At 54.6% G+C, this 72,089-nt stretch overlaps 2 protein-coding genes across 3 annotated transcripts in view; both read right to left on the reverse strand.

Annotated features, from left to right (window-relative positions):
• The window catches only part of LOC141112883 (vacuolar protein sorting-associated protein 4A), a gene marked incomplete at its 3' end in the record, with an annotated part of 27,861 nt that extends 22,204 nt beyond the window's left edge, over positions 1-5,657 (reverse strand). For both annotated transcript variants that reach the window (XM_073605987.1, XM_073605985.1), the window contains 2 exon segments: positions 2,264-2,375; positions 5,510-5,657. In XM_073605987.1, coding sequence (XP_073462088.1) covers positions 2,264-2,375; positions 5,510-5,530 — 133 coding nt within the window.
• Positions 5,658-22,319: 16,662 nt separating this feature from the next.
• Positions 22,320-53,555, reverse strand: LOC141112885 (beta-2-syntrophin-like). The gene is given in 8 exon segments (XM_073605988.1): positions 22,320-25,059; positions 29,431-29,612; positions 30,246-30,442; positions 32,226-32,368; positions 34,196-34,391; positions 35,152-35,209; positions 35,212-35,382; positions 52,981-53,555. Coding segments are annotated over 8 exon segments (1,545 nt in total). The 5' UTR covers positions 53,486-53,555; the 3' UTR covers positions 22,320-24,966.
• Between the last annotated feature and the right edge of the window lie 18,534 nt (positions 53,556-72,089).

A 72,089-nucleotide genomic window follows, 5' to 3' on the forward strand; every position in this document is an offset into this window, starting at 1 on the left:
TACTGGCACCATGTACAGCCGTGCGCCCCCCTATACTGGCACCATGTACAGCCGTGCGCCCCCCCCTATACTGGCACCATGTACAGCCGTGCGCCCCCCTATACTGGCACCATGTACAGCGTGCACCCCCCCCTATACTGGCACCATGTACAGCCGTGCGCCCCCCCTATACTGGCACCATGTACAGCCGTGCGCCCCCCTATACTGGCACCATGTACAGCGTGCACCCCCCCTATACTGGCACCATGTACAGCCGTGCGCCCCCCCCCCCCTATACTGGCACCATGTACAGCCGTGCGCCCCCCCTATACTGGCACCATGTACAGCCGTGCGCCCCCCTATACTGGCACCATGTACAGCCGTGCGCCCCCCCCCCCCTATACTGGCACCATGTACAGCCGTGCGCCCCCCCCCTATACTGGCACTATGTACAGCCGTGCGCCCCCCCCCCTATACTGGCACCATGTACAGCCGTGCGCCCCCCCCCCTATATTGGCACCATGTACAGCCGTGCGCCCCCCCCTATACTGGCACTATGTACAGCCGTGCGCCCCCCCCCCTATACTGGCACTATGTACAGCCGTGCGCCCCCCCCCCTATACTGGCACCATGTACAGCCGTGCGCCCCCCCCCATACTGGCACCATGTACAGCCGTGCGCCCCCCCCCCCTATACTGGCACCATGTACAGCCGTGCGCCCCCCCCCCCCTATACTGGCACCATGTACAGCCGTGCGCCCCCTATACTGGCACCATGTACAGCCGTGCGCCCCCCTATACTGGCACCATGTACAGCCGTGCGCCCCCCCCTATACTGGCACCATGTACAGCCGTGCGCCCCCCCCCCCTATACTGGCACCATGTACAGCCGTGCGCCCCCCCCCCCCTATACTGGCACCATGTACAGCCGTGCGCCCCCCCTATACTGGCACCATGTACAGCCGTGTGCCCCCCCTATACTGGCACCATGTACAGCGTGTGCCCCCCCTATACTGGCACCATGTACAGCGTGTGCCCCCCTATACTGGCACCATGTACAGCGTGTGCCCCCCTATACTGGCACCATGTACAGCCGTGCGCCCCCTATACTGGCACCATGTACAGCGTGCGCCCCCCCCCCCCCTATACTGGCACCAAGTACAGCCGTGCGCCCCCCTATACTGGCACCATGTACAGCCGTGCGCCCCCCCCCCTATACTGGCACCATGTACAGCCGTGCGCCCCCTATACTGGCACCATGTACAGTGTGTGCCCCCCTATACTGGCACCATGTACAGCGTGTGCCCCCCTATACTGGCACCATGTACAGCGTGTGCCCCCCCTATACTGGCACCATGTGCAGCGTGTGCCCCCCTATACTGGCACCATGTACAGCGTGTGCCCCCCTATACTGGCACCATGTACAGCGTGCGCCCCCCCCCTATACTGGCACCAAGTACAGCGTGTGCCCCCCTATACTGGCACCATGTACAGCCGTGCGCCCCCCCCTATACTGGCACCATGTACAGCCGTGCGCCCCCTATACTGGCACCATGTACAGCGTGTGCCCCCCCTATACTGGCACCATGTACAGCGTGCGCCCCCCTATACTGGCACCATGTACAGCGTGTGCCCCCCTATACTGGCACCATGTACAGCGTGTGCCCCCCTATACTGGCACCATGTACAGCGTGTGCCCCCCTATACTGGCACCATGTACAGCCGTGCGCCCCCTATACTGGCACCATGTACAGCGTGTGCCCCCCTATACTGGCACCATGTACAGCGTGTGCCCCCCTATACTGGCACCATGTACAGCGTGTGCCCCCCTATACTGGCACCATGTACAGCCGTGCGCCCCCCCTATACTGGCACCATGTACAGCGTGCGCCCCCCTATACTGGCACCATGTACAGCCGTGCGCCCCCTATACTGGCACCATGTACAGCCGTGCACCCCCCCCTATACTGGCACCATGTACAGCGTGCGCCCCCCCCTATACTGGCACCATGTACAGCCGTGCGCCCTCTATACTGGCACCATGTACAGCGTGCGCCCCCCTATACTGGCACCATGTACAGCGTGCGCCCCCCCCTATACTGGCACCATGTACAGCCGTGCGCCCCCTATACTGGCACCATGTACAGCGTGCGCCCCCCCCTATACTGGCACCATGTACAGCGTGCACCCCCCCCTATACTGGCACCATGTACAGCGTGCACCCCCCCCTATACTGGCACCATGTACAGCGTGCAGGTGACATTTTTCACCCAGTAAGGACTTACACTTGATGGCGTGTAGGAAATACTCCACAGCATGCTGGTATAACCTCAGAGCCTCCTCATAGTTCTTATTCTTGTCCTCCTCTGTGGCTTTGGTCACCAGATCAATGGCTTTCTACAAGACACAAAGAAATGAGCACACGAGGTTCACGCCATTCCATATTTACCCCAAATTGGATGTTTTGGGAAGAAATATATGATTTGTTTCCATTGTCCCCTCTTATAATAGAATACTGGAGACACAATGGGGGAGATTCACTACAACTGGAGAGTGCAAAATCAGGCGCAGCTCTGCATAGCAACCGATCAGCTTCTACCTTCTGCAATAAAACCTGGAAGCTGATTGGCTGCCATGCAGAGCGGCACCAGATTTTGCACTCTCCAGTTGTAGTGAATTTCCCCCAATATGTATTAGCTGCCTATATATTATATATATATATTTCCAGCGGCTACACCTCATATCGCCTGAGCGCAAGATACGAGACGATGTAAACAGCATCCCAGAGACCGAAAACATGACATATTCCAACATGTATTCCTAATTCCCAGAGAGCGCCACGCCCACCTCCGTATCCAGCCAGAAAAGGACCCACGGATGAATGACATCATTTAGAGGGAGGCGGAGCTCTACCCGAGGCGGGCAAATCGGCAGATTCATCTACATGCCGGTGTTCTACTGAAAACTCCAACTCACCAAAATCTCCAACCACGTCACTTTTGGTGACTCTCCGGCTGCATTAATTAGTAATAATAATTTCGAAGAGTTTGCTATTTTCACAGAACACCGGGTAAGGAGGAAAAAAGTTGTCGCCGCCTTGGGGGCGGCCATGTTGTTGGTTAGTAGCGGGCGGACTAACAATGTCCACTCATGATATCATGTAGCGTAGCCCATACACTGCCGGTGTTCTGTGAAAACAGCCAAGTTCTCGGAAACTCCAATTATTGCTACTGGAGAACCACCGGAAGTGACGTGGTTGGAGTTTTCGGCAGAACACCGGCTCCCTCCAAGATCACCTTTCCTACGCTGATGCTTCGGCTCCCGGAGACAAGGACAATGCATATGGAATACATGAACTTCCACAGGGTGATGGCGCTCTTCCTGCTCATGTGACAGGACTCCATACCTGAGCAGCCAAACACCAGCTCCGCTTGTGTGTAGAAAGGAAGCACGCCACCCCCCCCCATACCTGGAAGTACTGGGAAGGAGAGAATGTCCAGCTGGGGGGGTCCTCATTAAAATCCAGGAAGGAAGGAAGGAACTAAGGATTGCAAGAAGGAAGGGAAGAAGGAAAGGAGGGAAGGGAAGAAGAAAGGGAAGAAGGAATAGAAGAGAAGAAGGAAGGGAAGGAAGGGAGGGAAGGAAGGGAAGGAAGGGAAGGAAGGGAAGGAAGGAAGGGAAGGAAGAAAGAAGAAAGAAGGTAGGGACAGAAGGGACTAAGGAAGGAAGGGAAGAAGGAAGTGACCTGTGCGTCAAATCGAGCAGCCAGAAGACCCCTAATACATGTAATTAAAGCCTTTTCTAAAAATGGAATTGGGGTGGTGGGTGGGAATCTACCGCTATCCACCAATCTACCTCTATATCCATCAATTCACCACTATATCCACCAATATATATCCACCAATCCACCAATCTACCTCTATATCCATCAATTCACCACTATATCCATCAATTCACCACTATATCCATCAATTCACCGCTATATATCCACCAATCTACCGCTATATATCCACCAATCTACCGCTATATATCCACCAATCTACCGCTATATATCCACCAATCCACCGCTATATATCCACCAATATATATCCACCAATCCACCAATCCACCGCTATATATCCACCAATCCACCGCTATATATCCACCAATCCACCGCTATATATCCACCAATCCACCGCTATATATCCACCAATCCACCGCTATATATCCACCAATCCACCGCTATATATCCACCAATCCACCGCTATATATCCACCAATATATATCCACCAATCCACCAATCCACCGCTATATATCCACCAATCCACCGCTATATATCCACCAATCCACTGCTATATATCCACCAATCCACCGCTATATATCCACCAATCCACCGCTATATATCCACCAATCCACCGCTATATATCCACCAATCCACCGCTATATATCCACCAATCTACCGCTATATATCCACCAATCCACCGCTATATATCCACCAATATATATCCACCAATCCACCGCTATATATCCACCAATCCACCGCTATATATCCACCAATCCACCGCTATATATCCACCAATCCACCGCTATATATCCACCAATATATATCCACCAATCCACCGCTATATATCCACCAATCCACCACTATATATCCACCAATCCACCGCTATATATCCACCAATCCACCGCTATATATCCACCAATCCACCGCTATATATCCACCAATATATATCCACCAATCCACCGCTATATATCCACCAATCCACCGCTATATATCCACCAATCCACCGCTATATATCCACCAATCCACCGCTATATATCCACCAATCCACCGCTATATATCCACCAATATATATCCACCAATCCACCGCTATATATCCACCAATCTACCGCTATATATCCACCAATCCACCGCTATATATCCACCAATCCACCGCTATATATCCACCAATCCACCGCTATATATCCACCAATCCACCGCTATATATCCACCAATCCACCGCTATATATCCACCAATCCACCGCTATATATCCACCAATATATATCCACCAATCCACCGCTATATATCCACCAATCCACCGCTATATATCCACCAATCCACCGCTATATATCCACCAATCCACCGCTATATATCCACCAATCTACCGCTATATCCACCAATCTACCGCTATATATCCACCAATCTACCGCTATATATCCACCAATCTACCGCTATATATCCACCAATCTACCGCTATATCCACCAATCTACCGCTATATATCCACCAATCCACCGCTATATATCCACCAATCCACCGCTATATATCCACCAATCCACCGCTCTCCTGATCTCGGGTGCGATGCTCTGCAGGCTCCGGGGTAATAAATGGATTATTTTCTCCTTTATATTCGGAGTTTCTCTCATATCTCAGGTTGTCAGTAAAAGATAAAAGTCTTGGGGGGGGGAGGGGTTTGGCAGCCCAGATCTCCCCCTCCCCCATATCCTGAGATCGGGGTATATACTATACATATCACCCCCCTCCCCTCTGTACGGTGTCACCCTCCCCCACACCTGCAGGGTTGATGTTGTCATCTCATCTCTCGGTCCCGATGTCTCCTGAAAAGGCTTCCTCCAGCCCCGGGCCTGTCACTTTACCGGAACCGGAAGTGACGATTGAGCTCAACCATGCAGGTGTCAGCTGACCGCACCGGTTACCATGACTACTAAAGGACGCCGCCTGAGGCCGAGCTGCGCTACCCGAGAGCCGCCACAAGAGGCAGTGTGGGGAGGGATGACGTCAGTGAGTCCAGCATAGCAATGTGTTCCCCGTGTATGACGTCACATCCCCAGATATATAGATATAGATATATATCTCTATGAGGGCCAATTTTCTCATATATGACCCCCCTCCCCCCTCTGTGTATTTGTAGAACACAATCCATGGACAATGTCAGCCTAGACCCCCCAACATTCCTCACTTAGAGGGACAGTCCTTTCTATAGCCTCCCCATCCCCCTCTCCTCCTCCATTGGGGACCCCCATCCCCCTCTCCTCCTTCATTGGGGACCCCCATCCCCCTCTCCTCCTTCATTGGCCCCCCCATCCCCCTCTCCTCCTTCATTGGGGACCCCCATCCCCCTCTCCTCCTTCATTGGGGACCCCCATCCCCCTCTCCTCCTTCATTGGCCCCCCCATCCCCCTCTCCTCCTTCATTGGGGACCCCCATCCCCCTCTCCTCCTTCATTGGGGACCCCCATCCCCCTCTCCTCCTTCATTGGGGACCCCATCCCCCTCTCCTCCTTCACTGGGGACCCCCATCCCCCTCTCCTCCTCCATTGGGGACCCCCTCTCCTCCTTTATTGTCCTTCATAGGGGACCCCCATCCCCCTCTCCTCCTTCATTGGGGACCCCCATCCCCCTCTCCTCCTTCACTGGGGACCCCCATCCCCCTCTCCTCCTTCATTGGGGACCCCCATCCCCCTCTCCTCCTTCATTGGGGACCCCATCCCCCTCTCCTCCTTCACTGGGGACCCCCATCCCCCTCTCCTCCTCCATTGGGGACCCCCTCTCCTCCTTTATTGTCCTTCATAGGGGACCCCCATCCCCCTCTCCTCCTTCATTGGGGACCCCCATCCCCCTCTCCTCCTTCACTGGGGACCCCCATCCCCCTCTCCTCCTCCATTGGGGACCCCCATCCCCCCTCACCTTCATTGGGGACCCCCATCCCCCTCTCCTCCTTCATTGTCCTCCCACCCCCCTCTCCTCCTCCATTGGGGACCCCCATCCCCCTCTCCTCCTTCATTGGGGACCCCCATCCCCCTCTCCTCCTTCATTGTCCTCCCATCCCCCTCTCCTCCTTCATTGGGGACCCCCATCCCCCTCTCCTCCTTCATTGTCCTCCCACCCACCTCTCCTCCTCCATTGGGGACCCCCATCCCCCTCTCCTCCTTCATTGGGGACCCCCACCCCCCTCTCCTCCTTCATTGTCCCTCATTGGGGACCCCCATTCCCCTCTCCTCACCTTCATTGTCCCTCATTGGGGACCCCATCCCCCACCCCCTCTCCTCCTTCATTGTCCCTCATTGGGGACCCCATCCCCCTCTCCTCCTTCATTGTCCCTCATTGGGGACCCCATCCCCCTCTCCTCCTTCATTGTCCCTCATTGGGCCCCCCCATCCCCCTCTCCTCCTTCATTGGGGACCCCCATCCCCCTCTCCTCCTTCATTGTCCTCCCATCCCCCTCTCCTCCTTCATTGGGGACCCCCATCCCCCTCTCCTCCTTCATTGTCCTCCCACCCACCTCTCCTCCTCCATTGGGGACCCCCATCCCCCTCTCCTCCTTCATTGGGGACCCCCACCCCCCTCTCCTCCTTCATTGTCCCTCATTGGGGACCCCCATTCCCCTCTCCTCACCTTCATTGTCCCTCATTGGGGACCCCATCCCCCACCCCCTCTCCTCCTTCATTGTCCCTCATTGGGGACCCCATCCCCCTCTCCTCCTTCATTGTCCCTCATTGGGGACCCCATCCCCCTCTCCTCCTTCATTGTCCCTCATTGGGCCCCCCCATCCCCCTCTCCTCCTTCATTGTCCCTCATTGGGGACCCCATCCCCCTCTCCTCCTTCATTGGGGCCCCCATCTCCCTCTTCTCCTTCATTGTCCCTCATTGGGGCCCCCCACTCCTCCTTCATTGTCCCTCATTGGGGACCCCCATCCCCCTCTCCTCCTTCATTATCTCTCATTGGGGCCTCTATCCCCCTATCCTCCTTCATTGTCCCTCATTGGGGACCCTGTCCCCCTCTCCTCACCTTCATTGGGGACCCCCTCTCCTCCTTCATTGTCCCTCATTGGAGCCCCCATCCCCCTCTCCTCCTTCATTATCCCTCATTGGGGACCCCCACCCCCCTCCTTCATTGTCCCTCATAGGCCCCCCACCCCCCTCTCCTCCTTCATTGTCCCTCATTGGGGACCCCCATTCCCCTCTCCTCACCTTCATTGTCCCTCATTGGGGACCCCATCCCCCACCCCCTCTCCTCCTTCATTGTCCCTCATTGGGGACCCCATCCCCCTCTCCTCCTTCATTGGCCCTCATTGGGGCCCCCCCATCCCCCTCTCCTCCTTCATTATCTCTCATTGGGGCCTCCATCCCCCTCTCCTCACCTTCATTGCGGACCCCCTCTCCTCCTTCATTGTCCCTCATTGGGGACCCTGTCCCCCTCTCCTCACCTTCATTGGGGACCCCCACCCCCTCTCCTCCTTCATTGTCCCTCATTGGGAACCCCCATCCCCCTCTCCTCCTTCATTGTCCCTCATTAGGACCCCCTGCCCCCCTCTCCTCCTTCATTATTGCTCATTAGGGCCCCCTGTCCCTCCCCCTTCATATCCCTCATTAGCGCCCCTGCCCCTCTCCTCCTTCATTATCCCTCATTTGGGTCCCCCTCTCCTCCTTCATTATCCCTCATTTGGGTCCCCCTCTCCTCCTTCATTATCCCTCATTAGGGACCCCTGTCCCCCTTCATTATCCCTCATAAGGTCCCTCTCTTCTCCGTCATTATCCCCCATTAGAGCCCCCTGTCCCCCTCTTCTCCCTCTTTGGGCCCCCTGTCCCTCTCCTCCCTCGTTGGGTCCCCCTCTGCTCCCTCGTTGGGTCCCCTGTCCCTCTGCTCCCTCGTGGGGTCCCCTTCTCCTCCCTCGTTGGGCCCCCCTCTCCTCCCTCGTTGGGCCCCCCTCTTCTCCCTCGTTGGGCCCCCCTCTTCTCCCTCGTTGGGTCCCCCCCTTCCCTCCCTCGTGGGGTCCCCCTCTTCGGGCCCCCTGTCCCTCTCTCCTACCTCGCTGGGTCCCCCTCTCCTACCTCGTTGGGTCCCTCTTTCCTCCCTCGTTGGGTCCCTCTCTCCTCCCTCGTTGGGTCCCCCCCTTCCCTCTTTGGGCCCCCTGTCCCTCTCCTCCCTCATTGGGCAACCCTGTCCCGCTCTCCTCGCTCGTTGGGTCCCTCTCCTCCCTCATTGGGTCCCCTGTCCCTCTCCCTCCCTCATTGGGTCTCCTGTCCCTCTCCCTCTCTCCTCCCTCGTTGGGTCCCCCCCTTCCCTCTTTGGGCCCCCTGTCCCGCTCTCCTCCCTCGTTGGGTCCCTCATCGGGTCCCTCTCTCCTCCCTCATTGGGTCCCCTGTCCCTCTCCCTCTCTCATTGGGTCCCCTGTCCCTCTCTCTCTCCTCCCTCGTTGGGTCCCTCTCTTCTTCCTCGTGGGGTCCCTCTCCTCCCTCGTTGGGTCCCTCTCTCCTCCCTCGTTGGGTCCCTTGTCCCTCTCCCTCTCTCCTCCCTCGTTGGGTCCCTCTCTTCTTCTCCATGGGGTCCCTCTCTCCTCCCTCGTGGGGTCCCTCTCTTCTTCCTCGTGGGGTCCCCCTCTTCTTCCTCGTGGGGTCCCTCTCCTCCCTCATTGGGTCCCTTGTCCCTCTCCCTCTCTCCTCCCTCGTTGGGTCCCTCTCTTCCCTCGTTGGGTCCCTCTCTCCTCCCTCGTTGGGTCCCTTGTCCCTCTCTCCTCCCTCGTGGGGTCCCTCTCTTCTTCCTCGTGGGGTCCCTCTCCTCCCTCGTTGGGTCCCTTGTCCCTCTCCCTCTCTCCTCCCTCGTGGGGTCCCTCTCTCCTCCCTCGTTGGGTCCCTCTCTCCTCCCTCGTGGGGTCCCTCTCTCCTCCCTCGTGGGGTCCCTCTCTCCTCCCTCGTTGGGTCCCTCTCTCCTCCCTCGTTGGGTCCCTCTCTCCTCCTGGGCGGAGACCTCTATGGTGACCCCTGGGGGGTTGGGCGGCTCTGACGTTTGTCTGGAGACGAGTGATTTGGGGGGCCGCTCTCCACCTCCAATGTTGGGGGTTCTGTACAAATCATCCAACGAATGTTTCATGACAAAGAAAATTCCAACTTCCTGTCCAATCCATAACAGGGGGAGGGGGAGCCTGTCATTGATTGGCTCTCGCTGCAGACACTCCCTGCTCTGGTTGGGGTGCGGCTCTAATCAGTGGGGTGAATGAACCCCGAGTCTCTCAATGAGGAGGTCTGGCATTTCTGTACCTTTGACTGGGTTAGAACCCCGTACAGTTTTTATTTATGTCCCCATGGGGTGGATTCACCTCTTTATCTCAGTATTGTTGTCACCGGAACAAAAAAAGTGATCAGAAATATTTATAAGAATCGATCAATAGAGAAAAACGTCTCTGCAAGACGGAGGGGGTGCAGATTTCTTCTTCTGAGCGCTCCCCCTCCCCCTCCTCACCTCCCTGGTGGGAGGGGCTCCCTGAGCACCGCGAGTGACCTCATCACCCCCCCCCCCCCCCAGGAACCCCAATAATATAGAGAATGTGAACGGTTCTCGGGAGGACGGCCCTTCGGGGGACGAGATTTCCTCTCACTCCTCGTTGTGGGACCGGAAATCTGCCCTCCAAATAATAACCACAAAACTCCCACTAAGACTTTCAATCACCGTCTGTCCAGACAGGAAAGATTGTAAGGCCGCCCATACATTGTACAATTTTCTTTAGATTTACCTTCAGCTCTGTAGTAGACGGTCGGCCTGATTGGATACAAATGGAAAGTGTTTAGGGCTGACCTCATATTATACAGTTTTGGTAAATCTAAAGGAAAATTGTACAAGATGATTGTATAATGTATGGTGAGCCTAAATCTCCCTGTGGGGTGCGCCTAGGAAAGTTAGATATTGTAACGTATCTTTTAGGCCAGCCGTTCATACATTATACAATTATCTTGTACAATTTTCCTTTAGATTTACCAAAACTGTATAATATGAGGTCAGCCCTAAACACTTTCCATATGTATCCAATCAGGCCGACCGTCTACTACAGAGCTGAAGGTAAATCGAAAGAAAATTGTATGGTGTATGGCTAGCTTTAGATTGTAAGCTCTCAGGATCAGGACCCTCTGATTTCTCCTGTATTGTAAAGTGTCAGTGCCATACCTGGAGGGTCTCTCTGGAAGCTGTAATCCCCGGTCTGCGGCACCATTACACTGACTGCTGCTGACCTCCGGGTCCAGGCAGAACACAGGGGGGCGCTCTCTCTGCCCGCTCACACGAGACGCCGGTGCAAACTCTGCTGAACACGTTTTAAAAAGCTGAAGCCGGCATTTAGAAACGCCCGTTTTGCCGCGTTTGTGTCTAGAAGCGTTTAGTTAAGATAACAAAGACCCTCCCCCCAGCTCAGAAAGACCCTCCCCCCAGCTCAGAAAGACCCTCCCCCCAGCTCAGAAAGACCCTCCCCCCAGCTCAGACAGCAAATTTGAACTATTTCTGCCATTTTGATCAGAGTGAGCCACAGCAGATCTCTCTCTCTCTCTCTCTCTCTCTCTCTCTCTCTCTCTCTCTCTCTCTCTCTCTCTCTCCCTCTCCCTCCCTCTCCCTCTCCCTCTCCCTCTCCCTCTCTCCCCCCCTCTCTCTCTCTCCCCCTCCCTCCCTCCCTCCCTCCCTCCCTCTCTCTCCCCCCCCCCTCTCTCCCTCTCCCTCTCCCTCATATATATATTTTGTACACTTGCATTCGTCACTCTTTCTGTATTTTTTTTTTTTGGGGAAATGGATCCCATATCGTATTACTGAACATATTGCAGAGCAGAGAATGACATTTTGCAATCTGACTTTGGGGCCCGTATCTCAGGACCACTTGGTGCTAGGAACCCCAACTTTGGATATGTTGTAGTGCTAGTTACACTGTGTTTGCACACCAAATTTGGGGTTCCTAGCTCCAAGTGACCCCGAGATATGGGGCCCCAAATTCGGGTCGCAAAATGTCATTCTCTGCTGCAGTTTACCATATTTCTGTGTTTTCTGGTCTAAAAAATCGGGTTCCTTTAAAAACACTTATAAACGCAAAACGCGGTACCAGCGTTTAGCCGCGTTTGGCATCTGAAACGTGAAAAACTTTTGTGTCTGAACCCATTTTTTTTGCTTCTGGAAAAACGAGGTTAAACGCAACTGCCTAAAAATGTCAAAAACCGAGACTGTGTAGATGGACACATAGGATAACATTGAATGAGTTCAGAGGCAGCTGAAAAAAGTGTCCACCTGCCTCTGAACGCGCGTTTAACAGCGTCTCGTGTGTATGAGGCCTAAGACAGAATGGAAAATGTTTTCTGATTGGAGGAGGTGGAGATTGCTTATTGCTATCAAACAGAAAACATAACAAGCTCATGATTGGCTGACGCAGAGGGGGGCGGAACTAAACATTCACATAAGAAAGCACAGAAACTGCTTAAAAAGCAAAAAATATACATGAGGACGGGCAGTGAGATCACATGACACATCCGCAGACTCGCCCCTGATTGGTCCAATCCGAAAACGTTCTCCATTTATTGATCCTGTGCCAAGAGAGCGCCCCCTGTGTTTCCAATGCAGCAGGGCAGCCGTTCAGCACAGGACTCAGAAGCTAGTACACTTCAATGTAGTAATGGGATTTACTACAGAGATCTCCATATCCCACAGGTACAGCGAAAGGGACCCCCCCCTCCCCCCGCAGGGAAGGCACAGGGACACCCCCTCCCCCGCAGGGAAGGCACAGGGACCCCCCCCCCACCCGCAGGGAAAGCACAGGGACACCCCCTCCCCCGCAGGGAAGGCACAGGGACCCCCCCCCCCCTGCAGGGAAAGCACAGGGACACCCCCTCCCCCGCAGGGAAGGCACAGGGACACCCCCTCCCCCGCAGGAATGGCACAGGGACCCCCCCCCCCCGCAGGGAAGGCACAGGGACACCCCCTCCCCCGCAGGAATGGCACAGGGACCCCCCCCCGCAGGGAAGGCACAGGGACACCCCCTCCCCCGCAGGGACACCCCCCCTGCAGGGAAGGCACAGGGACACCCCCCCTACAGGGAAGGCACAGGGACACCCCCCCCTACAGGGAAGGCACAGGGGACCCCCCCACAGGGAAAGCACAGGGACACCCCCACAGGGAAAGCACAGGGCCCCCCCACGCAGGGAAGGCACAGGGACCCTCCCTACAGGGAAGGCACTGCCATCGCTCCAAGCTGGCCCTGCATGTAAAAATTGCCTAAATTTCCCCCTTCAGGCTTATTTACCATAAAACACATTTCTCTTATTTCTTCACTTGTAAATATTCCATTCAATGTGTTTTGCTAAATGTTTAATATTTCCAAAAATACCTGTTGATCCTGTCAGAAATTCAGTGCTGTCCGTGCAGTATTAGCCCCACCTGGGTGACCTCTGAACTACAAGAGACAAGAAAAGAGGGGGGTTGGCACTTCCCATCTAGAGGTGATCTTCAGCCTCTTCCATTCTCCTCTCCACCTTCTTTTACTCCAGTGCACAGTGAATGTGTCATTCCCACCTCTCATGAGCCACAGGAAGGGGGGAAAAAAAGAGCAAATTGGGGTGGAAAAAGAGTTTGGGGGTCTAAGCCCACCACTAGATGGGAAGAGCGGGACATGTCCAATCCAAGGTGGGATTAAAGATTTTCCAGCACGTGGGATTAATAATGATTATTTTATATAATTTTTTGGTGCAATATAGAAAAGGCGCAGCACGGCCCTTATTATAAATGAAACATTGGCCAGCGGAACCAGACACAGAAGAGGCTCCGATCCAATCCACAGACACAGATAGGAAGAGGCTCCGATCCAATCCACAGACACAGATAGGAAGAGGCTCCGATCCAATCCACAGACACAGATAGGAAGAGGCTCCGATCCAATCCACAGACACAGATAGGAAGAGGCTCCGATCCAATCCACAGACACAGATAAGGAAGAGGCTCCGATCCAATCCACAGACACAGATAGGAAGAGGCTCCGATCCAATCCACAGACACAGATAGGAAGAGGTTCTGATCCAATCCACAGACACAGATAGGAAGAGGTTCTGATCCAATCCACAGACACAGATAGGAGAAAGTATTGATTATATATGGCCTCCACTCACTGCCCAAGAGATCGCCAATCACTTCAAACAGAAGATTGATACAATTTGCGAGGAGATCTCTACTGTTCAGATGTCCTCCACGCTTTACACCTCATGCCCACAGGCACAATCATTACTTCCCTCTTTCAACTCCACCACTACAGACGAGGAAATGTACCCCGAGGGGAATGTATCTTATGATCACTAGACTATTGTGCCTGGCTAGGAAACGTATTGCTAGATACTGGATGGCGGCCACAATGGATATCTTACCTCCCTCTTTCTCAGAGAACAACTGGCCTACCTACAGAAACACGGCCGTAAAGTTTGACCTTATCTGGCAGCCTTGGTTAGATAGTCCTAGTCTTGCCCCACCGCAGTTGGTGATGGACAGGTTACTAAGATTTTCAAACACCTAGAGTCAGGCGTTGGGAAGGGAGAGATGAGAACAAATGTTACTAAATGATTAAAAAAAAAATTACTTGCCAATGTCCATCTTACCACCTGCCCTCTGGATTCTGTTCCCTCGTAAACTCTACGGTCACCCTTTAGCTCTATTCTACACTCTCTAATCCAAATCTCTCCCTCTCTTCTGGCATCTTTCCCAACTCTCTAAAACACGCACTGGTCAGCTCCATACTTAAAAAGCCCTCTCTGGACCCATCCAATCTTAACAACCTACGCCACATCTCCTTGCTCCCCTTTTTATCCAAACTCCTTGAACATCTAGTCTACAACCGACTGAGCATCCACCTCGCTGATAATGGCCTTCTTGATCCCCTTCAGTCTGGATTTAGTCCTCAACACTCTACAGAAACTGCTCTCCTAAAACTAACAAACGATCTACAAACGGTCAAAACCAAATCGACTCTATTCTGTCCTCCTACTCCTGGACCCAAAACCAATGGACTCTATTCTGTCCTCCTACTCCTGGACCCAAAACCAATGGACTCTATTCTGTCCTCCTACTCCTGGACCCAAAACCAATGGACACTATTCTGTCCTCTTCCTCCTGGACCTTTCTGCTGCCTTTGATACGGTTGACCACCCCCTCCTCCTCAAAAAACTCCACGCCTTTGGTCTCCGTGACTGTACACTTCGCTGCTTCTCTTCCTACTTATCCAACCGCACCTTTAGTGTAATGCTAGCAAAATTCTACTTCCACCTCTCCTCTTCCTTTCTGTCAGGGGACCCCAAGGTTCTGTTCTTGGACCTCTCCTATTTTCAATCTACACCGCCTCCCTGGGTCAGCTGATGGCCTCCCATGGCTTCCAATACCACCTCTAAGCTGAGGACACCCAAATCTATTTCTCTACCCCTCAGCTCAACCCCTCTGTCTCCTCACGTATCACTAATTTACTATCAGATATATCAGTCTGGATGGCTCACCACTTCCTCAAACTCAATCTATCCAAAACCGAACTTATCATTTTTCCTCCCCCATATGCCTCTTCCCCTGATCGATGGCACAACCATAAGCCCATCCCCCACATGCCAAGGTTCTAGGTATCGTCCTGGACTCTGAACTCTCCTTGAAGCAACACGTCCAATCACTGTCCAAATCTTCCCGCCTAAACCTCCGCAACATCTCCAAAATACGCCCCTTTCTAACCATTGACACAACAAAGCTCTTAATTCACTCGCTGGTCATCTCTCGCCTCGACTACTGCAACTCCCTTCTTATTGGCTTACCTCTACATAGGCTCCTCCCCCCTTTAACCCATCATAAATGCTGCTGCCAGACTCATCCACCTTACCAATCGCTCTGTGTCCTCCACCCCGCTCTGTCAATCCCTCCACTGGCTTCCGCTCACCCAACGGATTAAATTCAAAATACTAACAATTACTTACCAAGCCGTCCACAACTCACCCCCACCTACATCACTGACCTCTTCCCTAAATACCAACCTACTCGTTCTCTTCCTTCCTCTCAAGACCTCCTGCTCTCTATATCCCTCATCACCTCCTCCCATACTCGCCATCTGATCCCCCCCCAGTTATTACCTTTTGTTCACTTGATCCTCCCTTCTAGATTGTAAGCTCTGAGGATCAGGGTCCTCTGATTCCTCCTGTATTGTAAGTGTACTGTCTGCACTCAAGTTGTAAAGCGCTGCGAAAACTGTTGGCGCCATATAAATCCTGTATAATAGTAATAATATAAATCCTTAATAATAATCATAATAATAATAATAATAATAATAATAATATACATCCAATCCATAGACACAGTACAGGGAAGGTTTGCCGGCTTTAAACTCATTACTGGCAGGATCACCAGCTAAAATTAAAGCGAAAAAAAAAACAACAACACGAATGCAGCCCCACCCCCGAGGACAGCTGTGATATCACTTCCGTAGTAAAATCGGCGGGCAAGCCGCAATAATCGCAATAGATGAAAACAGACCAGAATATCACTTTATTCATAGAAAATAAAATTTGCAATTTATTTAATAAGAAAGATATTTCAGTTTAATAAACATTTTCCTTCAGCTTATAAATAAAGTTCTTTACTACAGCAAAGTGTACCTGTCATTGTGTGCCGCACCCGGCAGCCTATCCGTTCCATGGAAGCAGCGCGTCACGTTACAGCGACGTCACCTTCTCACACCCCCTCCCCTCCCCCAACAATCTGCATTCTCTCATCAGACTTCTCATCTCCATAAACAACTCCACTCCAAAAACTTCTTTACATTTGGTTGGGGGAGGGGGGATTTGGCACTCCAGCTGTGGTGAAACTACAATTCCCATCATGCCTCTGGGAGTCACGCCTGTGGCTCTCCACCTTAGAATGGCTCCTGGGACTTGTAGTGCCACAACAAATGGCGTGCCGAGATTGCTGACCCGGGTTAGAACCTCTGTTGTGTCCTCATCAGGAAGATTTCCCCTCACTTCCTGTCCTGCTCTCTATGTAAGCTTGTGATAAGTGACACCGGGACAGGAAGTATTGAAAAATCTCCCAATAAGGTCAGCCCATTCACACATGTGCGTTGTGACAATGCGCTGCCATTCATTGTCAATGACACCCCCACACACTGTACAGCAGAGTACAACGCACAGCCCAGCGTGCATACTGAGCATTGCGGTACTAAGGACCGCTCCCATCCCCCGACACCCTACAACGCACAGCCCCACCCCCGACACCCTACAACGCACAGCCCAGCGTGCATACCGAGCATTGCGGTACCAAGGACCGCTCCCACCCCCGACACCCTACAACGCACAGCCCAGCGTGCATACCGAGCATTGCAGTACTAAGGACCGCTCCCACCCCCGACACCCTACAACACACAGCCCAGCGTGCATACCGCACACTAATACTAAGGACCGCTCCCACCCCCGACACCCTACAACGCACAGCCCAGCGTGCACACCGCGCACTAATACTAAGGACCGCTCCCACCCCCGACACCCTACAACGCACAGCCCAGCGTGCATACCGCGCACTAATACTAAGGACCGCTCCCACCCCCGACACCCTACAACGCACAGCCCAGCGTGCATACCGCGCATTGTAATACTAAGGACCGCTCCCACCCCCGACACCCTACAAAGCACAGCCCAGCGTGCATACCGAGCATTGTAATACTAAGGACCGCTCCCACCCCCGACACCCTACAACACACAGCCCAGCGTGCATACCGAGCATTGTAATACTAAGGACCGCTCCCACCCCCAACACCCTACAACGCACAGCCCAGCGTGCACACCGCGCACTAATACTAAGGACCGCTCCCACCCCCGACACCCTACAACGCACAGCCCAGCGTGCACACCGCGCACTAATACTAAGGACCGCTCCCACCCCCGACACCCTACAACGCACAGCCCAGCGTGCATACCGCGCATTGTAATACTAAGGACCGCTCCCACCCCCGACACCCTACAAAGCACAGCCCAGCGTGCATACCGCGCACTAATACTAAGGACCGCTCCTACCCCCGACACCCTACAAAGCACAGCCCAGCGTGCATACCGCGCACTAATACTAAGGACCGCTCCCACCCCCGACACCCTACAACGCACAGCCCAGCGTGCATACCGAGCATTGTAATACTAAGGACCGCTCCCACCCCCGACACCCTACAACACACAGCCCAGCGTGCATACCGCGCACTAATACTAAGGACCGCTCCCACCCCCGACACCCTACAACGCACAGCCCAGCGTGCATACCGCGCATTGTAATACTAAGGACCGCTCCCACCCCCGACACCCTACAACACACAGCCCAGCGTGCATACCGCACACTAATACTAAGGACCGCTCCCACCCCCGACACCCTACAACACACAGCCCAGCGTGCATACCGCGCATTGCAGTACTAAGGACCGCTCCCACCCCCGACACCCTACAACGCACAGCCCAGCGTGCATACCGCACATTGTAATACTAAGGACCGCTCCCACCCCCGACACCCTACAACACACAGCCCAGCGTGCATACCGCACACTAATACTAAGGACCGCTCCCACCCCCGACACCCTACAACACACAGCCCAGCGTGCATACCGCGCATTGCAGTACTAAGGACCGCTCCCACCCCCGACACCCTACAACGCACAGCCCAGCGTGCATACCGCACATTGTAATACTAAGGACCGCTCCCACCCCCGACACCCTACAACACACAGCCCAGCGTGCATACCGCACACTAATACTAAGGACCGCTCCCACCCCCGACACCCTACAACGCACAGCCCAGCGTGCATACCGCACACTAATACTAAGGACCGCTCCCACCCCCGACACCCTACAACGCACAGCCCAGCGTGCATACCGCGCACTAATACTAAGGACCGCTCCCACCCCCGACATCCTACAACACACAGCCCAGCGTGCATACCGCACACTAATACTAAGGACCGCTCCCACCCCCGACACCCTACAACGCACAGCCCAGCGTGCATACCGAGCATTGTAATACTAAGGACCGCTCCCACCCCCGACACCCTACAACACACAGCCCAGCGTGCACACCGCGCACTAATACTAAGGACCGCTCCCACCCCCGACACCCTACAACGCACAGCCCAGCGTGCATACCGCGCATTGTAATACTAAGGACCGCTCCCACCCCCGACACCCTACAACGCACAGCCCAGCGTGCACACCGCGCACTAATACTAAGGACCGCTCCCACCCCCGACACCCTACAACGCACAGCCCAGCGTGCATACCGCGCACTAATACTAAGGACCGCTCCCACCCCCGACACCCTACAACGCACAGCCCAGCGTGCATACCGCGCATTGTAATACTAAGGACCGCTCCCACCCCCGACACCCTACAAAGCACAGCCCAGCGTGCATACCGAGCATTGTAATACTAAGGACCGCTCCCACCCCCGACACCCTACAACGCACAGCCCAGCGTGCACACCGCGCACTAATACTAAGGACCGCTCCCACCCCCGACACCCTACAACGCACAGCCCAGCGTGCACACCGCGCACTAATACTAAGGACCGCTCCCACCCCCGACACCCTACAACGCACAGCCCAGCGTGCATACCGCGCATTGTAATACTAAGGACCGCTCCCACCCCCGACACCCTACAAAGCACAGCCCAGCGTGCATACCGCGCACTAATACTAAGGACCGCTCCTACCCCCGACACCCTACAAAGCACAGCCCAGCGTGCATACCGCGCACTAATACTAAGGACCGCTCCCACCCCCGACACCCTACAACGCACAGCCCAGCGTGCATACCGAGCATTGTAATACTAAGGACCGCTCCCACCCCCGACACCCTACAACACACAGCCCAGCGTGCATACCGCGCACTAATACTAAGGACCGCTCCCACCCCCGACACCCTACAACGCACAGCCCAGCGTGCATACCGCGCACTAATACTAAGGACCGCTCCCACCCCCGACACCCTACAACGCACAGCCCAGCGTGCATACCGAGCATTGTAATACTAAGGACCGCTCCCACCCCCCGACACCCTACAACACACAGCCCAGCGTGCATACCGCGCACTAATACTAAGGACCGCTCCCACCCCCGACACCCTACAACGCACAGCCCAGCGTGCATACCGAGCATTGCGGTACTAAGGACCGCTCCCACCCCCGACACCCTACAACGCACAGCCCCACCCCCGACACCCTACAACGCACAGCCCAGCGTGCATACCGAGCATTGCGGTACTAAGGACCGCTCCCACCCCCGACACCCTACAACCTGCGTTGTTCAGAGTCGCAGACATTGGTTTTGTGTTGTGCTGTGTTGATTATTATGCGTTTATAATGAACAGGCTGCCTTAACACAACACATTAACAAATGCCATAACGCATGATATCTCACCGCAATCCATTAAAGTATGAATGGGCCAACACAGAGGATCTAACCCTTTCCACAGTCCATCAATAAGGCTCGGTTCATATCAGAAACGCTCTACAGTCCATTTCACATGGTTTCCTATGGGACACGGTCACTGCTGCGTTTTTGGAAAGGGTCAAGGAATTTTCTTAAAATGCAACATGGTGTGTTTTTGGTTCAATAGACATTCAGTGGAAACGCTTGTAGTGCATTTTTAATCTGCCTAACAAAAAAACATCTCCCCTTACAATATATAAAATAAAATGCATAAAAATGCATTAAAAAACGCATAGAAAACACATTGCAAAAAGCACCGCAGAAACGGATCAAATACAAACTGCATCATTGTGGACCCGGTCTAAAAAAAAACACGATTCACAGCTTGAGCGGCACAAATCATTCTACGATCGGCTCAGATCATGATCAATGCGCTAAATGTGACCCAGACTATCTGTGATTGACTCCTTCATGTGAGAATAAACGCTCGTCAACCATGGCCTGAAAGTAGGTGCTCTGCCCCGCCCCCCACCAGCACCCCGCAACCAATAGGCACAGCGAGCTGAACATCAGCGGGAGATAAAAGGCCAGCAACTGATTTCTATGCAGCGTCTCTCATACAGCTGCACCCCGGAACCCCGAAAATCACTGCAAAGGATCTAAAAAAAAAAAAAGTGTAACACTGACTGACACAGCGACATGTTCCTTCCCCATGAAATGACCCCGCTATTCTAAGTCAGCGATTGGCTCGCCGTCTCCCGGGTGTGATGTCAGCGATTGGCTCGCCGTCTCCCGGGTGTGATGTCAGCGATTGGCTCGCCGTCTCCCGGGTGTGTCCAGGTGTGATGTCAGCGATTGGCTCACCGTCTCCCGGGTGTGTCCAGGTGTGATGTCAGCGATTGGCTCGCCGTCTCCTGGGTGTGTCCAGGTGTGATGTCAGCGATTGGCTCGCCGTCTCCTGGGTGTGTCCAGGTGTGATGTCAGCGATTGGCTCGCCGTCTCCTGGGTGTGTCCAGGTGTGATGTCAGCGATCACAATGATGGCCAGAAAGCTGCAACTGGATTCTGCTTTGCTTCATGGTGGAAATAAAGGGAACCCGTCATTTATGGAAGATAGCACTCGCCTATTATCCTATTAATTTCCACACAAATGTGAGAACAACGCAGGTGATGGCGATCCGTGAACGTCAACATTGAAAACATTTCTGCCCACCATATGAATCATCGCTCACGACTCTTCATTCTCTGCTGTGCAGGCAGCTGGCAGGCTACATGTGGGTGCCAACCGCTGGGAACGGGGACTGAATTGTCTAAATGTTCGGCTGCTATGCCGAGTACTGAGGGGATGATACCCCGCCACCGGGCCCATGACACCCCGCCACCAGGCCCATGACACCCCGGTAACGGGCCCATGACACCCCGGTAACGGGCCCATGACACCCCGCCACCGGGCCCATGACACCCCGCCACCGGGCCCATGACACCCCGGTAACGGGCTCATGACACCCCGGTAATGGGCCCATGACACCCCGGTAACGGGCTCATGACACCCCGGTAATGGGCCCATGACACCCTGGTACAGCTCTGTTTTCCAGCAGTCACTCTCCTCCCCGATAAAGACTTTATGGCTGGATTCACACTTTTTCAGAGCGTTGCATTTACGTTATTTCACGCCCCTTTTATCTAGTACAGGAATTTACACAGCGCTTTACATACATTCACATCAGTCCCTGACCTCAGGAGCTTACAATCTACGGTTCCTATCTCACATTCATACACAGATTGGGGACAATTACCCCCCCAGCATGTCCTTGTGGGAGGAAACCCACACAGACACGGGGAGAAGATGCAAACTCCATGCAGATAGTGCCCTGGCCGGGGTTCAAACTTTTACTGAAAGGCAGATGTGATGACGATGGATTGCCATGCAGAAAAGTGTGAACCCGGCCTCAGGGCCATTCGTAGCATGCGCTGCGCAGCATTCCAGATGAAATCTATTGTATTGGTGGACAATGGGAAATGCTGCAATGTGTGTTAGAGGAAGAAAACGGAGTCCAGCTGAAAACTAAACCAAAAAAAAAAAAAAAAAATGCACATCAAGATAAGCCGGTAAAGTGTGAGAACCTGAACTAAACACAAAGCAGGAGCCGGGGATCCACCTGAAGTAGAACTTCCCTTTTATTAAACACGAAGCATCGGATCTCATCGCTGCAGCAAAAGAAAATAATGTCAGCATGACGGGTTACCTGCTGTAAACAAGCTCCACCACAAGAGGGAGCCACACAGGCAGCTCATCACCCAGGAGGCACATGGAGGGGGTAACTCATCAGATCCAAGACAAATACAAATGTCTAAGGAAAGTTTTTGGTCATAATGAATTCCTATTTGAGGTTACAGCTTCTCCATAATTCAATTCCTAATGCAACTCCGGCATGCGCATGTAGCTAACAAAGGAGTAAAGCTGGATGGGCTGTTTTGATCGTCTGGTCACGTCAATGCGGTACAAAATATCACGTGTGGCGCATTTCGCCATAAATTCAATGAAGTATTCAAAACACACAAAACATTCAGAATCCACAATGACAGTTCACTGTTCTCATAAGTCTGGTTCAGCAAAGATTAACCATTTCTGCTCCATGACTTTGTGTAAGTTGTAAAAGCCAAGGACTGTGACACGTGCAATCTACTGTACTGCAATGTACCCGGACCCTGACGTCATAGCGCCACCCCCTACTGTGCATGCACCCGGACCCTGACGTCATAGCGCCACCCCCTACTGTGCATGCACCCAGACCCTGACGTCATAGCGCCACCCCCTACTGTGCATGCACCCGGACCCTGACGTCATAGCGCCACCCCCTACTGTGCATGCACCCAGACCCTGACGTCATAGCGCCACCCCCTACTGTGCATGCACCCGGACCCTGACGTCATAGCGCCACCCCCTACTGTGCATGCACCCGGACATCATAGCGCCACTCCCTACTGTGCATGCACCCGCACATCATAGCGCCACCCCCTACTGTGCATGCACCCGCACCCCGACGTCATAGCGCCACCCCCTACTGTGCATGCACCCACACCCCGACGTCATAGCGCCACCCCCTACTGCGCATACACCCAGCCAGAGCACCGCCCCCTACTGCGCATACACCCAGCCAGAGCACCGCCCCCTACACCCAGCCAGAGCACCGCCCCCTACTGCGCATACACCCAGCCAGAGCACCGCCCCCTACTGCGCATACACCCAGCCAGAGCACCGCCCCCTACTGCGCATACACCCAGCCAGAGCACCGCCCCCTACTGCGCATACACCCAGCCAGAGCACCGCCCCCTACTGCGCATACACCCAGCCAGAGCACCGCCCCTTACTGCGTATACACCCAGCCAGAGCACCTCCCCCTACTGCGCATACACCCAGCCAGAGCACCGCCCCCTACTGCGCATACACCCAGCCAGAGCACCGCCCCCTACTGCGCATACACCCAGCCAGAGCACCGCCCCCTACTGCGCATACACCCAGCCAGAGCACCGCCCCCTACTGCGCATACACCCAGCCAGAGCACCGCCCCCTACTGCGCATACACCCAGCCAGAGCACCGCCCCCTACTGCGCATACACCCAGCCAGAGCACCACCCCCTACTGCGCATACACCCGGACCCGGCAGTACAGTCAGCACTCTGGTGCTGCGTTTGTGCGCACGTTCTGTACGGCAGAACACACAGAATTATGGGGCAGCAGAAGTTCAGAGAAGAGAGGGAGGCAGAAGAGAAGAGAGATTATAGGCCGGGGCACAACAATATAGTTTGGGATGTAAATGGAAATCTCACTTTTAGGATATTCACTAACAAAACTTTCCAACCTTCGCAGTCAGCTGAGACCGATCTTGTGCAATTCTCATAAAAGCGGACGAGAATGCAGATTTCACTGCCCCATAATGGCCACCAGGGTGCGCTGCTGTACAAGCGTCCCCTGACGAAACATTAGAGAGGAGGCAGCCATATTGTGGGCTGAACCACAATGCAGAGAAAACACCTCAGAGCCAACCGATGTGAATGATTTGCATAGCTTGCAGTTCAGCCAATCAGGCCGCTTGTCCCCATCTCTAAGCAACAGGTACACTTTAAACTCACTGTAACAGGCTTCTGTATAAGTATAAATGCAAAGAGGCAGATATATAATAATATGTGCAAATAACACGTCTGTATACCTTCCTGAACACTGCTAGAAAAATACATGGAGTATAAACCTGCTTATACCGGGAGATTTCCCCTTCAAGCAAAAGCGTTTTAACCCGAAATCAGAACGGTAATCCCTGCAAACAATCTTCTTTGGTTGAACCGCCGGCGAGTCATGTGATGGTCCCGGTAATACGGCAGCGTTGTGTGCGGATACGTCTGTGGAACGTGATATACAACATATATATATCTATATACTCTATAAATACGCTTTGTAAGGCAGCAATAACATAAAAGGCACTTTGGTCAGAAGAAAACAATATGGCTTCATATTCCAAGAGGAAAAAGTCACTGTAGTGAAAACGAGGCAAGATGGCCGCTCCCACGCCAACACTTACCTTACACATTTTTTATAAGATTAGCTTTCCACAAAACGGCAGTAATAAAAAACAAAACGATCTGCTAAAAATTCATCTGTTTAGTCCGTAAAGTCTTCTGGTCCGGCCTCGCCATCGATCGCAGCCTGCGCGGTCCAATCAGATAAGAGTTGGGGTGTGAGCGGGCCTCCCGCCATCTTCCTGATTGTCACTGGAAGGCACTGATTACATTGAAGAGCGCGGGGTCAGGCCAGCAGACCCATCCGGGTGACTTTAGCAGAAAGGAATGTATGGAGGAGGAAGACCACCGGCTTGGGACTTGTGTGCAGATCCAGAGCCTGGAAAGAGGACACAGATCAGGAAATGCATCATACAGCTTGTAATACCCTCCCCTCCCCCGAGACATCGCTAATACTGACCCCAGTCCTGCCTGAGCCAAAGGGCCAGATAAAACTCCCTGCAAGGAGGACACAGATCAGGAAACGCATCATACAGCTTGTAATACCCTCCCCTCCCCCGAGACATCGCTAATACTGACCCCAGTCCTGCCTGAGCCAAAGGGCCAGATAAAACTCCCTGCAAGGAGGACACAGATCAGGAAACGCATCATACAGCTTGTAATACCCCCCCTTCCCCCGAGACATCGAATCCCAGTCCTGCCTGAGCCAAGGGCCAGATAAAACCCCCTGCAAGGAGGACACAGATCAGGAAATGCATCATACAGCTTGTAATACCCTCCCCTCCCCCGAGACATCGCTAATACTGACCCCAGTCCTGCCTGAGCCAAAGGGCCAGATAAAACCCCCTGCAAGGAGGACACAGATCAGGAAACGCATCATACAGCTTGTAATACCCCCCCCCCTCCCCCGAGACATCGCTAATACTGACCCCAGTCCTGCCTGAGCCAAAGGGCCAGATAAAACTCCCTGCAAGGAGGACACAGATCAGGAAACGCATCATACAGCTTGTAATACCCCCCCTCCCCCGAGACATCGCTAATACTGACCCCAGTCCTGCCTGAGCCAAAGGGCCAGATAAAACTCCCTGCAAGGAGGACACAGATCAGGAAACGCATCATACAGCTTGTAATACCCCCCCTCCCCCGAGACATCGCTAATACTGACCCCAGTCCTGCCTGAGCCAAAGGGCCAGATAAAACTCCCTGCAAGGAGGACACAGATCAGGAAACGCATCATACAGCTTGTAATACCCCCCCCCCTCCCCCGAGCCATCGAACCCCAGTCCTGCCTGAGCCAAGGGCCAGATAAAACCCCCTGCAAGGAGGACACAGATCAGGAAACGCATCATACAGCTTGTAATACCCCCCCCTCCCCCGAGACATCGCTAATACTGACCCCAGTCCTGCCTGAGCCAAGGGCCAGATAAAACCCCCTGCAAGGAGGACACAGATCAGGAAACGCATCATACAGCTTGTAATACCCCCCCCCCCTCCCCCGAGACATCGCTAATACTGACCCCAGTCCTGCCTGAGCCAAAGGGCCAGATAAAACTCCCTGCAAGGAGGACACAGATCAGGAAACGCATCATACAGCTTGTAATACCCCCCCCTCCCCCGAGACATCGCTAATACTGACCCCAGTCCTGCCTGAGCCAAGGGCCAGATAAAACCCCCTGCAAGGAGGACACAGATCAGGAAACGCATCATACAGCTTGTAATACCCCCCCCCCCCCTCCCCCGAGCCATCGAACCCCAGTCCTGCCTGAGCCAAGGGCCAGATAAAACCCCCTGCAAGGAGGACACAGATCAGGAAACCCATCATACAGCTTGTAATACCCCCCCCCTCCCCCGAGCCATCGAACCCCAGTCCTGCCTGAGCCAAGGGCCAGATAAAACCCCCTGCAAGGAGGACACAGATCAGGAAACGCATCATACAGCTTGTAATACCCCCTCCCCTCCCCCGAGACATCTATCCCCAGTCCTGCCTGAGCCAAGGGCCAGATAAAACCCCCTACGGCCCTCCAGTTGCTCAGGAACTACAATTCCCATCATGCCCAGTCATGTCTGTGAATGTCTCATGGGACGTGGGGGGCCGTAGATTGGAGACCCCATAATGGTTCATTGGAGAAATAAGGTGTAATACTCGACAAACCTCAACAGCGATGGGTGGGGGGGGGGGGATTTGTTTTCTCAAATGGGGGCCACATAAGAAGCTGGGACTGTTCCGGAGGTCTGAACCCCATAGAAATCAAACACCCGGCGCTGGGATTAATAGGCACAACTGCTCGTGAAATAGGTTCCTTTTAGATGGGTAGTCGGGGTGTGGCCACTAAAAATGGGCCAACTGACATACAGTTTTACCGCCCCCCTTCCGTTCCAAACTGTAAAACAGCCAGACAGGGCTGTCCGCATACCGCGGCATTTTTAACTTGGGCTGCAGAACTGAGTCCCCCCCCCCCCGGGTGCCGCACCACAACCGTGTGCAATGCACAGAACTGCAGCATTAGAGGGTAAAATCAGACAGGGAGGAGGTAATAAAACGTCTCACCGCCTGTACAATGCCCTCTGAAAGGAGAGATCCTGCCCTGGAGTGAAGGGGGGCGCCTCCAGGGGGCAACACAGGAAGAACTCAGCCAGGTAGTAGAGTGATGGGATGTCTCCTAGACAAGGTTCTCCCACCAGAACCGAGACCCTGTGAGGGGGTGTGGTCAGCCAAGTGAATGGGACGGCCTGCATTGATACCTGTGTGAGGGGCGTGGTCAGCACCATGAATGGGACGGCCTGCATGGACACCTGTGTGAGGGGCGTGGTCAGCCAAGTGAATGGGACGGCCTGCATTGATACCTGTGTGAGGGGCAGGGTCAGCCCCATGAATGGGACGGCCTGCATTGACACCTGTGTGAGGGGCGTGGTCAGCCCCATGAATGGGACGGCCTGCATTGACACCTGTGTGAGGGGCGTGGTCAGCCACGTGAATGGGACGGCCTGCATTGACAGCTGTGTGAGGGGCGTGGTCAGCCCCATGAATGGGACGGCCTGCATTGACACCTGTGTGAGGGGCGTGGTCAGCCCCATGAATGGGACGGCCTGCATGGACACCTGTGTGAGGGGCGTGGTCAGCCCCATGAATGGGACGGCCTGCATTGACACCTGTGTGAGGGGCGTGGTCAGCCACATGAATGGGACGGCCTGCATTGACAGCTGTGTGAGGGGCGTGGTCAGCCCCATGAATGGGACGGCCTGCATTGACACCTGTGTGAGGGGCGTGGTCAGCCCCATGAATGGGACGGCCTGCATTGACACCTGTGTGAGGGGCAGGGTCAGCCACGTGAATGGGACGGCCTGCATTGATACCTGTGTGAGGGGCGTGGTCAGCCACGTGAATGGGACAGCCTGCATTGATACCTGTGTGAGGGGCGTGGTCAGCCACGTGAATGGGACAGCCTGCATTGATACCTGTGTGAGGGGCGTGGTCAGCCACGTGAATGGGACAGCCTGCATGGACACCTGTGTGAGGGGCGTGGTCAGCCACGTGAATGGGACAGCCTGCATCGATACCTGTGTGAGGGGCGTGGTCAGCCACGTGAATGGGACAGCCTGCATGGACACCTGTGTGAGGGGCGTGGTCAGCCACGTGAATGGGACAGCCTGCATGGACACCTGTGTGAGGGGCGTGGTCAGCCACGTGAATGGGACAGCCTGCATGGACACCTGTGTGAGGGGCGTGGTCAGCCACGTGAATGGGACAGCCTGCACGGACACCTGTGTGAGGGGCGTGGTCAGCCACGTGAATGGGACAGCCTGCATCGATACCTGTTTGAGGGGCGTGGTCAGCCACGTGAATGGGACAGCCTGCATGGACACCTGTGTGAGGGGCGTGGTCAGCCACGTGAATGGGACAGCCTGCATGGACACCTGTGTGAGGGGCGTGGTCAGCCACGTGAATGGGACAGCCTGCATCGATACCTGTGTGAGGGGCGTGGTCAGCCACGTGAATGGGACAGCCTGCATGGACACCTGTGTGAGGGGCGTGGTCAGCCACGTGAATGGGACAGCCTGCATGGACACCTGTGTGAGGGGCGTGGTCAGCCACGTGAATGGGACAGCCTGCATGGACACCTGTGTGAGGGGCAGGGTCAGCCACGTGAATGGGACAGCCTGCATGGACACCTGTGTGAGGGGCGTGGTCAGCCACGTGAATGGGACAGCCTGCATGGACACCTGTGTGAGGGGCAGGGTCAGCCACGTGAATGGGACAGCCTGCATGGACACCTGTGTGAGGGGCAGGGTCAGCCACGTGAATGGGACGGCCTGCATTGATACCTGTGTGAGGGGCGTGGTCAGCCACGTGAATGGGACAGCCTGCATGGACACCTGTGTGAGGGGCGTGGTCAGCCACGTGAATGGGACAGCCTGCATTGATACCTGTACACATCCCATGCGGCTGAGCTGCTGTCATATGCCATTTTGTTTTTTTGAGTTTATTTTTAATTTAAAGTGTTATTAAACACCCAACTTTCATTGCAGCTTCTAGTGAGCTGACCTAGGTGCGGGGGGGGGGGGGGGGTCACTGAGTATTTCTCATGAGAAGGTGCTGCTGCACAGTGCTGGAGGTTTCAGGTCCTCAGTATTCCCGGGAGAAGCTCGGTGACATCCCCCGCACAGGATGCAGCTGGGAAGCGGGGGAAGGGTGAATAGTTGACTTTTCTAGCATTATGCTTTTATAACCCCGAAGACACAAAACTCTCACCAGCTCTCCCTCCGCTCCTCCAAAGTCCAGGTACAGGTGTTTGCTTCCATCATCGGCTGACATTCGGAGCTTTTCAAAAGGATATCTGTGAATGACGGGTCCCGAGGGGCCCCCCCGACAAACTGTGAACCCCGAATCAAAGTGGATGGAGAGTGAGACGGCTTCCCCGCGCAGAGTGCAGGCTGTGGAGGAATTACAAAGATTTAATGTCAGCCCAAGTTCTGCACCTCGTGGTCCCTGCATTGGTGGTCTTTAGGGGGTCACAGCAGGGGGTCCGGTGCGTCCCGGTTCACCATTTCAGGTCCGAATTTTTGCCTGAATTCGGACCTGAAACAGTCAAAAACACACACAGGACCAGTCTGCGGTGCGCTCCATCGAGAGCCAATCACAGTCTCCTGAACTGCGGATCAGATGCAGGGAAAGCCACATATATAAAGTGTGATCCGTCTAAATCCCTCCTTGTGTCACTTTGCAGGACCTTGGATCCCAATCAAAGGCTGAACATCATCTGTGAAAAGGCTCCCCCCTCCCCCCTTCACTGCCGTCATTCTGGAGTCTCCATTACCCAACAAAGTCTGGCCGTCTAACAGGAAGCCCCTCCCGGCTTTTATTACCAAGATGGGTTCCAGACATGGAGGTTCTATGGCTAGCCTGAGTCTAGAACACGTGGACCACACAGGCTCTGCTCCCTGTTACTGCACTACTATGGTGGTCCCCACGTGACTTCTCGCACAATTCATCCCTGTGATGTACAGAGGGGTGCCCACCGAGGACTACTCCCCTCCCCCAACCTCCCCAGGAAAACAGTCACTTACTGATGGTGACCTCTCTTGTGAGTTCTGCTGCAGCATGGCAGCCTTGCACCATCGCCCGAGTCCATGCAGAGAGGTCCCTCTGATTCTCCACACGGAAGACACGCATGTCAATGCCCTGAGGACACCCCGTGCGGGTGGTAAATGTTAGGTGCGGTTCCAGAGAGGGGGAGGTGCGCCCAGGACCGGAGTGCACCAACCTGGAAGGAGATCGGGAAATGATGGTTACACAAAGAAAAAACTTTATACGTAAATCAATAAAATGACAATGGGCCGTTTGTGAATGGAAATAATCTGCTCCATGAGACTTCTTCCCGGGGGAAGCGTTTTTAGGGGACACTCCCCCCTCTGTAATACAATCTATTCTCCTCCCAGCCTGGTCCTAGAACTCCTCCCTCAGCCGCCATTCCCTACAATGGAAGCCAATCAGCAGCTCCGGATTTCTTTTGATGTCAAATCCGTTGTAAAGATTTCAGGTTTTTTTACCTCAATTCATTCTCTGCATTCATTAAAGTAACAAAAAGTTTTCCTACAGCAAGCCACTTACTATGGGGGGCACTCGTGCATGCTCACCCAAGCCGATTCTGTGTGTCCATAAGACACACCCCCTCCCCCTCCTCACTGGCTGCGATTGCTGCTGCTGTATCTGAGCCAATGAGGAGGAAGAAAGCCAAGAGATTCGCTGATCTTGTGCACATCGCTGATTGGAGATCGGGATCAGGTAAGTGTAAGGGGGGCTGGGGGGGGGGGGGGGGGGGTGCTTGAAGGTGATTTTGTACCTTAATGTACAGAATGCATTAAAGTTAAAAAAAAAAAAAAATTAAAAAAAAACCCATCTGCATTTAGAACCACTTTGAAAATAAATAAATAAATAAAAATGTACACACACATCCTCTATATCTCTATCATACACACACACACACACACACACACACATATTAAAAACATCAATTCAAAACCACTATAGGCTCCCTTTCCTAAGACATCTGTCCAATTACTGGCTGATCAAAAATCTAGAAAGATCTGTACACAAACATCCACTGACAATGACATCACAACTGGGAGATAAGAAGAAAGATTGCATCACTTCCTCCAACACTGAACAGGAAGCAAAGAGATTATGAATGAAGAAAGATCATACATGACAGAAGTTCGTAAAAGAATACTTGGGGGACACAGGCAACACCGGGGGGACACAGGCAACGGGGACACAGGCAACACCGGGGGGACACAGGCGACGACGGGGGGCACAGGCGACGACGGGGGGCACAGGCGACGACGGGGGAACACTTGGGGGACACGGACGACAGAGGAACACTTGGGGGACACGGGCGACAGAGGAACACTTGGGGGACACGGGCGACACAGGAACACTTGGGCGACACAGGAACACTTGGGCGACACAGGAACACTTGGGCGACACAGGAACACTTGGGCGACACAGGAACACTTGGGCGACACAGGAACACTTGGGCGACACAGGAACACTTGGGCGACACAGGAACACTTGGGCGACACAGGAACACTTGGGGGACACGGGCGACAGAGGAACACTTGGGGGACACGGGCGACAGAGGAACACTTGGGCGACAGAGGAACACTTGGGCGACAGAGGAACACTTGGGCGACAGAGGAACACTTGGGCGACAGAGGAACACTTGGGCGACAGAGGAACACTTGGGCGACAGAGGAACACTTGGGCGACAGAGGAACACTTGGGCGACAGAGGAACACTTGGGCGACAGAGGAACACTTGGGGGACACAGGAACACTTGGGGGACACAGGAACACTTGGGGGACACAGGAACACTTGGGGGACACAGGAACACTTGGGGGACACAGGAACACTTGGGGGACACAGGCGACAGAGGAACACTTGGGCGACAGAGGAACACTTGGGCGACAGAGGAACACTTGGGCGACAGAGGAACACTTGGGGGACACAGGCGACGGAGGAACACTTGGGGGACACAGGCGGGTTACCTGGTGGAGATAAGTGGCAGCTTGTGTTTGGGGTTCGCCCATTCCTCTCGCGTCCTCGGCATTGCGCTAAAGAGCAGAAAATCCCTCTGTGAGACGACTGCCAGGATTGGATTCCATAACGCCCTCCCGTCGTCCTGCGACACCTGCGCACAGCAAACGCACAGCCAGTAAGTCCTCACAAACTCATTGAGAACAAGTGTGGGGGATGGGAAGCGGAGTTTCCGTTCTTTGTCAAATCTGCGCTAAAAAGAAAACATCTACAGAAGAATTCCGACTGAAAACATTTGGTTCAGGAATGATCGTTCCGTTGTGGAATCATTAGTGAAGTCAATCGATTTTCATTTTTGAGGAAATTCCAAGTAGCGGGATGGAAAGTTCTCTCAAATGAAAACATTTCTATCAATGCCTGTGGGAAATGACATTCATTGCAAAATCGTAAGTAAGTTCTCCAAGTCATCAGAAATACAGAAGAGAATGTTCTCTCTCATCTCCCCGGCTTCACCTGGGAATCATAAATAATAGACTACAGTTTTCCCCTTTTTCCTTCCTTACATCTCAGTGCTGCTGATCTCTTGCAGCCTCTTTGCAGCCAATTCCTGTCTCCATACCCTCCAGCAATGGCATTTCACAGGGTGGATTTCCGGATGGGGACACCAGTGGGGGGTCTGTGTAATGTGCTGATATGGTCACTTATAGTCTCCAGGGCATGTGATTGGGTGATGACACCGGGGAGCAAATGACAGAGTGTTGTCACCCTATAACAGGAAGTGCCTGGCTAACGATACCTAATCTTATAAAATATCCCCTCCCCCTCATGCTACCCGTTTACCCTACGTTAAAAAAAAAAAAAAAAAAAGTGTATACTTACCTTTTTTTCAGTCCGCTTTGATCACATGATTCCCGGTGTCAGTAAGTGGCCAGCTGCAGGGGAGAGGTGAACGCTGAATGAGGACTTGGAGTTCTGGGAGCTGCAATGTCACCCATAGCTCAGCTGTTGTTGGCACTCGAGCCGCAGGATCGCACCACACCGGACCCGAGCCGCAGGATCGCACCACACCGGACCCGAGCCGCAGGATCGCACCACACCGGACCCGAGCCGCAGGATCGCACCACACCGGACCCGAGCCGCAGGATCGCACCACACCGGAGCCGAGCCGCAGGGTCGCACCACACCGGAGCCGAGCCGCAGGGTCGCACCACACCGGACCCGAGCCGCAGGGTCCCACCACACCGGACCCGAGCCGCAGGGTCCCACCACACCGGACCCGAGCCGCAGGGTCACACCACACCGGACCCGAGCCGCAGGGTCACACCACACCGGACCCGAGCCGCAGGGTCACACCACACCGGACCCGAGCCGCAGGGTCACACCACACCGGACCCGAGCCGCAGGGTCACACCACACCGGACCAGAGCCGCAGGGTCACACCACACCGGACCAGAGCCGCAGGGTCACACCACACCGGATCAGAGCCGCAGGGTCACACCACACCGGACCCGAGCCGCAGGGTCACACCACACCGGACCCGAGCCGCAGGGTCACACCACACCGGACCCGAGCCGCAGGGTCACACCACACCGGACCCGAGCCGCAGGGTCACACCACACCGGACCCGAGCCGCAGGGTCACACAACCAGAGCAAGCTGGGGGGGTTTGCAGACACATTTCTAACACTGGGATTCCTACCCAACATCACCATTTTAAGGCCGGATATTATTTTAAGGACCTGAAATGACGTCTCCCCAATTCCAATACTAAACCCAGACAGTCAGCATAACTACCAGGCAATTGAAATTTCTAGAAAAGAGGTAAGTGGCCCCCATATTTCTCTGATATCAGGTTAGTGAAAGGAATGAATGCTGTGTGGCTGGAGAAGGAGATCTTCAGACCGGGTTACATACAATCAGATCTATGGAAAATGGTCACGTCTGGCCACATTCAGGTATAATATGGAGGAATGGAGGCTCACCTGTTCTGCCACCCAGCCTAAGTGCCTGAGGTCTTCGCTGGCAGCTCCCAGCATGCACTGCGTCTCCGCCAGCACCTGCGGCAGCAGCGCCGTGATGTTATTGTGCAGGGCTTGCGACCAGGACAACGCGGAGGCGGAGTCTCTACAGCGGAGAACGATGGAGTGACACCCATCAGGAGAGCGAAGTTCCACCAGCCTGGAAGAGATCTGGATGTGAGAAGGAGAGAGAGGAGAGGTACACGTGACGTACCTCCCACAGCGACATACAGACACCGGCGCGTCACGTACACGTGACGTACCTCCCACAGCGACATACAGACACCGGCGCGTCACGTACACGTGACGTACCTCCCACAGCGACATACAGACACAGGCGTGTCACGCACACATGACGTACCTCCCACAGTGACATACACAGGCGCGTCGCGCACACATGACGTACCTCCCACAGTGACATACACAGGCGCGTCGCGCACACATGATGTACCTCCCACAGTGACATACACAGGCGTGTCACGCACACATGATGTACCTCCCACAGTGACATACACAGGCGCGTTGCGCACACATGACGTACCTCCAACAGTGACATACAGACACAGGCGCGTCACGCACACATGACGTACCTCCCACAGTGACATACACAGGCGCGTCGCGCACACATGACGTACCTCCCACAGTGACATACACAGGCGCGTCGCGCACACATGACGTACCTCCCACAGTGACATACAGACACAGGCGTGTCGCGCACACATGACGTACCTCCCACAGTGACATACACAGGCGTGTCGCGCACACATGACGTACCTCCCACAGTGACATACACAGGCGCGTCGCGCACACATGACGTACCTCCCACAGTGACATACAGACACAGGCACGTCACGCACACATGACGTACCTCCCACAGTGACATACAGACACAGGCGTGTCACGCACACATGGCCACTCACCGTCCCTCCGGGTCGAACATGCTCAGGTTTCTGGCCGCATAGCACATTTTTAGGGGATGACTTTGCAGTCCCTGGAGCCGTGTTTGGGGGAGTCGTTTTTGGATGAGTTATGTTGGGGGGAGCCAGATGGATCGCCAGGTGATGGATCGCTCAGGTCAGAATCATCCCAGGGAAGATCGCCAACGAGGGAAGCTTTCCGGATGAAGGGAGACACGTCCTGCAGGAAGCGCACTGCGGGGAGAAAAACAAAACATGGCGTCACGCAGAGAACAGAGAGCGAGAACGCCAAATATTAGGTGACTGACAGCAGGACTAACATGAAGGGGTGCCTGAAAAGAGAAAGTGTCTGTGCTGCCCCATGCGTTGTACACACAGAGCTCACTAAACAAGGGGTGCATTCTATTCCTGAGGGCAGAACAGCGACGGCGTCACACACTTCACCGTCACGGCTTTGGGATTGGAAATAAAAAGGGAAATATGATTGGTTGATTTGGACAACATTTCCTTTCCTTCAGATTGTCCAATTCCGGTTTGTCAAAATAAGAGACCGCACTGGGGGTCTGCAGGTGTAACTCCTCCCCACTTTCAGTGAATTGGCCAATTATGATTGAGCCTGCAATATACCAAAAAACGCCTTCATCTGATTGGTTCAGGTTTGAGTCTATCCTGTGACAGGACAATGCATGAATCCAATCACATCTTCTATCCGGCCTTTAGGATATTCAAGGAGGTTATAACCTTGTGCACACGAGGCGTTTCTACAGCCACTTTTACCAGCAGCAGACTTTTTTTTGTAGCTTAAAAACGCCTCTCCGTGTTATTCTATGTGTCCATGCACAGAGACTATTAGGAGCTGTAAGTGGCAGAGCCTTTTTCAAGCTGCAAAAAAAAAAAAAAAAACACACGCAGGGCCGGTGCGTTCCGAGGACCGGTATTACAGCTGTAAAAACATCCGACGCTGTTAACTTCGGTCTGGATTTTGAGGGGAACAAGGGGCGGGGTCTCGTGACATCACCAAATGGCCACACCCCATGGTTATATGAGAACCGCCAGAGAGCGTTAAAGGAGGACTGGGTCAGCGGCAGAGAAGATAGCAGCAGAGGAGAAGACTGGAGGGAGAAGTCACATTGAAGATTTTAATAGAGGACTTGTCAAAACCGTTTCTAGTCTTTAATAAGAGTACACTGTCTTTTTTGGGGGTGAATGGGTAGGGGTACAATGTACACCATACTCATTCAGATGGGACCCACCCTTTGTTAAAAGGTGGCCTCCAGATTCCGATAAGTCCCCTGCCCACCGACCCCCACAACCACCACCCAGGGTTGTTGGGAAGAGGCCCTTGTTCCCATCAACATGGGAACAAGGTGCCTTGGGGTGGGAGGGCACAAAACCCCCCTGCCCCAAAGCACCCAACCCCCCATGTTGAGGGCATGTGGCCTAGTATGGTCTGGGGGGTAGGGGGCCTGCCAGGCTGCATGCTCGGATAAGGGTCTAATATGGATTTTGGTGGGATCCCAAGCCTTTTTACCATGGGGCTTCCCCTTAAAATCCATACCAGACCAAAGGGTCTGGCACGGTTTTGGGGGGGGGGACCCCATGCCTTTTTTTTTTTCTAATTATGGGGTTCCTCTTCAAGATCCCCAGAGCACAAGTCAGATTTTGATGATCCAACTTAGGATGAGACTTCTATTCAAATCAAATGGGCTGAAAGTCGGATCAGTAGACGGCTCTCATAGGGAACGATCGATTTTGAATAGAGGCAAAGAAATGCTGCTAAAAGCGTATGCAGCTAAATGCACATTAACGCTAATTAAAAGCTACTAAAAGCACGTCTTTAGAGCCGCTTTTTCCTGGCATCAGTAGTGGCATTGCAGTTCGTTTACGCCCTGCATGCATGAGGCCTAAAGGAAACCTGAGGAATAGGGAGGCTGCCATTGGTGACTGTCACGGACCTCCGTCCTCAACAGGATTACATCCCCCGTAAATGCTTCCTTTGTCCGGTACTAACCCGATGCAAGAACCCTTAGCCCACCCAGTCACTAGCCGTAACTCAGTGTAGGGTGAAAACAAGACTGTTTATTCAAACACATGTAACAACAGATATTCACTCAGGGACAATGCCCCCTTAGGGATTCAGGGCGGGGTAAATTGTCCAATCAGCAATAAGGAACACACAGGCATTCAAATAATAGACCAGCTTATCAGCAGGAGGGCTGTTGGAGAAATCCCCCCCCCCCTCTCTGCCTTGCCCCCCCATCCATCCCATAATTCACTTCTAAGGCAGACAGACACAACAGAACAATGGGACACAGCCACACCCCAAACGATCACAGCAAAGAGTCCAACAGCATGAGACAACACACAATCTAAACAACATTCCAGTGTGGCTGTACAGCGAGTCCGACCAACACAGATCATAGTGGGGTTCTCAGTCACCCTGTGCTCCTAATAGACAAATAGGATGGACAGGGGGAGCTGGACCAGGAACAGGAGCTTCCAGAGCTCTCCAAGGCAAGCTGAGCTCCACAAGCCCCCCACCCAAAGTGACTCCCATCACAGTGACCATCTTCTGAAAATGCAGGTTCAGCATTTCCTGAGAAACTGACCAAGGAAAAGCAACCAAATCAGTAAAGTCAAAGTTCCCAACTTACAACCATGTTGTGGGTCAGAGAGTACTGAAGCCACTGGATCAGAATGACAGGCAGGACACTAATATACTCCGAGGTGGAGGTTGGCCTCCATGCTTTCCAGCATTCATTTCCTTTAAAGCTGACACATTAAACAAACAAAAAAAAAAACACATCACATTAATGAGAAGCAACATGTGAACAACCGAGAATAGATCACTATAAATGCTAGAAATGATGGATGCCGCTAAACGCACAGCAAGGAGGACGCGGTCTCCGGCTACCAGCTGTACCGACATCAGAGACGGCAAAATCTGTTCTCCATCAGAGACCCTTCAATCAGCAACTGGGGGGGGGGGTCCAGCAGTGGACAGTACATACAGTATCTGACAAAAGTAAGTACACCCCTGAGTGACATTTGTGTAAATCTTTTCTTCTATCTTTTCATGTGACAACACTGAAGAAATGACACTTGTCTACAATGTAAGTAGTGAGTGTACAGCTTGTATAACAGTGTAAATTTACTGTCCCCCTCAAAATAACTCAACACACAGCCATTAATGTCTAAACCGCTGGCAACAAAAGTCAGTACACCCCTAAGTGAAAATCTCCAAATTGGGCCCAATTAGCCATTTTCCCTCCCCGGTGTCATGTGACTCGTTAGTGTTACAAGGTCTCAGGTGTGAATGGGGAGCAGGTGTGTTAAATTTGGTGTTATCGCTCTCACTCTCTCATACTGGTCACTGGAAGTACAACATGGCACCTCATGGCAAAGAAATCTCTGAGGATCTGAAAAAAAGAATTGTTGCTCTACATAAAGATGGCCTAGGCTATAAGAAGATCGCCAAGACCCTGAAACTGATCTGCAGCACGGTGGCCAAGACCATACAGCGGTATAACAGGACAGGTTCCCCTCAGAACAGGCCTCGCCATGGTCCACCAAAGAAGTTGAGGTCACGTGCTCAGCGTCATAGCCAGAGGTTGTCTTTGGGAAATAGACGTATGAGTGCTGCCAGCATTGCTGCAGAGGTTGTAGGGGTGGGGGGTCAGCCTGTCAGTGCTCAGACCATACGCCGCACACTGCATCTAATTGGTCTGCATGGCTGTCGTCACAGAAGGAAGCCTCTTCTAAAGATGATGTACAAGAAAGTCCACAAACAGTTTGCTGAAGACAAGCAGACTAAGGACATGGATTACTGGAACCATGTCCTGTGGTCTGATGAGACCAAGATAAAGGTATTTGGTTCAGATGGTGACAAGCGTGTGTGGGGGCAACCAGGTGAGGAGGACAAAGACAAGTGTGTCTTGTCTACAGTCAAGCATGGTGGTGGGATTGTCATGGTCTGGGGCTGCATGAGTGCTGCCGGCACTGGGGGGCTACAGATCATTGAGGGGACCATGAATGCCAACATGTACTGTGACATACTGAAGCAGAGCATGATCCCCTCCCTTCAGAGACTGGGCCGCAGGGCAGTATTCCAACATGATAACCACCCCAAACACACCTCCAAGACCACCACTGCCTTGCTAAAGAAGCTGAGGGTAAAGGTGATGGACTGGCCAAGCATGTCTCCAGACCTAAACCCTATTGAACATCTGTGGGACATCCTCAATGGAAGGTGGAGGAGCGCAAGGTCTCTAACATCCACCAGCTCCGTGATGTCATCATGGAGGAGGGGAAGAGGACTCCAGTGACAACCTGTGAAGCTCTGGTGACCTCCATGCCCAAGAGGGTTAAGGCAGTGCTGGAAAATTAAGCACCAGATTTTCCCGCAGATTTACTGACCCCTAGCTGAAATTTTCCACATGTGTAAAAAAGCTGAACAGGCCACAGGTCCTCTTTGGGCAGCCAAATCAGAGGCTTCAGCACCGGCATGTGGAGGCCACAAGTGACGTCTTAGGCTACATGTACACCAGCCTACCCTGAATGCGGGAAACCTGAAAAATGCATTTTCACCCGGCTGGGAGGCCAAAATGTTCCTATCCAGAATGCGATTCTTCCACATTCAGGAGAGGGAGGTTTACCTAAAACTCTGCGGAAAGCCTCTGACTACAAATGTAGGAGCTGTCAGTGTACATGGAGCCTCCCATTCCAAGCTGGAAGTCGGGGGTTAATGTGTGTGGAGCCGGGATCTGACCAGAGATTAGAGAATAAGGAGACCGGAGTCCATATAAGGTAGAAGAACAGCCTAAGAAGTGGAGGGGTGCAGGGAAGGGGGGCAGGGAGGGGGGCAGGGAGGGGGGGCAGGGAAGGGGGGCAGGGGAGGGGGGGCAGGGGAGGGGGGCAGGGAGGGGGGGGCAGGGAAGGGGATGGGGGGCCTCCGCAGGCTGCACACTCCCTGGTGACACGATTATCAGGTGCAGCCATGAGAGAAGAGTGCTGACGGAAGCAGATCGGACCCCTGGGTGGCTTTACTGTAATCCAATAAGAGGTGATCACTCATTAATGAGGGGCCCCAGCTAATCCCCCGAGCCGCAGCCAATGCCTGGAGACCAAAACATTTCTGGAGTTTTACCATTTGCTTCAAGAATTAAATAATCACCTTCACAGTACAAGGACGCTTTTCTATTGATTTTCTGTGAAAATTACGGACCAACTACCCCCCCCCCCACTACAGACCAACTTCCCCCACCCCACCCCCACTACAGACCAACCCCCCCCCCCCACTACAGACCAACTTCCCCCACCCCACCCCCACTACAGACCAACCCCCCCCCACTACAGACCAACTTCCTCCACTACAGACCAACCCCCCCCCCCACTACAGACCAACTTCCCCCACCCCACCCCCACTACAGACCAAGCCCCCCCCCCACTACAGACCAACTCCCCCCCACTACAGACCAACTTCCCCCACTACAGACCAACCCCCCCCCACTACAGACCAACTCCCCCCACTACAGACCAACTTCCTCCACTACAGACCAACCCCCCCCCACTACAGACCAACTTCCCCCACCCCACCCCCACTACAGACCAACTTCCCCCCACCCCACCCCCACTACAGACCAACCCCCCCCCCCACTACAGACCAACTTCCTCCACTACAGACCAACCCCCCCCCCACTACAGACCAACTTCCCCCACCCCACCCCCACTACAGACCAAGCCCCCCCCCCACTACAGACCAACTTCCCCCACCCCACCCCCACTACAGACCAACCCCCCCCCCACTACAGACCAACTTCCTCCACTACAGACCAACCCCCCCCCCCACTACAGACCAACTTCCCCCACCCCACCCCCACTACAGACCAAGCCCCCCCCCCCACTACAGACCAACTTCCCCCACCCCACCCGCACTACAGACCAACCCCCCCCCACTACAGACCAACTTCCTCCACTACAGACCAACCCCCCCCACTACAGACCAACTTCCCCCACCCCACCCCCACTACAGACCAAGCCCCCCCCCCACTACAGACCAACTCCCCCCCACTACAGACCAACTTCCCCCACTACAGACCAACTTCCCCCACTACAGACAACTTCCCCACTACAGACCAACCCCCCCCACTACAGACCAACTCCCCCCCACTACAGACCAACTCCCCCCCACTACAGACCAACTTCCTCCACTACAGACCAACCCCCCCCCCCACTACAGACCAACTTCCCCCACCCCACCCCCACTACAGACCAAGCCCCCCCCACTACAGACCAACCCCCCCCACTACAGACCAACTTCCTCCACCCCACCCCCCACTACAGACCAACTCCCCCCCCCACTACAGACCAACTTCCCCCACTACAGACCAACCCCCCCCACTACAGACCAACTTCCCCCACCCCACCCCCACTACAGACCAACTTCCCCCACCCACCCCCCTCTACAGACCAACTCCCCCCCCTCTCCACTACAGACAACTCCCCCCCCCCACTACAGCCCAACTTCCCCCCCCCCACTACAGCCCAACTTCCCCCACCCCACCCCCACTACAGACCAACTCCCCCCCTCACTACAGACCAACTTCCCCCCCCACTACAGACCAACTTCCCCCCACTACAGACCAACTTCCCCCCCCACTACAGACCAACTTCCCCCCCCCCACTACAGACCAACTTCCCCCCCCCCCCACTACAGACCAACTTCCCCCCCCCCACTACAGACCAACTCCCCCCCCCCACTACAGACCAACTTCCCCACCCCACCCCCACTACAGACCAACTCCCCCCCCCACTACAGACCAACCCCCCCCACTACAGACCAACTTCCCCCCCCACTACAGACCAACTTCCCCCCCCCACTACAGACCAACTCCCCCCCACTACAGACCAACTCCCCCCCCCCACTACAGACCAACTCCCCCCCCCACTACAGACCAACTTCCCCCCCCCCACTACAGACCAACTTCCCCCCCCCCCACTACAGACCAACTTCCCCCCCCCCCACTACAGACCAACTTCCCCCCCCCCCACTACAGACCAACTCCCCCCCCCACTACAGACCAACTTCCCCACCCCACCCCCACTACAGACCAACTCCCCCCCCCCCCCACTACAGACCAACTCCCCCCCCCCACTACAGACCAACCCCCCCCACTACAGACCAACTCCCCCCCACTACAGACCAACTCCCCCCCCACTACAGACCAACTCCCCCCCCACTACAGACCAACTCCCCCCCCACTACAGACCAACTCCCCCCCCACTACAGACCAACTTCCCCCCCCACTACAGACCAACTTCCCCCACCCCCCCACTACAGACCAACTTCCCCACCCCCCCCACTACAGACCAACTTCCCCCCCCACTACAGACCAACTTCCCCCCCCCACTACAGACCTACTCCCCCCCCCCACTACAGACCAACCCCCCCCCACTACAGACCAACCCCCCCACTACAGACCAACTCCCCCCCCCCCACTACAGACCAACTTCCCCCCCCCCCACTACAGACCAACTTCCCCCACCCCCACTACAGACCAACTTCCCCCACCCCCACTACAGACCAACTTCCCCCACCCCACCCCCACTACAGACCAACCCCCCCCACTACAGGACCAACTCCCCCCCCACTACAGACCAACTCCCCCCCCCACTACAGACCAACTCCCCCCCCACTACAGACCAACTCCCCCCCCCACTACAGACCAACTTCCCCCCCACTACAGACCAACTTCCCCCCACTACAGACCAACTCCCCCCCCACTACAGACCAACTCCCCCCCCACTACAGACCAACTTCCCCCCCCACTACAGACCAACCCCCCCCCACTACAGACCAACTTCCCCCCCCCTCACTACAGACCAACTCCCCCCCCCCCCACTACAGACCAACTCCCCCCCCCACTACAGACCAACTCCCCCCCCCACCCCCACTACAGACCAACCCCCCCACTACAGACCAACCCCCCCCCACTACGGACCAACTCCCCCCCACTACAGACCAACTCCCCCCCACTACAGACCAACTTCCTCCACTACAGACCAACCCCCCCCACTACAGACCAACCCCCCCCCACTACAGACCAACTCCCCCCCACTACAGACCAACTTCCTCCACTACAGACCAACCCCCCCCCCCACTACAGACCAACTTCCCCCACCCCACCCCCACTACAGACCAAGCCCCCCCCCACTACAGACCAACCCCCCCCACTACAGACCAACTTCCTCCACCCCACCCCCACTACAGACCAACTCCCCCCCCCCCCACTACAGACCAACTTCCCCCACTACAGACCAACCCCCCCCACTACAGACCAACTTCCCCCACCCCACCCCCACTACAGACCAACCCCCCCCACTACAGACCAACTTCCCCCCCCCACTACAGACCAACTTCCCCCCCACTACAGACCAACTTCCCCCCCCCACTACAGACCAACTTCCCCCCCCCCACTACAGACCAACTTCCCCCCCACTACAGACCAACTTCCCCCCCCCCCCCCACTACAGACCAACTTCCCCCCCCCCACTACAGACCAACCCCCCCCCCCACTACAGACCAACTCCCCCCCCCCCACTACAGACCAACCCCCCCCCCCCCCACTACGGACCGTACTGAATTCTGAGCGAGTCACAACATTTTTGTAGAATTCTTAAAGAGGAAGTAAACCCTGCGGGGGGGGGGGGGGGGGGGAGAGTTTTTCCCTTCCCTGCAAAGTAAAGGCATAATATGCATCGCTGGAGGCCACATCCATTTTCCCCCCTCTTCCTTCCGTGGCCACGGACTGCGGTTATGTGATTGGCAGGAGCCACGTGACATCACTCCTGAACATGTGCACAGGAGCCGCCAGTCACGACACTAAAGGCAGACGGGCGGCCCTTAGGGGTAGGTGGGCGGGGTCTGTGCTAGGCTCACCTTCCAGAGTCCCCTCTCTCTAGAGCAGCGATTCTCAACCTGGGGGGTCACTGAATCCTGGACTGTCCTGAAGCACCGCCCACTCAGCCTCTTCACAGCCACTCAGCTGGGCTGTCCCTGGAGCCTGTGACCGCCCACTCTGCCTCTTCACAACCACTCATTCAGTTCACAGCATGGCTGGGGGGCAGAGACTAGAGGTCAGCTGACTGGTAAGGAATGTGAAGTGGGAGGGGCTTGGAGGAGACCCCATCTCCTGATTTCAGGCTTAGGTGTCACTGCTGCGAGACACCACAAAGTCAGAGACACAGTAACACTACCTGTGATTAGAGCGGGCCATTAAAAGTCCCCACTGCTGATCAGAACTCCCCCCCAGCACTGCCACTCCTCCCAACTCCCCCCCCCCCCAGCACTGCCACTCCTCCCAACTCCCCCCCCCCCCCAGCACTGCCACTCCTCCCAACTCCCCCCCCCAGCACTGCCACTCCTCCCAACTCCCCCCCCCAGCACTGCCACTCCTCCCAACTCCCCCCCCCAGCACTGCCACTCCTCCCAACTCCCCCCCCCCACTACAGACCAACTTCCTCCCCCCCCCACTACAGACCAACTTCCCCCACCCCCACTACAGACCAACCCCCCCACTACAGACCAACTTCCCCCCTCACTACAGACCAACTTCCCCACCCCCACTACAGACTAACTTACCCACCCCCACTACAGACCAACTTCCCCCCCCACTACAGACCAACTTCCCCCACTACAGACCAACTCCCCCCCCACCCCCACTACAGACCAACCCCCCCACTACAGACCAACTCCCCCCCCACTACGGACCAACTCCCCCCCCCACTACGGACCAACTTCCCCCACCCCCCCACTACAGACCAACCCCCCCCACTACGGACCAACTCCCCCCCCACTACGGACCAACTTCCCCCACCCCCACTACAGACCAACTCCCCCCCCCACCCCCACTACAGACCAACCCCCCCACTACAGACCAACTCCCCCCCCCCCACTACGGACCAACTTCCCCCACCCCACCCCCACTACAGACCAACTCCCCCCCCCACCCCCACTACAGACCAACCCCCCCCCCCACTACGGACCAACTCCCCCCCACTAAGGACCAACTCCCCCCCCACTACGAACCAACTTCCCCCACCCCACCCCCACTACAGACCAACTCCCCCCCCACCCCCACTACAGACCAACTCCCCCCCCCACTACAAACCAACTTCCCCCACCCCCACTACAGACCAACTCCCCCCCACCCCCACTACAGACCAACTCCCCCCCCACCCCCACTACAGACCAACTCCCCCCCCCACTACGGACCAACTTCCCCCACCCCCCCACTACGGACCAACTTCCCCCACCCCACCCCCTATGGACCAACTTCCCCCACCCCACCCCACTACAGACCAACTCCCCCCCCCCACTACGGACCAACTTCCCCACCCCCCCCACTACGGACCAACTTCCCCCACCCCCCCACTACAGACCAACTTCCTCCACCCCCCCACTACAGACCAACTTCCCCCACCCCCCCACTACAGACCAACTTCCCCCCCCACTACAGACCAACTCCCCCCCCCACTACAGACCAACTTCCCCCACCCCCCCACTACGGACCAACTTCCCCCACCCCCCCACTACGGACCAACTTCCCCCACCCCACCCCCACTACGGACCAACTTCCCCACCCCCCCACTACGGACCAACTTCCCCCACCCCCCCACTACGGACCAACTTCCCCCACCCCCCCCCACTACGGACCAACTTCCCCCACCCCCCCACTACGGACCAACTTCCCCCACCCCCCCCACTACGGACCAACTTCCCCCACCCCCCCACTACAGACCAACCCCCCCCCCCACTACGGACCAACTCCCCCCCACTAAGGACCAACTCCCCCCCCCACTACGAACCAACTTCCCCCCACCCCACCCCCACTACAGACCAACTCCCCCCCACCCCCACTACAGACCAACTCCCCCCCCCACTACAAACCAACTTCCCCACCCCCACTACAGACCAACTCCCCCCCCACCCCCACTACAGACCAACTCCCCCCCCACCCACCACTACAGACCAACTCCCCCCCCCCACTACGGACCAACTTCCCCCACCCCCCCACTACGGACCAACTTCCCCCACCCCACCCCCTATGGACCAACTTCCCCCACCCCCACCCCCACTACAGACCAACTCCCCCCCCCCCCACTACGGACCAACTTCCCCACCCCCCCCACTACGGACCAACTTCCCCACCCCCCCACTACAGACCAACTTCCTCCACCTCCCCCACTACAGACCAACTTCCCCACCCCCCCACTACAGACCAACTTCCCCCCCCCACTACAGACCAACTCCCCCCCCCACTACAGACCAACTTCCCCCACCCCCCCACTACGGACCAACTTCCCCCACCCCCCCACTACGGACCAACTTCCCCCACCCCACCCCCACTACGGACCAACTTCCCCCACCCCCCCACTACGGACCAACTTCCCCCACCCCCCCACTACGGACCAACTTCCCCCACCCCCCCCCACTACGGACCAACTTCCCCCACCCCCCCACTACAGACCAACTCCCCCACCCCACTACAGACAACTCCCCCCCCACCCCCCACTACAGACCAACCCCCCCCCACTACAGACCAACCCCCCCCCCACCCCCACTACAGACCAACTCCCCCCCCCCACCCCACTACAGACCAACTTCCCCACCCCCCCACTACAGACTAACTTCCCCCCCCCACTACAGACCAACCCCCCCCCCCCCACTACAGACCAACTCCCCCCCCCCACTACAGACCAACCCCCCCCCCACTACAGACCAACCCCCCCCCCACTACAGACCAACTTCCCCCACCCCCCCACTACAGACTAACTTCCCCCCCCCCACTACAGACCAACCCCCCCCCCACTACAGACCAACTCCCCCCCCCCCACTACAGACCAACCCCCCCCCCCCCCACTACGGACCGTACTGAATTCTGAGCGAGTCACAACATTTTTGTAGGAATTCTTAAAGAGGAAGTAAACCCTGCGGGGGGGGGGGGGAGTTTTTCCCTTCCCTGCAAAGTAAAGGCATAATATGCATCGCTGGAGGCCACGTCCATTTTCCCCCCCTCTTCCTTCCGTGGCCACGGACTGCGGTTATGTGATTGGCAGGAGCCACGTGACATCACTCCTGAACATGTGCACAGGAGCCGCCAGTCACGACACTAAAGGCAGATGGGCGGCCCTTAGGGGTAGGTGGGCGGGGTCTGTGCTAGGCTCACCTTCCAGAGTCCCCTCTCTCTAGAGCAGCGATTCTCAACCTGGGGGGTCACCGAATCCTGGACTGTCCTGAAGCACCGCCCACTCTGCCTCTTCACAGCCGCCAAGCTGGGCTGTCCCTGGAGCCTGTAACCGCCCACTCTGCCTCTTCACAGCCGCCAAGCTGGGCTGTCCCTGGAGCCTGTGACCGCCCACTCAGCCTCTCCACAGCCACTCAGCTGGGCTGTCCCTGGAGCCTGTGACCGCCCACTCAGCCTCTCCACAGCCACTCAGCTGGGCTGTCCCTGGAGCCTGTGACCGCCCACTCAGCCTCTCCACAGCCGCCAAGCTGGGCTGTCCCTGGAGCCTGTGACCGCCCACTCAGCCTCTCCACAGCCACTCAGCTGGGCTGTCCCTGGAGCCTGTGACCGCCCACTCAGCCTCTCCACAGCCACTCAGCTGGGCTGTCCCTGGAGCCTGTGACCGCCCACTCTGCCTCTTCACAACCACTCATTCAGTTCACAGCATGGCTGGGGGCAGAGACTAGAGGTCAGCTGACTGGTAAGGAATGTGAAGTGGGAGGGGCTTGGAGGAGACCCCATCTCCTGATTTCAGGCTTAGGTGTCACTGCTGCGAGACACCACAAAGTCAGAGACACAGTAACACTACCTGTGATTAGAGCGGCCATTAAAAGTCCCCACTGCTGATCAGAACTCCCCCCCAGCACTGCCACTCCTCCCAACTCCCCCCCCCCCAGCACTGCCACTCCTCCCAACTCCCCCCCCCCCAGCACTGCCACTCCTCCCAACTCCCCCCCCCAGCACTGCCACTCCTCCCAACTTGCCCCCCCCCCAGCACTGCCACTCCTCCCAACTTGCCCCCCCCCAGCACTGCCACTCCTCCCAACTCCCGCCCCCAGCACTGCCACTCCTCCCAACTCCCCACCCCCCCCAGCACTGCCACTCCTCCCAACTTGCCCCCCCCCCAGCACTGCCACTCCTCCCAACTTGCCCCCCCCCAGCACTGCCACTCCTCCCAACTCCCGCCCCCAGCACTGCCACTCCTCCCAACTCCCCACCCCCCAGCACTGCCACTCCTCCCAACTCCCCACCCCCCCAGCACTGCCACTCCTCCCAACTCCCCACCCCCCCAGCACTGCCACTCCTCCCAACTTCCCACCCCCCCAGCACTGCCACTCCTCCCAACTTCCACCCCCCCAGCACTGCCACTCCTCCCAACTTCCCCCCCCAGCACTGCCACTCCTCCCAACTCCCCCCCCCAGCACTGCCACTCCTCCCAACTCCCCCCCCCAGGCACTGCCACTCCTCCCAACTCCCCCCCAGCACTGCCACTCCTCCCAACTCCCCCCCCAGCACTGCCACTCCTCCCAACTTCCCCCCCCCCAGCACTGCCACTCCTCCCAACTTCCCCCCCCCCAGCACTGCCACTCCTCCCAACTTCCCCCCCCCCAGCACTGCCACTCCTCCCAACTCCCCACCCCCCCAGCACTGCCACTCCTCCCAACTCCCCACCCCAGCACTGCCACTCCTCCCAACTCCCCCCCCAGGCACTGCCACTCCTCCCAACTCCCCCCCCCAGCACTGCCACTCCTCCCAACTTCCCCCCCCCAGCACTGCCACTCCTCCCAACTTCCCCCCCCCAGCACTGCCACTCCTCCCAACTTCCCCCCCCAGCACTGCCACTCCTCCCAACTCCCCACCCCCCCAGCACTGCCACTCCTCCCAACTCCCCACCCCAGCACTGCCACTCCTCCCAACTCCCCACCCCAGCACTGCCACTCCTCCCAACTCCCCCCCCAGCACTGCCACTCCTCCCAACTTCCCCCCCCCAGCACTGCCACTCCTCCCAACTTCCCCCCCCCAGCACTGCCACTCCTCCCAACTTCCCCCCCCAGCACTGCCACTCCTCCCAACTTCCCCCCCCCCCCAGCACTGCCACTCCTCCCAACTTCCCCCCCCCCCCAGCACTGCCACTCCTCCCAACTCCCCCCCCCCCCCCAGCACTGCCACTCCTCCCAACTCCCCACCCCCCCAGCACTGCCACTCCTCCCAACTCCCCCCCCCAGCACTGCCACTCCTCCCAACTCCCCACCCCCCCAGCACTGCCACTCCTCCCAACTCCCCCCCCCCCCAGCACTGCCACTCCTCCCAACTCCCCCCCCAGGACTGCCACTCCTCCCAACTCCCCCCCCCCCAGCACTGCCACTCCTCCCAACTCCCCCCCCCCAGCACTGCCACTCCTCCCAACTCCCCCCCCCCCAGCACTGCCACTTCTCCCAACTCCCCCCCCCAGCACTGCCACTCCTCCCAACCCCCCCCCCAGCACTGCCACTCCTCGCACTGCCACTCCTCCCAACTCCCCCCCCCCAGCACTGCCACTCCTCCCAACCCCCCCCCCCCAGCACTGCCACTCCTCCCAACCCCCCCCCCCAGCACTGCCACTCCTCCCGACTCCCCCCCCAGCACTGCCACTCCTCCCAACCCCCCCCCCAGCACTGCCACTCCTCCCGACTCCCCCCCAGCACTGCCACTCCTCCCAACTCCCCCCCCCAGCACTGCCACTTCTCCCAACTCCCCCCCCAGCACTGCCACTCCTCCCAACTCCCCCCCCAGCACTGCCACTCCTCCCAACTCCCCCCCCCAGCACTGCCACTCCTCCCAACCCCCCCCCCCAGCACTGCCACTCCTCCCAATTACTTGTCTTGCCTCGGGTGCTGACAACCCACGTTACAAAAATAAATTTTACTGTTAAGGGTCCCCACAACTTGGGTAAAATTTATCAAGGGGTCACAGCACTAAAAAGGTTGAGAACCACTGATCTAGAGCATGGGTGCTCAACCTGTGGCCCTCCAGCTGTTGTAGAACTACAAGTCCCATGAGGCATTGCAAGGCTGACAGTTATAAGCATGACTCCCAAAGGCAGAGGCATGATGGGACTTGTAGTTTTGCAACAGCTGGAGGGCCACCAGTTTGAGACCCCTGCTCTAGAGGGAGGTGGGGGGTAGGTAGGGGGCGGGGCATAGGTAGGTGGGAGGGGAGGTAGGGGCAGGGTCTCACCTTTCAGGGTCACCTCTCGCCCCGCCTTCTTCAGCACTTGCACCGCCTGGTCATGGGTGGCACTGCGGAGGAGGGGTGGGGTTACAGTTAGGGGGTGGGGCATAGGCAGGTAGGGGGCGGAGTCTCACCTTCCAGGGTCACCTCTCGCCCCGCCTTCTTCAGCACTTGCACCGCCTGGTCATGGGTGGCACTGCGGAGGAGGGGTGGGGTTACAGTTAGGGGGTGGGGCATAGGCAGGTAGGGGGCGGAGTCTCACCTTCCAGGGTCACCTCTTGCCCCGCCTTCTTCAGCACTTGCACCGCCTGGTCATGGGTGGCGCTGCGGAGGAGGGGCGGGGTTAGAGGTAGGGGGCGGGGCATAGGCAGGTAGGGGGCGGAGTCTCACCTTCCAGGGTCACCTCTCACCCCGCCTTCTTCAGCACTTGCACCACCTGGTCATGGGTGGCGCTGCGAAGGAGGGGCGGGGTTAGAGTTAGGGGGCGGGGCATAGGTAGGGGGCGGGGTCTCACTTTCCAGGGTCACCTCTCGCCCCGCCTTCATCAGCACTTGCACCGCCTGGTCATGGGTGGCGCTGCGGAGGAGGGGCGGGGTTAGAGTTAGGGGGCGGGGCATAGGTAGGGGGCGGGGTCTCACCTTCCAGGGTCACCTCTCGCCCCGCCTTCTTCAGCACTTGCACCGCCTGGTCATGGGTGGCGCTGCGGAGGAAGGGCGGGGTTAGAGTTAGTGGGCGGGGCATAGGCAGGTAGGGGGCGGAGTCTCACCTTCCAGGGTCACCTCTCGCCCCGCCTTCTTCAGCACTTGCACCGCCTGGTCATGGGTGGCACTGCGGAGGAAGGGCGGGGTTAGAGGTAGGGGGCGGGGCATAGGCAGGTAGGGGGCGGGGTCTCACCTTCCAGGGTCACCTCTCGCCCCGCCTTCTTTAGCACTTGCACCGCCTGGTCATGGGTGGCACTGCGGAGGAAGGGCGGGGTTAGAGTTAGGGGGCGGGGCATTGGCAGGTAGGGGGCGGGGTCTCACCTTCCAGGGTCACCTCTCGCCCCGCCTTCTTCAGCACTTGCACCGCCTGGTCATGGGTGGCGCTGCGGAGGAAGGGTGGGGTTAGAGTTAGTGGGCGGGGCATAGGCAGGTAGGGGGCGGAGTCTCACCTTCCAGGGTCACCTCTTGCCCCGCCTTCTTCAGCACTTGCACCGCCTGGTCATGGGTGGCACTGCGGAGGAAGGGCGGGGTTAGAGGTAGGGGGCGGGGCATAGGCAGGTAGGGGGCGGGGTCTCACCTTCCAGGGTCACCTCTCGCCCCGCCTTCTTCAGCACTTGCACCGCCTGGTCATGGGTGGCGCTGCGGAGGAAGGGCGGGGTTAGAGTTAGGGGGCGGGGCATAGGCAGGTAGGGGGCGGGGTCTCACCTTCCAGGGTCACCTCTCGCCCCGCCTTCTTCAGCACTTGCACCGCCTGGTCATGGGTGGCGCTGCGGAGGAAGGGCGGGGTTAGAGTTAGGGGGCGGGGCATAGGCAGGTAGGGGGCGGGGTCTCACCTTCCAGGGTCACCTCTCGCCCCGCCTTCTTCAGCACTTGCACCGCCTGGTCATGGGTGGCACTGCGGAGGAAGGGCGGGGTTAGAGGTAGGGGCGGGGCATAGGCAGGTATGGGGCGGAGTCTCACCTTCCAGGGTCACCTCTCGCCCCGCCTTCTTCAGCACTTGCACCGCCTGGTCATGGGTGGCGCTGCGGAGGAAGGGCGGGGTTAGAGTTAGTGGGCGGGGCATAGGCAGGTAGGGGGCGGGGTCTCACCTTCCAGGGTCACCTCTCGCCCCGCCTTCTTCAGCACTTGCACCGCCTGGTCATGGGTGGCGCTGCGGAGGAAGGGCGGGGTTAGAGTTAGTGGGCGGGGCATAGGCAGGTAGGGGGCGGGGTCTCACCTTCCAGGGTCACCTCTCGCCCCGCCTTCTTCAGCACTTGCACCGCCTGGTCATGGGTGGCGCTGCGGAGGAAGGGCGGGGTTAGAGTTAGTGGGCGGGGCATAGGCAGGTAGGGGGCGGGGTCTCACCTTCCAGGGTCACCTCTCGCCCCGCCTTCTTCAGCACTTGCACCGCCTGGTCATGGGTGGCGCTGCGGAGGAAGGGCGGGGTTAGAGTTAGTGGGCGGGGCATAGGCAGGTAGGGGGCGGAGTCTCACCTTCCAGGGTCACCTCTCGCCCCGCCTTCTTCAGCACTTGCACCGCCTGGTCATGGGTGGCACTGCGGAGGAAGGGCGGGGTTAGAGTTAGGGGGCGGGGCATAGGCAGGTAGGGGGCGGGGTCTCACCTTCCAGGGTCACCTCTCGCCCCGCCTTCTTCAGCACTTGCACCGCCTGGTCATGGGTGGCGCTGCGGAGGAAGGGCGGGGTTAGAGTTAGTGGGCGGGGCATAGGCAGGTAGGGGGCGGAGTCTCACCTTCCAGGGTCACCTCTCGCCCCGCCTTCTTCAGCACTTGCACCGCCTGGTCATGGGTGGCGCTGCGGAGGAAGGGCGGGGTTAGAGTTAGTGGGCGGGGCATAGGCAGGTAGGGGGCGGAGTCTCACCTTCCAGGGTCACCTCTCGCCCCGCCTTCTTCAGCACTTGCACCGCCTGGTCATGGGTGGCGCTGCGGAGGTCGGTCCCGTTGACGGAGAGGATGGAATCTCCGACCCGGAGAGCTCGGCTGTGATCGGCGGCGAGTCCCGGGAAGATCTTAGAGATGAGGACCGGCATTCTGTTCTCCTGTCCGCCTTTTATACTGATCCCCAACCCGCCGCCCGACTCCTTCACCACCCGAACCCTCCGCACCGGCTCCGGGCTGTCCGGGGGGAGGCGGGGACCGGGGCTGCCCAGGCCGGACTCGGAGCCGCAGTCAGAGGAGCGGCCCGGGGTTCCTCTCCGGGGGGTGTTCGGATCGGGGCCGTTACTGAACCCGTTCACCGCCGCCGGTTCTTCCTCCGAAGTCAGCCGGAGACTTTCCCCGGACAGATCGGCCTGGACCCGGACCCAGTGATCCTGCAGGAGGAGCTCCACCAATCCCGAGCGAGAAGCGCGACTCCAAACCGCCATGGTGTCACCGAGAGCCGCACAGGGGACACTTCCTGCCGGGGCTCCGCCCCTAACACTCAGAGCCACGCCCCGCTCCTCCCCTGACACGCCCCGCTCCTCCCCTGACACGCCCCGCTCCTCCCCCCGGCTCAGGCACACACGTGGCACAGTGACATCTGCCGGCCGCCCGGGGATGACAGGAGGCGTGTGATCCGTGACACATAACCCCGCCCCCTCTGGATGAGTTCTGAGAGGGGAAGGAAAGTTCATTATTGTCTCCATTTCCTGCTACTTATTCCAAGCTAAAGGGTTCCATGCCGGGATTTCATTGCACCGGTGTCCTATCGTATTCTGTCCGCTATCGGATAGTGTCCGCTCTCTACTGCGCAAGCGCAGCTGGCCCATCGCATAGTGTCCGCTCTCTACTGCGCAAGCGCAGCGGGACACTCCGAAAATAGCCGAAATTAAACAGCTGAGCTGGGCACAGCTTAGCGCATGCGCACTTTAAACCATATTATGTCACATGCCCCCGCACCGCACGCTCACGAGGCCGTTGCGTGCTTAAAAAAAGTGCATGTTTAAGGGCGCTTACATTAATGTTTACGGGCGGATACTTCTATAATAAGGCCGCTAATAAGGGTGGATACTTGTATAATAAGGGCATGTTTAAGGGCGGATACTTGTATAATAAGGGCATCGGGAGCGTGCGGGAGCCTGTGACTGAATGTAAAAGGCATTGCGCAGGCGCCGTTTAGACTTGTTCCTCAGCTGTTCTTCTTCGGAGGCTTTCGGCGTCTCCTTTGTCCTCCTTACTGCGCAAGCGCGGCGCCTGCGCAGTACGGAGCGGACACTATTTGATGGGGGGACAGTTTTCGTCAGAACACCGGGCGTGTCAGAGAACCCGAATTACCCAGCGGCTCCTTCAGGGGCGGCGCTATTCCAATGGAATCCATCGTTCCTTATCCAATAATTCCTTCGGGGAATTTCATCTTTAGTCAGAAAATTTAAAGTGTTCGTTATCCGAACTTTCATATATGTGTTTTATATAAATACTATTTTAGGGCGCTCTTCAGGCCAGTCACGTGACCCGGTCTACTGGGGGAGGGGTCAAGATCTCCCTGTGATGTCAGCCGAGGAGGTCACATGGCCGCTCAGCCCCTCCCACAGAAGCCCGGGATCGAAGGTGAAGAGCGGCCGTGAGTCACGTGAACGGCCCAAAGATCGCTCTAAAATAGTGGGGGAGAGGAGAGCTGCGAATGACGGAGGGACATACACTGACCACTCTAGTCTGGGCTCAGCTGCCCTGATAATTGTGGTCAGTCCACAGAGGGGTACACAGGAAGTGGCAGGATCAGCCAAGTTTTTACAGTTTAGAGATTGGACGGGACAGAGGCTTTTGGAGGGGACTGAATGTCAGACTCTTGCCTACCGATTATGGGCCCTAGCATTTGGGGGAACAGTGCTCTTTGTGAGCTGTATACCCGGGGACCCTGGAGGTGGCGTTACTTTAGATTCGGATCCATGTCCCCCCAAGACACACAGACTCTGGGGACCCTTGAGGTGGCATTACTTTAGATTCAGGTCCATGTCCCCCAAGACACACAGACTCTGGGGACCCTTGAGGTGGCATTACTTTAGATTCAGGTCCATGTCCCCCAAGACACACAGACTCTGGGGAACCTGGAGGTGGCGTTACTTTAGATGCGGGTCCATATCCCCCCAAGACACACAGACTCTGGGGAACCTGGAGGTGGCGTTACTTTAGATTCGGGTCCATGTCCCCCAAGACACACAGACTCTGGGGACCCTGGAGGTGGCCTTACTTTAGATGCGGGTCCATATAACCCCAAGACACACAGACTCTGGGGACCCTGGAGGTGGCGTTTCTTTAGATTCAGGTCCATGTACCCCAAGACACACAGACTCTGGGGACCCTGGAGGTGGCGTTTCTTTAGATTCAGGTCCATGTACCCCAAGACACACAGACTCTGGGGACCCTGGAGGTGGCGTTACTTTAGATTAAGGTCCATGTCCCCCAAGACACACAGACTCTGGGGACCCTGGAGGTGGCGTTACTTTAGATGCGGGTCCATATCCCCCCAAGACACAGAGACTCTGGGGACCCTTGAGGTGGCGCTACTTTAGATGCGGGTCCATATCCCCCCAAGACACAGAGACTCTGGGGACCCTTGAGGTGGCGCTACTTTAGATGCGGGTCCATATCCCCCCAAGACACACAGACTCTGGGGACCCTGGATATGCCATTTTACAAATAGTGACTGATTCACCCTGTTGGGACACATACTGTGAGGAGATACTGATGTCAATTCCAGCCACCTGTCTGTTGTCTTCTATAATGTAGATGAGTCTAGTGTGGCTTCTCTTTCAGCCCTTGTTGTCTGGGCTAAGTAACCCTGCAATTGTATGAAGGAGTTCTGTATTTATACTAATGTGTGAAGCTTGGTGACAACAAGTCTGTCCTAAAGGTCATGTCTCTGAGTCACTTAGTCGGGGTAAATGATTAGATAATTAGCTCTTGTTAATTAGGTTTCTGGTGAGAGGTTGTATTTTCATCCTGCTGTATATATTTGTGTGAGATCTCAAAATAAAGTCATTCCTGTTTGACCCTCAGTACAGAGCCTCGTCTCGTACTTGGGGGGGAGAATTATTCGTATGGGTTTCTTGTTCGACTGATTGGAGTGTTTGGTAGCTGCCTTTGTGTTCGGGAATGGAATGTCTTAAACGACTTTAACCCCTTTCATACTCGGGGTATCCTTACAATCTGTTTTAAGGGAACAGGATCTCTATTTTTTTCACAAACACTTTTTAAGTCCTGCTAGTTCACTTCAGGCCAGCCCATTTTGCAGGTATAGCAATGTAATGCAATACAAATAAAAGCTCATACTGTTTAAAATCCAGTAATGCACCGTTTCACCCTGCTCTGCACATGCTCAGTTGCTCTCTATTTGTAAGCACTCTGCTGAATTTGTAGAGGCCAATCTGCTGACAGCCTAAAGATTTACTGCTGCTCAGGGGCTCTGGGCTTCAGCAAAATGGCAGTCTCCAGCAACAAGAAACAGGAGCAATGCTGGAGGCAATGTACAGCACACGCTAATTTTGGTAGCATATTATTAATGTGGAATATGTTCCTTGATAAAGAATGTGAACTGCTTGAATGTGAATTGGAACTAACTTTATTGTACATTCATACAGAATATATACCACACAAAATCAGGTAAGAGCCTGATCACATTATCCTAAACAATGCAAACAGTAATATCATAACATCTAATGAACAGCTAACATAAACAGCTAAGAAATGACAGCTAAGGCCTCATGTACACTGCTACTGCTAAACGGATGTTTTAAACGCGGGTTACTATCTGTCAAGTTAATCGTTCAGGGGAGGTTGTAAAAAAAACATTCCGTTTACAGGAAGCCTTACAGTGACGTAATTAACAGTAAGCTAATTAATGACTAGCCACGCCTAGGTGACTTAGGTCAGTGCCCACTCAGATAGTTTGGCACCAGTGTGAAGGAATGTGATGTAGATAATAATAATAATAATCTGAAAATGTCTATTTTCTTATGTGTATACATATTTTTCTCCTTACTCATTATATAAGTATACAGATTAGCTCTGTTCCTATATTTTTCTCAAAATGGCGAGTACCCCCTACATCCCACACATCAGAAGAACGCGGAGCTGAAGATAAAACCAAGGACAGCCAAACCTCGTTATGAAGATTCTCCATCTTCTTTTCTATCTTAACCAATGAGATGTACCTATTAGACTAACATAGCAATGACGTATTTGTGTGTATAAAACATTAGCACCGCCTTGAATAAATTAGAAGTGTAAAAAGTAACTGTGCTGAGCGTGTCTCAGAGTGTTTACTTTTATATGCATGCATAGCCACACTTTCCAATTAGAAACAGCAGCAGATAACCTTGGGCTCGATTGGAGCTCTTAATCATTACCTTAACAAATGGTGCCGAAACCCGGGACCTCAGGCTACAGTCGAAGCCATACCGCGATAAGGATTCGAGCGTTAATTGATTGATAAGAGGGGGTTTGCGCAGCCCTAACAGTACGGTAAGTTGATTTATATTCTTACCACTGTACGACTTTCTTATCTTTTGGTTGACGGCTGGATTCTGTTGGTATGCTGAGACTGTCTTAGAGGCAGGTATTTCCTCGCCTGAGGCTGTTTTAACGAACCTGCCAATGGGTTTCTGCTGTCTGTATTTGTTCACTGTCTGCCATTCTTTGGGCTACGAAACTCAGCAGTCTAAAGGTGCTACATAAGTTGAGTGTATGTGTACTCATCCCCAGATGAGCTGTCGGCCTCTGGGATGAAGTTTTCCCTTGTAGCAGACAGTTATGGGACGGGTTACTCAAGGTTTGTCAGACCCTTGAGGGATATCTCAGCTGCTGGAGCCTCCCGCAGTCTGAAAGAGTTACAGAAGTCTCATCCCCAGACGAGCTGTCTGTAATGACCACCTTTAACTGGGTTTAAGGGGAGTTGTCTGCCCCTGAGGTTACCTTAGCCTGCTGAAATTTTGCAGTTTGAAGAGTGGCAGGTGTAATGTCCTGTCGTGAGTGTATTTGTGGTTTACTGTTTGCTATACACGAGAGGGGTTGGGGACTGGTTAAGTTTGGAGGGGGGGCTGCCCGGGGGATCTGTTGGGTCGTGGGCCGTTGCTCCCCACTACCCCTGACGTGTTTGTTCTTGTTCTGAGATTAACCGTACATTACAGGGTTATAGCAGACAGTAGCAGCTAGGAGCGGCAGCCTTATGTGCCCCCACCCAAGGAATTTGTTGATAAGGAGCAGTGAGAAGAATATTAACCCATTAGTTGTACGTATTCTCCTCTCAAGCCGTTAGCCGAGAAACAGAGAGAAAAGAATGTGATATTGTGAAGAATGTGATATTGTAAAGAAAGTGATATTGTGAAGAGCAGTGGCGTCTCCAGCTTTCATATTAAGGGGGGGCACATGGGGGGACAGGGACAAAAATAGGGGGGCAATATAAAATGCAAAAAAAATATATATATATAGATAGATATATCTATCTATCCTGGGGCACTTTACCCCTTTACTACGACCCCACAACGGCTCTTTCACATGTTCTGCAGAGAGCTCCCTTCCTACTGTATTGGGCCCCCCAGGGTGGCAGAAAACAAGCGATATATGTCACCAGCATACCAAGAAAATATAAGGATCCAAAGCAGTGGGAGAACTATCAGGGTTGCAAAGGTTGTCTTGCCTCCGGGCCCTGGTGTTCTGCCACTGTGGGGTTCCCCAGCCTCCTCTTGCTGTCCTGCCCCTGCTATTGACTGTGCTGGTCTGGCATCTCTTGGAATTTACAGGCTGGTTCTCCTGTCCTAAGGATGGGAGAAATCAGTCTGTTTTTTCAGTGACTGAGAGTCCTGGTGGAGTCCTTCCTGCAACTCGCTCTTCTCCCTGCCAATGAGGATGCAGGGGAAGGAGCAGATCGGGTGGCCGTGGTTGTGTGAGCGCTTGCATTATGCAGTGTCAGCGAGCAGAGGGAGGGGGGAGGAATCACCCGCAGGAGCTGACTGGGGACGTTCTCCCTCTCAATAGAGACTGTGTTACCCCAGCGGTGGCCCGAGTAAGATGCGGCACATCCGATATGAATACAAACAAAAATAAATTGCCTTTTTGTAAAAAAAAAAAAAAAAAAAAAAAAAATTTTTTTTTTGGGGGGGCACATGGTGGGGCCCAGCATAATGTTGGGGGGTCAGGGCCCCCTCTGCCCCCCCCCTAGGGTCGCCATTGGTGAAGAGGAGAGAAGAAGATGTTGAAATAGTTAACAAAGTTGAACGAAGTGGCGAAAGTTATGTTGCTAAAGAAACAGGGAGAAAAATCCTGTGTGATAAAGAAAATTGGATAAAGGAAGTTAAGAAAGATGGCAATTGTATTATGTATGTGTATCACAGAGCTGATGATATGTTGGAACTTGAAACAAAAGGAGGGGAGGGACAGCACTGCCCTCCGTCTAACAACCACTCCTTTCTCACCACCCAAGCACAACCCACTGTGACAACTCAGCCTGGCAGCCATCTTAGTGCACCCATGCCTTCACTTTCTACCCAGCCCAGTGCACTTCCTGCCGGCGGCCATCTTGGTACACCCAGTAAGCTTAAACAGCCTGTACCCAGCCCTCCCTGTTTTAAACCAGGATGGTTCATATCACACACCTGTCTTCCCCAATATGGGAGCATCACATTCCCAGGCCGGATATGTTAATGATGAAGAAGCATCTGAGTGGGAAGCCCAACAGCAGGCAGCAAGGCCACCCACTGATTTAACCCCCAATCCGGCTCCAGACTCTCAGTTCCGAGAGGATCTCAAACACATGCTGGCAACCGTAAGGAACAGCGCTTCTTGCCAGCCCCCGCCCCAACAACAGTCTCGGTTACCAGAAGGGGCACCAGTGATGTATGTCGCTTTTACTCCATCACAAGCAGAGGCCGTAGTGACAAGTCTGTCTGACCCAGAGAAGCAGCCAATTCCCTTCTACCACAGGATAGTGCAGATACAAGAAACTTACTAAGCTGCCTGGAGAGACTTGATCAGCCTATGCCAAATCAAAGCAGGACATGTCTTTTGGCCAGTCATGCAGACGGCCTTCAATGATGCCTGCCTGACAAGTGCCACTTCCTACACCTCAGGCGTGGAGTTCTGTGCACAACTCCACGACTGGGCAAAGGAGAAGTTGACGGATCAGACCACCACAATCCAAGATATTACCCAAGATAAAGGGGAGTCTGAAGAAGTATTATGCTAGACTCGTACCGGCCTTTGATGATCTGAGTTTCTCCCACTATGAAAAGAGACACACACGTTTCCTGCGTGGGAGTGGATGGGGTGCCCCGCTCCAGTCCATTTGTAGAGCCACTCCAAGTGGGGACATTTCCTGATTTGCTTGCCAGATTTGTGGCGTCCTCTACATGTCCCTTGAATCTACTAGGAGCTGATGTGTTGTCCGGACTACAGGCCTCAATCAGGACACGCCTGAAGGGGGGATGAAGTTACATACTCCCCTATCTTTAGAAGACTCATCTGCCTTGTGTTCTCTGCCTCTCCTGACGACACTTCATGAAGCAATAACTTCAAGCTCAATACTGCAGGAAGTACTTGACAGAATCCCTGCGTGCCTAAGGTCCACAGGACCGGAAGACAACGGTCACTTAAAGGTGCCACCAGTTTCAGTCAAGCTAAAAGAGGGTGCATCATTGCCCCGGAAACCACAATAACCCCAAGAAGAGAACCCCTAAAAGAGAACCAGGTACCTGCGGTGGATGCCTTTGACTACAAAGTACCTCACAGAGGTGGAGCTTACAAACGCTTTCTTCAGTGTCCACCCTCACCCCTCCTGCTGGTACCTTTTTGCATTCATCCATGGAAAGAAACGGCAACATACCTAAACAGTTGTGCTGCAAGGGGCACAGAACTTTCCAAGCCAGTTTGCAAAAGCTATGGCTATCATCCTTGACACATGACAAGAGGAACACCCGGAAGTGATTCTCTTCCAACATGTTGATGACCTTCTCTTTTGTGTAGCTGACTTACCCCCTGTTGAAGTAACCTCAGAAAGCCTGTTGTGCTATCTTGCCAACCAGGGGTGCAGAGCCTCAAAGCCCAAATTGCAGTGGTGCTCAACACCTGTCATTTTCCTTGGACACTGTTTGTCCCATGGGACAAGACACCCTACTGAAGACAGGGTGCAAGTAATCTCTGACATCCCACTGCCACAAGGCCAGAAATCCCTTCATGCCTTCCTTGGACTAATTTCCTAGTGTGGAGCATGGATTCCAGAAGCCTTCCTACTGATGCTCTGCAATCAGACCCTTCCAGATGTCTCCTGAAGAAATATCTAAGTTTGAGGCCCTCAAGTGTGCCATCTCGGGCACTAGGGCTCCCAGACTACGACAAAACACTCAAGCTTTTTGTATCCAAACGTCTGGGACATGCTGCAGGTGTACTCACCCAATCACACGGCATCAGCCTACGCCCCGTAGGATATTATTCCTGTTGGCTGGATGCGGTAGCAAGAGGAGGCCTATTGTGTCTGCGAGCTGGCTTTGCTACACAAGCCGTGCTTGACAAAACTTTGAACTTGGTCCTCGGACACTGCCTCGTTCTGCTTGCTCCCCATGACGTTGTTGCCATATTCAACCAAGATCCAGCCGAAACACTTGTCCACTACCAGACACTTGAGACTCCTGTGTTCCCTCCTACTGGACAGCATTACTCTATTAAGTTGTCAAACACTGAACCCTACCACCCTTCTTCCACTTCTCGAGGGGGGAAAGTAGGAGGAGGAGTAGAGTCTTGACTTGTCACCCCATGACCACACAGGACACGCGGTCACCACTGAAAACACTGTTCTACAAGCTGAAGCCTTACCACCGGTGATGTCTGCACAGGAGGCAGAGCTGTAAGCACTTACTACAGCATGTAAATGGGCAGAGGGAAAAAGAGGCAACATTCATATGGACTCAAGATATGCTTTCAGCATTGCCCATCATTATGGTGTTATCTAGGACAGAGGATTCCTGACCTGCAGGAACACCTGTGAAAACTTGATTGATGCCTTGCTTCTCCCAACCCAAGTGACTATTATGAGTAAAAGCAAACGACAAACTGAACTCAAAGGAAGCTCGAGGCAATCATCTAGCCAATTCAGCTGCCAAACAGACAGCTGGTGGTCCATGGGAAGTGGACAGCAGGGTGGTAGAAGAAGACCACCCTGTGCTTACCTTACAGACTCTCCCAGTGGACAGAGTTTATCTAAAAGAGCTACAGGAAACAACAAGTCCGGATAAGAAGGAAAACTGGAAACGGAGAGGAGCAACTCTCAGAAATGGACTATTCGAGTGCAACAAGAAGCCTTGTCTACCCAGGAGTATGTACCCAGCTGTGGTGCAATGGGCACATGGAGCTGCCCACTTGACAAAGACTTTTATGAACTCTCTTATCAACAAGTGTTGCACCAAGAGTTACTCCACTGACCAACAACTTCTGCAGATAATGCATTATCTGCACCAAATGTAACCCAGGATGCACAGAAGAAGCACCTGGCAAAAGCCCTATACCCCATTCCAGAGGATGCAAATTGATCATTCTCAAGTGCCAAGAAGTGGCAGATTCGAATACGCCCTAGTGGAAGTGGTCATGACTGCCAGGACCACAGCTAAGAAACTACTGAGTGAGATAGTATGTAGATTTGGGGTCCCAGAGGTGATATTGAGAGATCAGGGCCCAGCCTTAACAGCAACCCTTACAAAAGAGATTTGGGCAGCACTGGGGGTTCAGTTGGCACTACACATCCCATACCACCCTCAAAGTAGCGGGAAGGTAGAAAGGATGAATGTGACACTAAAAACAGGATGTTAAAGATGGCCCAAGAGACTAACATGAGTTGGCCAGACAGTTAGCCCATTGCCCTGTTCAGTGTCAGACACACCCCCAGGGGAAACATGCCCTATCCCCTTATGAAATTTTGTTTGGTTCAGCTCCCAGACTTGGTTGTTACTTTCCACAACTGTTACAGTTGCAGTCTGATGTGTTGACTAATTATGTAACCACTTTATCACGAGAATTAACCTGAATGCATGTCCAGGTGTTTTCTTCCATTCCAGATACTGAATCAGATACAGGAACACACCAACTACTGTCTCCTGATCCTTGAGCCAAGTTATGATGGTCCATTCCAGGTTTGCTGACCACAGCCACCTCAATCAAGTTGGCCAGGAAGAACACCTGAATGCACGCTTATCACTGCAGGAGAGCGTGTTTTCGGGTGCTGCATATCCTTTTTCAGTTGGATCTAGAGGGAATCTGGACCAGTGAATGTGCCCTTGCAAAGGTCATTATGCCCCCCCCCCATATCCTAACCAAAGATACCCCTGATACATACACTGACCCAGCACACAGTCAGAGGAGGAAGCGAGCAGCTCTCTCCGGAAGCTTTGACCCTCATGTATACATAGATGTCATAAGGGTTACAAGGGGTGTCCCTGATGAGTTTAAGGCCAGGGATCAGGTAAAAGCTGGTTTTGAGTCTTTGATCCCCATAACAACTGTCAGCAAGAATGTAGATTGGATTAACTACATGTCATGGTTATGCAATAGAGTTTGTCGATCAGCATACCTGTCTCCATGTGTTCATCTCTAGAGACCAGCTGACCCTCACCTGACTGCTTTTGTAACCTCTCCTCTAAGCATGGCCCCACCCCAGGCCCTATCAGGGAACCCTATATTAACCTGTGCACTGCAAGCCAGCAGTGCTGATCAACCATTGTGTGTTAGCCTGTATGTGTACTTGCTGTGTTTCCTACATCTGATTCCTGTTACCGACCTTGGCTTGTCCCTTACTTTCCTTGTTGTTCCAGCCTGCTGCCTCCTTCCTCTTCTCCTGTAGTCTACCGTGAGCTGTGAGACCCTGGGGGCCGCGACCTGGAGCCAGACTGCAGCACAGTCCATCCTTACCATTAACCCTTTCATGACTAAGCCTATTTTTGAAATTTGGTGTTTACAAGTTAAAATCCGTATTTTTTGCTAGAAAATGACTTAGAACCCCCAAACATTATATATATTTTTTTAGCAGAGAATCTAGAGAATAAAATGGCGATTGTTGCAATATTTTTTATCACACGGTATTTGTGCAGCGGTGTTTTAAACGCAAATTTTTGGAAAAGTGACACTTTCATGTATTTTAAAAAATCCAAACAGTAAAGTTACCCCAATTTTTTTGTATAATGTGAAAGATGATGTTACGCCGAGTAAATAGATACCAAACATGTCACCCTTTATAATCGCACGCACTCGTGGAATGGCGACGAACTACGGTACCTTTGAATTTCCATAGGCGACGATTTAAAAATTTTTTACGGTTACCAGGTTTGAGCTACAGAGGAGGTCTAGGGCTAGAATTATTGCTCTCGCTCTGACGATCGCAGCGATACCTCACATGTGTGGTTTGAACACTGTTTACATATGCGGGCGCGACTTCCGTATGCGTTTTCTTCGCTGCGCGAGCTCGCGGGGACGGGGGCGCTTTAAAAATTTTTTTTTTTTTTTTTTTAATTTATTTATTTTTGTACTTTATAAATTGTGTTTAAATTTTTTTTTTTAACTTTTATTGCTGTCACAAGCAATGTAAACATCCCTTGTGACAGTAATATGTGGTGACAGGTACTCTTTATGGAGGGATGGGGGGTCTAAAAGACCCCCCATCCCTCCTTTACACTTCAAAGTATTCAGATCGCTGAAAACGGCGATTCTGAATACTGTGTACTTTTTTAAATTCGGCGCCATTGGCAGCCGAGTAAACGGGAAGTGACCTCATGACGTCGCTTCCGCATTTACAAGAAGAAGGCTGGAACGAAGCCACTCGCAGCTTCGTTCCAGTCCGCCCCCAGCCGCCGAAGGCAGCCGAACGGACACCGGGCTTCCCGATCGCACGGGAGGCCCGGTAACAGCGGCGGGAGGCGGCGGGAGGGGGGGGATGTCCCCTCCCGCTCCTCCGGTATAACAACCGAGCGGCTTTTAGCCGCATCGGTTGTTATACTCGGGTAGCCGATCGCCCGCTGAAAACAACGGTACTGGGATGATGCCTGCAGCTGCGGGCATCATCCCGGTATAACCCCGGAAAGCCGAGGACGCATATATGCGTTCGGTCGGCGGGAAGGGGATTTATAGGCTCTGGTGAACACCAGCTGCCTCTTAGACTCCGCGCCCTGGGGAATCTATGCTCTAGCTCCCAGTGGGATCTGTGTCAGTGATCCAGTAGACCTGCTTCCTGAACCTCCCAGGGTTCAATCCGCAGCAGTCAGCCGTAGGGTCCACTACCTTGCAGTGCACTCCTGATCCCAACGGTGTGCATCTGTCACCCAACCTCTAGGTGACCTGGCACTACACATATTATAACCAACAGAGATTTGTAAATTACACTAAAGATGCCCTCCAGGGAATTGCTGACCAGTTAGCCCCCACTTCCTACATGACATTCCAGGACCTGATGGCCTTAAACATGGTGCTAGCTGGGAAAGGAGGTGTTTTGTAAAATCATAGGAAAAAACGGGAACCTGTTGTACATACATTCCTGATAATACTGGCCCAAATGGTAAGGTTACTTTAGCTGTAAAGAAATTAGAAGATCTGTCATTGGAGTTGAAGAACTCAGGTATCACAGACCCATGGGATCAATACTTTAGCTGGATGAGTGGGTGGCAGAAGGTGCTCGCCCAGATAGGGGTAACGGTATTAATAATCCTGGTTCTTTTAGCCCTGATTGTATGCTGTATTCTACCTTTCGTAAAAAGTTAATGAGCAAGGCTGTAGACAATAGCACACCTACATTTCTCCACCAAGAAGAAGAGGACCTCCTTATGATGGAAGATGACAAACCCTTCACTCCTCTACAGTCACTCCCTGTCCATAACCTCACAATCCTATAGGGTTTTAGGGATAGATAGCACCTGACTGCACCTCTCCAGCTGTATCGAGGAGGGAAGTGAAAAGTTGCTGCCCAATTCTATATACAGCCTAAAAGAGTTGCTGAGGAGAAGGGTCAGGCCAAAGTGGGACCTTTAGTATTAGGGACAGAAAAGAGAAAATAGTCATTTTAGGGGGGATTGTGAAGGAATGTGATGTAGATAATAATAATAATAATCTGAAAATGTCTATTTTCTTATGTGTATACATATTTTTCTCCTTACTCGTTATATAATTATACAGATTAGCTCTGTTCCTATATTTTTCTCAAAATGGCGGGTACCCCCTACATCCCACACATCAGAAGAACGCGGAACTGAAGATAAAACCAAGGACAGCCAAACCTCGTTATGAAGATTCTCCATCTTCTTTTCTATCTTAACCAATGAGATGTACCTATTAAACTAACATAGCAATGACGTATTTTTGTGTATAAAACATTAGCACCACCTTGAATAAATTAGAAGTGTAAAAAGTAACGGTGCTGAGCGTGTCTCAGAGTGTTTACTTTTATATGCATGCATAGCCACACTTTCCAATTAGAAACAGCAGCAGATAACCTTGGGCTCGATTGGAGCTCTTAATCATTACCTTAACACCAGTTCCCCAGAAAGAAGACCCAGTGCTGTCCAAGTCTCATTAACCAGCTTTCACTGGTGTAATCTGTCCACTAGACAAGTCACCATAAGACAAAACTCATACAATGTTTCAGTATCTGAAAAAGTGGAATTAATTTATCTTCATAGATTTCTTAAGTATTATTGTTGATAAATATTTGTGTCCCAAGTGAAGGAGCCTCTCCAACCCAGTCTGCAGGAGGACCACCATGTCCCCTCTCCAACCCAGTCTGCAGGAGGGCCACCATATTCCCTCTCCAACCCAGTCTGCAGGAGGGCCACCATATTCCCTCTCCAACCCAGTCTGCAGGAGGGCCACCATATTCCCTCTCCAACCCAGTCTGCAGGAGGGCCACCGTATTCCCTCTCCAACCCAGTCTGCAGGAGGAGCACCATGTCCCCTCTCCAACCCAGTCTGCAGGAGAACCACCATATCCCCTCTCCAACCCAGTCTTCAGGAGGGCCACCATATCCCCTCTCCAACCCAGTCTGCAGGAGGGCCACCATATTCCCTCTCCAACCAAGTCTGCAGGAGGGCCACCATATTCCCTCTCCAACCCAGTCTTCAGGAGGGCCACCATATCCCCTCTCTAACCCAGGCTGCAGGAGGGCCACCATATCCCCTCTCCAACCCAGTCTGCAGGAGAACCACCATATCCCCTCTCCATCCCAGTCTGCAGGAGGACCACCATGTCCCCTCTCCAACCCAGTCTGCAGGAGGGCCACCATATTCCCTCTCCAACCCAGTCTGCAGGAGAATCACCATATTCCCTCTCCAACCCAGTCTGCAGGAGAATCACCATATTCCCTCTCCAACCCAGTCTGCAGGAGAATCACCATATCCCCTCTCCAACCCAGTCTGCAGGAGGGCCACCATATTCCCTCTCCAACCCAGTCTGCAGGAGAATCACCATATCCCCTCTCCAACCCAGTCTGCAGGAGGGCCACCATATTCCCTCTCCAACCCAGTCTGCAGGAGAATCACCATATTCCCTCTCCAGCCCAGTCTGCAGGAGGGCCACCATATTCCCTCTCCAACCCAGTCTGCAGGAGGGTCACCATGGCCATGTACCTGGCAACTCTGAGATTCTGCTGGGGATGATAAGAGTCTAGGCCACATCGCCTGCTAACATCCCCTGGAGCAGCCAGGTCCCTGCTCTCAGCTGAAGGCCATGGATGGTCCTCATATCCCATGATCCCTTGCTTTCAGCTGTGGTCTCTGCTTGCTGAGCATTCAGGAGATAGAGGGAAACAGGCTCACTGCAGCTGGGGTTACAGAATGTCCCACCATGACACAGGCAAAGTAAGCCAGTACCTGGCTATATCTTCATTGTGCAGCCTTGTAGAATGAATGGCACTTCTAACGCACAAATGCAAACGCACCTGCATCATAGTGCACTTCTTTTCATCCCTTGAGGTCTGCTGTCACCCCATTCAAAATGATTAAAGGAAGTGGACCTCAGTGCGCGATCTGTTCAAGAACGATCTGAAGCCCGGTCCCCTACAAGTCAAAGGAGTTCTGATGTTCAAAAAAAAGGACCAAAAGGACCAACCAGAGGTAAATATGACTGGATGCTTAACGGGGTACAAAACTGGGTAAGTACAGAGCTTTGTGGGTGTGGGGTAGATTAGCCTGGCTCAGTGGGGGTGGCAAAAAGGGCAAGGAAGCTTCCAGAGTTTATCTAAAACTCTATAAGCTTTATATTGGTGTCTGTGTCATTGGGAGAGGGATTCACTCCTCTCTTTCTCACTGGGACTTAAAGTGTTGGGAAAATCCAAATTTCTAAGTTGTCATCAGAACAGAAATACAGGGAAAGCTACCCCCCCCCCCAACCCCCAATGTGTTCAAAATAATATGAAAAGGGTTTTCCTTTAAATCACAAATCCCCAAAGGCCGCCATTCTTTTGTGGCTAACTTGGTACAGTGGCCTCCAGTTATGATTTTGTTCTGGGTCAGCCAGGAAACTAACATTGTCAGAAAAAGATCCAAAATGATGGCCCCCAGCACAGGAAATGAAAACCCCTTTGCACAGGTAATGATGGCCCCTGGCACAGGAAATGATGGCCCTGGCACAGATAATGATGGCCCCCAGCACAGGAAATGATGGCCTCCGGCACAAGAAATGATGGCCCCGGCACAGATAATGATGGCCTCCGGCACAAGAAATGATGGCCCCCGGCACAGATAATGATGGCCCCCAGCACAGGAAATGATGGCCCCGGCACAGATAATGATGGCCTCCGGCACAAGAAATGATGGCCCCCGGCACAGGTAATGATGGCCTCCGGCACAGGAAATGATGGCCCCTGACACAGGTAATGATGGCCCCCGTTACAGGTAATGATGGCCCCGTCACAGATAATGATGGCCCCCGGCACAGGAAATGATGGCCCTGGCACAGGTAATGATGGCCCCCGGTACAGGAAATGATGGCCCCCGACAGAGATAATGATGGCCCCCGGCACAGGAAATGATGGCTCCCGACACAGGAAATGATAGCCCCTGACACAGGTAATGATAGCCCCCGGTACAGGAAATGATGGCCCCTGGCACAGGTAATGATGGCCCCCGGCACAGGAAATGATGGCTCCCGACACAGGAAATGATGGCCCCCGGTACAGGAAATGATGGCCCCTCACACAGGTAATGATGGCCCCCGCTACAGAGATAATGATGGCCCCCGGCACAGATAATGATGGCCTCCGGCACAAGAAATGATGGCCCCCGGCACAGATAATGATGGCCCCCGGCACAGGAAATGATGGCCCCCGGCACAGGTAATGATGGCCCCCGGCACAGGAAATGATGGCCCCCAGCACAGGTAATGATGGCCCCTGGTACAGGAAATGATGGCCCCCGGCACAGGAAATGATGGCCCCCAGCACAGGAAATGATGGCCCCCGGCACAGGAAATGATGGCCCCCGGCACAGGAAATGATGGCCCCCGGCACAGGAAATGATGGCCCCCGGCACAGGAAATGATGGCCCCCAGCACAGGAAATGATGGCCCCCGGCACAGGAAATGATGGCCCCTGGCACAGGAAATGATGGCCCCCGGCACAGGAAATGATGGCCCCCGGCACAGGAAATGATGGCCCCCGGCACAGGAAATGATGGCCCCTGGCACAGGAAATGATGGCCCCCGGCACAGGAAATGATGGCTCCCGACACAGGAAATGATAGCCCCTGACACAGGTAATGATAGCCCCCGGTACAGGAAATGATGGCCCCCGGCACAGGTAATGATGGCCCCCGGCACAGGAAATGATGGCCCCAGCACAGGAAATGATGGCCCCCAGCACAGGAAATGATGGCCCCCGGCACAGGAAATGATGGCCCCCGGCACAGGAAATGATGGCCCCTGGCACAGGAAATGATGGCCCCCGGCACAGGAAATGATGGCCCCTGGCACAGGAAATGATGGCCCCTGGCACAGGAAATGATGGCCCCCGGTACAGGAAATGATGGCCCCCGGTACAGAAAATGATGGCCCCCGGCACAGGAAATGATGGCCCCCAGTACAGAGAGCTACAGAAAATAAAAAAGATTTTTTGACAGATTGTTTAGTGACAAGGAATCTCCATTCATTCTCCTAGAACAATGGAACTGATAAACTCTTTTGCTGTTTGTAGGTGTGGAGGCGTCCATTGTTATTGTATGATCCTTGGAGATGAGATCTCCCCCGACTGGCTGACCTCACTGTAAAATGTTAATTGCACCAGCAATGACCTCATCACTTCCCACAATACTTCACAAGTAATCCGAGGACTGCCAACATCTTTCCCGGCTGCCCTTCTTAATGACCCGTATTCTGGGAATGGATGCCACATCCTAATTACCAATGCTGATGGAAAGAAGAAGATTACTCAGGGAACATAGGAGGGGAAAAGGTTTATTATTGAAAAGGAGCTTCAGTCAATTCTGCAAAAAATAAATCAGCAGCTACAAAATCTACAAATCCGGGAGCTGCTGACTTGTAATAAGCAGACACTTCCCTGTGGGGGTCCATCACTGACCTCACCTCGGCCTGCTCTTCGCCAGCCTTTGGGGTCTCTGGCACCGACATGTTAACTGTGGGCAAACAGCTCCTTGCAGCTTCACAGCCCCCTCCCCACTGGACATACGCTGAGCTTTGTGAATGGTCCAGCAGCCTTCCGAGACCTGTGACACGTCCGAGAATGTTGTTGGGGGGGGGGCTTCTGGTGGATCCGCTGTGGCTATCCGACCACAAGTGGGAGCAATTACCTGTCAAAACCAGGTGCCCCGCCCCACCCCCGCAAAAAAAATAAATCCAAATGTGGCAGGGTGGGGGCGGGGGGGAGGAAGAGAGGAATTTCCCCTTCTGCTTTCGGCAAACTACTTTGCAGGATCAATGTACAAAAGTGACTGTAAAACATCTGCATTGCCCATGGCAACAAACTACGTTCCACTTTTTACCTTTCTTAGGGCCTGTGTCAGCAGGCTTTGTGTTTGTGTAGATTTGCCATCAATTTGATTTCTTTCTAAGATCATTCAGAATTCATTAACAGGTGCATTTGAGCTGCAGTTGATCTCTTTCTGACCTGCTTTGTATTCCTACAAGCTTGATTGGGAAAAGAAGAGAGCAAAACCTTGTGGACTCAAGACTAGGAACATCCTTTTTAGGACAAGCTTTCTGCCTGTCTCTAAAGACCCTGGCACCCCCTTGCCTATCCCTGACCATCCTGGCACCCCCTTGCCTATCCCTGACCATCCTGGCACCCCCTTGCCTATCCCTGACCATCCTGGCACCTCCTTGCCTATCCCTGACCATCCTGGCACCTCCTTGCCTATCCCTGACCATCCTGTCACCCCCTTGCCTATCCCTGACCATCCTGGCACCCCCTTGCCTATCCCTGATCATCCTGGCACCTCCTTGCCTATCCCTGACCATCCTGGCACCTCCTTGCCTATCCCTGACCATCCTGTCACCCCCTTGCCTATCCCTGACCATCCTGGCACCTCCTTGCCTATCCCTGACCATCCTGTCACCCCTTGCCTATCCCTGGCCATCCTGGCACCTCCTTGCCTATCCCTGACCATCCTGGCACCTCCTTCCCTATCCCTGACCATCCTGGCACCTCCTTGCCTATCCCTGACCATCCTGGCACCTCCTTGCTTATCCCTGACCATCCTGGCACCTCCTTGCCTATCCCTGACCATCCTGGCACCTCCTTGCCTATCCCTGACCATCCTGGCACCTCCTTGCCTATCCCTGACCATCCTGGCACCTCCTTGCCTATCCCTGACCATCCTGTCACCCCCTTGCCTATCCCTGACCATCCTGTTACCCCCTTGCCTATCCCTGACCATCCTGTTACCCCCTTGCCTATCCCTGACCATCCTTGCATTTCATAAATGTGAAACATAAAATGTATTTTCAGTGTTCTTCCCAGATCAGATAGCAAGATCTGCTTCCCTTTATTAATGTGAAGTAAGGGTCTCTGTAAATCTAATATT

The sequence above is a fragment of the Aquarana catesbeiana genome, linkage group LG11, assembly GCF_042186555.1.
Source record: "Aquarana catesbeiana isolate 2022-GZ linkage group LG11, ASM4218655v1, whole genome shotgun sequence".
NCBI classification, from domain to species: domain Eukaryota; kingdom Metazoa; phylum Chordata; class Amphibia; order Anura; family Ranidae; genus Aquarana; species Aquarana catesbeiana.